At 36.6% G+C, this 62008-nt stretch overlaps 3 protein-coding genes across 3 annotated transcripts in view; 1 reads left to right on the plus strand and 2 right to left on the minus strand.

The window, feature by feature from the left end:
• Window positions 1-9847, minus strand: part of LOC121374312 (lysosomal Pro-X carboxypeptidase-like) — a 24418-nt gene extending 14571 nt beyond the window's left edge. Inside the window, exons 1-5 of the mRNA XM_041501371.1 lie at window positions 9596-9847; window positions 7068-7208; window positions 6151-6252; window positions 5708-5889; window positions 4161-4318 (exon numbers count right to left, since the gene is read on the minus strand). Coding sequence (XP_041357305.1) covers window positions 4161-4318; window positions 5708-5889; window positions 6151-6252; window positions 7068-7208; window positions 9596-9748 — 736 coding nt within the window. The 5' untranslated portion in view covers window positions 9749-9847. The remainder of the gene's footprint in view (window positions 1-4160; window positions 4319-5707; window positions 5890-6150; window positions 6253-7067; window positions 7209-9595) is intronic.
• Window positions 9848-11772: 1925 nt separating this feature from the next.
• LOC121374162 (signal peptidase complex subunit 3-like) lies at window positions 11773-24686 on the plus strand. Its single transcript, XM_041501130.1, has 5 exons — window positions 11773-11979; window positions 16066-16141; window positions 18205-18279; window positions 20746-20861; window positions 21668-24686. Exons 1-5 carry the CDS (start codon window positions 11837-11839, stop codon window positions 21795-21797), a joined length of 540 nt encoding a protein of 179 aa, XP_041357064.1. The 5' UTR covers window positions 11773-11836; the 3' UTR covers window positions 21798-24686.
• Window positions 24687-31820: 7134 nt separating this feature from the next.
• On the minus strand, window positions 31821-53048 carry LOC121374161 (ubiquitin carboxyl-terminal hydrolase 46-like). The gene is made up of 9 exons (XM_041501129.1): window positions 52892-53048; window positions 48164-48244; window positions 47526-47745; window positions 44207-44287; window positions 42770-42894; window positions 41393-41553; window positions 40335-40467; window positions 33226-33369; window positions 31821-32260 (listed from the first exon to the last, which is right to left on the minus strand). Exons 1-9 carry the CDS (start codon window positions 52892-52894, stop codon window positions 32159-32161), a joined length of 1050 nt encoding a protein of 349 aa, XP_041357063.1. The 5' UTR covers window positions 52895-53048; the 3' UTR covers window positions 31821-32158.
• Between the last annotated feature and the right edge of the window lie 8960 nt (window positions 53049-62008).

A 62008-nucleotide genomic window follows, 5' to 3' on the forward strand; every position in this document is an offset into this window, starting at 1 on the left:
GGGTGGTTCAGTACAATGAGGGCAGTAGGACGTTCAGTACAATGAGGGCAGTGGGTGGTTCAGTACAATGAGGGCAGTGGGTGGTTCAGTACAATGAGGGCAGTGGGTGGTTCAGTACAATGAGGGCAGTGGGTCATTCAGTACAATGAGGGCGGTGGGTTGTTCAGTACCATGAGCGCAGTGAGTCGTTCAGTACAATGACAGTAGTGGGTCGTTCAGTACAATGACCGCAGTGGGTCGTTCAGTACAATGAGGGCAGTGGATCTTTCAGTAAAATGAGGGCAGTGGATCCTTCAGTACAATGAGGGCAGTAGGTCGTTCAGTACAATGAAGGCAGTGAATCCTTCAATCCACGCACCTCAGTGAGTGCCCTACCTCTGAGCTACATCCCATCTCAAGACACATCTGTAACAGTGATCTCTAATAATGAACAACATACACCTGTAACAGAGATATCTCATAATGAACAACATACACCTGTAAAAGTCATCTTTAATAATGAACAACATCCACCTGTAACAGAGATATCTCATATTGAACAACATACACCTGTAACAGTGATCTCTAATAATGAACAACATACACCTGTAAAAGTCATCTTTAATCATGAACAACATACACTTGTAACAGAGATATCTCATAATGAACAACATCCACCTGTAACAGTGATCTCTAATAATGAACAACATCCACCTGTAAAAGTCATCTCTAATAATGAACAACATCCACCTGTAACAGTGATCTCTAATAATGAACATCCATCTGTAAAAGTCATCTCTAATAATGAACATCATACACCTGTAACAGAGATATCTCATAATGAACAACATACACCTGTAAAAGTCATTTCTAATAATGAATAACATACACCTGTAACAGAGATATCTCATAATGAACATCCACCTGTAAAAGTCATCTCTTCACAATGAATAGCATACACATGTAACAGTGATATCTTCTTAATGAACAACATACACCTGTAACAGTGAGAACAATATACACATGTAACAGCGATCTCTAATAATGAACATACACATGTAAGTCATCTCTTCACAATGAACAACATACACCTGTAACAGTGATACCTTCAAAATGAACAACATACACCTGTAACAGTGATACCTTCATAATAAACATATACCTGTAACAGTGATACCTTCATAATAAACATATACCTGTAACAGTGATACCTTCATAATAAACAACATACACCTGTAACAGTGATACCTTCATAATAAACATATACCTGTAACAGTGATACCTTCATAATAAACAACATACACCTGTAACAGTGATACCTTCATAATAAACATATACCTGTAACAGTGATACCTTCATAATAAACATATACCTGTAACAGTGATACCTTCATAATAAACAACATACACCTGTAACAGTGATACCTTCATAATAAACATATACCTGTAACAGTGATACCTTCATAATAAACAACATACACCTGTAACAGTGATACCTTCATAATAAACATATACCTGTAACAGTGATACCTTTATAATAAACAACATACACCTGTAGGTAGTACTAAACCAAATAACTTCCGGCTGGGTCAAAGTTTGAGGTGCACCCAACTTTTGATAGAGAAGTGAACACCACAAGTCCTGTGATTGGTTATAAATGTGAGTGTGTTGGTTGTAAAAAATAATAATTTCATCTGGGTAAAAAAAATGTGCAATTTTATTTCATCTAGTACCAATGTGTCAAGTAGCCTTGTGCTTGAAACATGTATGGGGTACCTGTAAAAAAAAGTACTGGAATTTTGTGCGAAACTAGGGTAGTCATAGACGCTACCCATTATCTCAGAAACGAGCAGCTTGACCCCCATTTTTTTCTGATTCACTTTAAGTGTAAGGGGTGGTAGTATTTATATCCGTGGCGTTTATGTTGGTTGATACGTTGCAGGTAGGAGTTTTAGCCACATATGTTACTACTGTCGTCTATGGGATTTGATTTGGTAGTATACACCCTATAGCACATATTCAGTGCATAATAAAAAATATTACGATTTTGTCATTTTATTTAATTAAACTATACTGGTTGATTAATTAGCCATCACTCGATCATGCAAGTTCGCAATGACCTTGACCGTGACAATAATCTCTGTACATGGCTCTGAATGGAGTTTGAATCAAAGTTAGCACTGAAGAAAAGTTGGTTTTGGCCTATAATTCATACTGTAAAGATTTCAATAATTTCTTTTACATGGTATTTGATTTGCCATATACAACTGCTCTTAAATATGGTATTATATATAGGCAACCTGAACTAAGATTTTAATAGCAATTTATTTTTATATTAAAAATAGCGTGTGCCAATAGTGGGTTAATGTCTTTAGTTTCCATTAACATTGTTAATTTTTTATGTATGAAATTCTGAAAACTCAAATTTGTAAAGAAGTTGATTTTTATTGTAATTTTGACATATTTATAGGATGCTAAGTTATATTTTAGACAAATTTGTAGTTTTAGGCAAAATTTAAAGTAAATTTGAAGAAAAACTTTACCAAAAACATAATTAAATTTGTTGTCACTATTGTGCCTTCTGTTCTTATTTGTACATAACAATAAGGTTGTTAAACATATACTTAAATCTCCAGATAATTTTTTTGTTTTTTAATAATCACTTAGTTAGCTCTCATGAAAAGCATTTTGAGTTTATACTAGATTCAGAACCAATTTTTTCAGATTTGATTATCTGCCTTGGATTAAGTTGATAATTTATTTTATTGTTAAAGCTGTATTACCTAATGTTACTAGCTAAATAAAATGCTGGATTACAGATTGTAGGAATACATCTAATGTACATATTGTATTCATCTGGATTAGAAAATAATAAACAACATATACCTGTAACAGTCATACCTTCATAATAAACAACATACACCTGTAACAGTGATACCTTCATAATGAACAACATACACCTGTAACAGTGATACCTTCATAATGAACAACATACACCTGTAACAGTGATCTCTAATAATGAACAACATACACCTGTAACAGTGATACCTTCATAATGAACAACATACACCTGTAACAGTGATCTCTAATAATGAACAACATACACCTGTAACAGTGATAATGAACAACATACACCTGTAACAGTGATACCTTCATAATGAACATAAACCCATCACAGTGATATCTTCATAATGAACATAAACCCATAACAGTGATACCTTCATAATGAACATAAACCCATCACAGTGATACCTTCATAATGAACATAAACCCATCACAGTGATACCTTCATAATGAACAACATACGCCTGTAACAGTGATACCTTCATAATAAACATACACCTGTAACAGTGATACCTTCATAATGAACATAAACCCATCACAGTGATACCTTCATAATGAACATAAACCCATCACAGTGATACCTTCATAATGTACATAAACCCATCACAGTGATACCTTCATAATGAACAACATACGCCTGTAACAGTGATACCTTCATAATAAACATACACCTGTAACAGTGATACCTTCATAATGAACATAAACCCATCACAGTGATACCTTCATAATGAACATAAACCCATCACAGTGATACCTTCATAATGAACATAAACCCATCACAGTGATACCTTCATAATGAACATAAACCCATCACAGTGATACCTTCATAATGAACATAAACCCATAACAGTGATACCTTCATAATGAACAACATGCACAATGTCATGTAAAAGTGATCTCGTTATAACAGAGCGGTTCACAACCATACTGATACTGTTACAGATAGCGAAAGGTCACCACTTTTTAGTGTAGTTGGTGATGTCACAGCATTTGGCTTCCTACTCTTTTATGATTTAAAGGTCTGCTACATATATTAAATTTCATGACTAATATATAATTTAATAAATAATAATAAATAAATAACACTTCTGAGAATGCTGGCATCTTTAAGTCACTAGCCGTGCCGATCTAACTATTAGTACTGTTACCGAATCATGCTGGGCTGAATTTATGAAGCCTGTTTTTCTCAAACGCAGGAGATTACGCATTGTAAATGTACGTAGTTACTTATGTGTAAGATACAAACAGGCTTAGTAAGCTCAGCCCATTATGATTAGCTATCGGTATCCGAAACAGTAATGGTGTGGTTGTGAAACCTGTCTAATAAACAACATATACCTGTAACAGTGATTTCATCAATTGTCTTCCAGGATCGTCGGATGTTGTTAGCACAGGTACGTGATGTGCTACTGAACGTGTTAGTGGTCACATTTAGGAATGCAGAGCATGGTGTCAGTCCCTGAAACTGCCAAATTGGAGCTGATGCTGCAAGTGCTCTAAAACAAATCACTTTTAAGTTATATGCTTGCAGAAAAAACCTATCATGGTAAATGCTAAAATGCAAAAAAGAAAGCACCTTTTTATATAGGGACAAAAGACATATTATGCTGGCCCATAATGTTTGTGGAATTATCAAGAGGTCCATGGGATCTGAATTGCTCACCTGGTATTAAAAGAACTATATGTACCTGTGAAAAGTAACCATAGTAATATCACAGATTGTCACTTGGTGACAGCTAATATTTACATTAAAATAGCAAATGAACAAATTAATATGTGCATACATATGTATTGTAACCTGAGCTCATTGATTTATTAATCATTGGCTATTGGATGTCAAACATTTGGTAAATTTTGACTTGCTTTCTTAGAGGCAACCTGCTACATTTTTCCATTACCAGTAAGGGATCTTTTATATGCCTTTTTCTACATTACAAGCACCTTAGGCGAGTGCTCTACCGACTGAGCTAGATCTTGCCCCTAACTTTTGTTGAAATATGCCTGGACGGCCATCTTGGATTTTGAATTAGCCCGAAGAATAACAACAATTGGTCAGGGCAATGAGAGTAGCATTTAGAACACATTTGGTTGAAATCTGCTTGGTGGAACTGGAAAAGAAGTTGAAAATGTCTCAGTCATTGAGGTCAGGGTGGCCATCTTGGATTTTTAATAATCAGTAATATAACAACATTTGGTCAGGGCAATAAGAGAATAATTTGAACCAAGTTTGATTGAAACCTGACTGGTCGAACTGTAGAAGAAGTAAAAAATATGAAAAGTTGATGGACGGGTCATATAAATTTAAAACATGTTAATTAATTATAAATCTGCAAATTTAATTGTTTTCATGACTTATAAACTGGACAATGCCTAATAACAGGATTTATAAATAAGATCAACAAACTTAAATCTGGCATTTTTAATGTTATAGATTTTAAAATAAGTTAGTATGTTAGTTAGTTTGTATAAAAACAATATAAATTAAAGATTTACAATACATTTGTAAAATTATTCTTCATGATTTATATATATACATGTATATATCTAAATCTGAAATACAAATATGCGAATTAGCTGTCGGGAACATTGGTTAAATGCCAGTGCCTACTGAGAGTTATCTATTCAGTCGGAGTTAGATCCTGGTTCATGCTTAGTCTAGACTCAAATCTTTAATGATGCCACATGCATGCAATTGCCATGACTTTAATGACTCAGACTCTATTAGAAACTGAGATTAGACTCTAAAGCATGGGAAAGTACTAGAATATGAAGTCAGCACTTACCATTCTTAAAGCTGATGACTAAACCACTGCACCATCAAGGCTGGTGTTCCAGTTGGTGGGAAGATGAATCTAGATATAAAATGTAACCTACTGAAATCTTACCCATCAACAATGCCTGAGTACTTGATCCTGAACCAGGCTGCAAGCATACCACCATAGGACCCTCCAAAGGCAATCACCGAACTATTTGTAGCCCCAGGCATAGTGTCTTTTAGATACTTTACAAGCACAGCAAAATCAGCTAGAGCTTGCTCTGAAGTAAGATAGTTCAACTTCTTGGAATCCTAAAAACAATTTTCATCACAACTGTAACAAGAGCACATATCACCTTACATTTTCTTGTACACTATATGTACTATCACGTCATAATTTCTTTTCTAATAATGCTTTGATGCAAGTTAATGTATATGCCATTTATGAAAAAAGTATTTATCTTTATAAAACAATGGAGGTGGTTATATTTTTAACATTGAAAAATTGCCTTTTTATGCATTTCCTTTAATTTTCCAAAGCACTTTTTATAAATAAAATTATGAGTTTTTTACCTTGAAAACAGATGGTCCATATGGAATAGAAGATCCATAATAGCGGTGCTCAGCAAACACCAGTAGAGCCTTGAACTCATTGGCAATGTCCCACATAAAGCCCTGTGTGTAAAGACATACTCACATGTACAGGTATATGATCAACATTTATTTAAGACTGTCTAAAAATCGAATTACTCTTAGTCTATACTTTAATAGGTATATGTACAGTGTATACACTGTGTTTATAGAACTCCAGGCCTCAGTCTTCATGACAGGAAAGCGGATATGCTTGACAGTGTCGGAGTTGGCTCGCCTCAAACTCGTCCAAATATAGAAAGTAGTATATCTTTAAATGTGTGGAACTGTTAATCTTATTTAAAATATTTGTCAAAAATGTGTTTAATGGCAGCCAATTGAGGAGTCTCTAAAAAGAACAAAATGATAATGACTGGCTGCAAATGAGATTGTTTTAAAAACATTATATAACTCTTGACAAATACACCCCTCCCTCCTCCATTATGTTTTGTAACACATCCCAAGTTTCCCTCCCCAGAACATTATAAATGGCCCCTGATAAACTCAATGGCCCACATAAGCTACAAATATTTATAATTTATAATTAGCTGCAAATAATTTTATATACCCCTCAACTGAACATTCTCCATATAACGAGCTATTTCTAATTTTGTTTTTTCAGATGACCCCTACAATTATGAATCCACACACACCTGCTGTATGAAACTGACAACTGCTTTGCAGTAAAACTGTTCAGCAATGAACAGCAATTTGTTTATAGCAAAGACACACAAGTTTATTAAAACTGTACTTGCAGCTTTAAACAAAACCAGCATATTTGTGGCCAAATTATTGGTTTTATGCAAAATAAACAAACTGTAATGAATTTAACACTATGAAATGAAATTCAATATACTCACAGTATTGTTACAGAACCAGGTAATGTCACCCTCATTTCCAGTATAAAAAAAGATAGGTCCACCATTATGGTTCCAGAATTGATCAGCTACCAGATAGCGGTGTTTGAATGTGTCTTTATTGTAAAAGCCAAAGTGGTCAACCTACAAGAAAATATATATAACTATACAATATATATATATAGGTTAGTTCAATCCAGTTTCCTGGTTTTAAATGTGGTGAATTAGCAAAAGGAGATGTCACAATTATGATTATATAATTATAAACAGTTGACAATGTCAAACATTTATTTCTGAGGGGCATATGTGTTTGTCCCCCTAAACTGAATCTGAGGAGTGTGAAATAGTTTGCACCTTTACTTTGTACAAACCACACTTATAATATACTACTAGTATTAATACAGGTGCAATTAAGCTTTAAAAATGTGACAAAGCTATGCTATGACATTTTACAGTCTCTTTTTAAAACCCTATACAGAACGTAACCTCCCTATACTGGATCCCTCTTAAAACCAGATAACTGTGTTGGTCCCAAGGGTGTCCGGTTTAGAGGGGTTTCACTGAAGTTAGTTTGGTTAGTACAGAATTTCGTGAACAGTTTGATAACAGTTTAATTACACATTTAGCATTTTACATTTTACATTTAAAATTTTATCATACAATAGTTGCTATATAATGTGCATACAGATTCAGCTTCAGTCCACAAGTTTTTGTCAATCCCATGGCCAGTAGATTTTTATAGAAAATTACAAAATAACTGGGTTTCTGCAAATTTTAAAGTTTAATACTGTAAATCATTAAAAAAATAGCATTTTTCAAATTTAGCTAAATCCAAATAAGTATCATATTAGTGTCATATTAGCGACATAGAACTTAAATAGCGAGGTCATCATATCATAAACTATCAGATATAATTGTATCGAATTAAAATCAAGTGTAATCATTGCATCAATGTGGTAAATTCCAGTCTGTATCTTGTTACATATGCATGCTATATCATTTGTTTTCATATTTCATGTACACATAAAAGAAAAATAGCTATAATATTAAATTAATTGAATCGGTTATCTGATTGTTTTGTCTGTTGTTGTGGTAACATAACTTTTATAATGTGGTAACATATATGGTACAAGACTTTTTTTTAATTCACTTTGTATAATGCATATATTGGTCGATAGTGTACATATCATTGATGTAATTTCGTACTGGATTTTACTTTACTCAATGTAATTTATTTTAATCCGACAATCGTTAAAACACAGGCAGAAATCCATAAGTCCTAAAGAGAATGAAAAATTAAACCATGAACAATTCCAATTTGATCAGTTGATGCACCTGCTGATTAATACCTCTGTTTCGAGAAACTAATTCCAGGTACGATGAAGTTACATGCTGTCCAATCTACAGTATATGGATAGATGGATATATTCGTGAGACATCTTGCTACAGTGAGGGATGATATTCATGCAATAGGTGGGTACCGTGCAAGCTCTGTTCAGATCTACAACACAATGTTGTGAAACAACCGCACTTCAGAACATGAGATCGAGTCAGCTGCAGTTGGTTAGTCAGCATTCCATCCAAATAATGAGAATCCAAATGATTTCCACCTTGTGTGGGGGATTGAGTGTTTGTCATGTATAGCAATGATTTGTGGCATCTCACAATTTTTTTTTAAAACACTAGATCTTGGTTCTCAGATTTATCCTGTAACACTTTTAGCCAACTCATAATCATAATAGGCGATGTAAGCAGTGGAAAAATAAAAATATCTCAAAAGCAACTGAATTTTGATCATGTATCTGGATACATCGTATTTGGCCACCATTATGTAATTTCTGTGAATTTTATGTATGTATGATGCAGTGTATACCCATATATATTGAATGCTTACCATGGGTGTCATGGATAAATAAGTGAAATAGTGCTACATAATAGATACAGTAGACATATCCATGACAAATATTGTAATGTATCGGTTTAAAATCTTGTGTTACACAGAAAAATACAGACACTATACATGCTTAACTATATTTTAATGTTTTAACTGGATGTACCATATTTTCTGTAAATGAATTAAGGTTCAACCTGCACTCATTGTGATCAGCATCCAGTTATTCCATTTCGATAATGTGGATCCACATGGGTAGGACTTTCCTTTGGCACGGTCATGTATAAAGAACATTATAAATAATTATCATAGAATTATGGTTAGGGTTAGTAACAGTGACAGTGCCAAAGGAAAGTCCTTCCTTTTGTAAATAATTTCAGTTTGGTCTTTGTAAGATGAAAGTAAAAGTGTTTTGGAAATAACAACAAAAAAAAACTATTTTTGTGTGAAATTTAAAAAACATTTAGAAATAAGTAACTTGTAGTAAATTCCCGTTTATACTATTTTAAGCAATTTAAAGAACTGTAAGTATTTTACAGAAATATTAATCTAATTATCTAATTATTTACAGGGAGACGCCCCTTTAAGTTTAACACAAAACTTTACCTTAATCAATTTAACCAAATTATTAATTTATTACCTGCTGATCGAAAAACAATGTTTCATAATGGACTGAATCTGGTAATTCCTGGGATAAGTTGGGATTATAAGGCGATATTCTCCTGTAAATGTATGAAGAACTGCATACTGTTAGATTAACAACAAATAAAAACACTTTTAGAATCTGCCGCATTTTGGCTATTTGGGTGTCATGTGACTGTCAAGATACTACAAGGAGTGGGCGTTGTTTGCCGCACTCGGAAGTGTTCGGTTGAGAGGTTCCGAATGTAAAGGGCGTGCTCAAATCTCCACCGTTGTTTTAGAGCACTCATGCAGTATATAACATTAAGAACTCTTGACAATAACAATAATTATAGAAAAATTACTTGATCAAACTGACCCATGTCAAGTTATGTGCATTTCATGACATTTCTGTAACATATCATAATATTGCAATAATCATACCCTTCACAAATCTGAAAGATAAAACCGTAGTACGTGGTCGGGGCCGTATCTCTGCACAATGCAGAGTCGAATGGGCCAAATTTGGCAAAATAGTGGTCAATTCTATGCATCTCATCGTCTATAGGAGGACCGCCACTCCCGGGGAGATCTTTTACTGGTGATTTCATCTCTCATGAAGCGGTCTGGCGATTTGGCCAACAAGCGTTAAGCCTATATTAAGGCCTCTCCCAACATTTTACAATAGGTCTATAAATATTTTACAAGCAATAAAAATCAAACATAATAATTATAACTTGTTCCAAATTTACTAATAAAGAGGGGAAATAGAAGGAAGAAAAGGTAAAGAGGATGAACAGGATATTATTTTTAACCATTATACATTATTTAGAATTTGATGTCAAAAGAGAGAGAAAGAATGTGAATGGTTAATTAATCTCAAAACGTTTGTTATTTATAATGAAGTTATCGACAGATTTGAATGTAGCATTACTTTCTAGGAGTCCAAGGTTTGGAGTACCAAATACTAAAATATTACAATTAAAATTATGGTAAGCTTACAAATGGATATTTCGAACTACGTGGACAAACGCGTAAGACGTGTTCACTTGCGTATCGTGAGAATTTATGACCATTTAAGTTACAATTACCTAAACGGAGTCGGCTATATAATAGCTGAGCTGCATTATATTGCCATTATAATAGAAAGATAGTATAATCGGATTTAAAAAAAAAAAAATTTAGTTTGAATTTAAAATTCATTTACTATAGTTGAGGATTTGACAGCTGTGGTTGTAATATTCATGACGGATAGGCCTATACCTGATATCATCACTGTGATTCTCGAGTGCATGTCAACCCACCTGTACCTATTAACTTTAAGCAAGGGTGAAATCTCCAGTAAATGTTCTCCTCGGGAGTGGCTTTCCTTCTATAGACGAAACACTACAGATTCATGGAACCATGCAACAACTATTTTGTCAAATACCCATTCGACTCATGCGCAGGGGTACGGCTTTGATCATGTATTTCGGTCTTCAATATCATATTAATCAATATATCTTTTCGAATTAGAAAAATTATTGGAACTTGTTCGCGAAGCTTCATTGTGTCAAGTCAGTCCTGGGAGAATGGCAATCCTCCTACAGGCGATGCAAGAAGCTTTCCCCACAGCTCTTTACACTCTGGCTTTACATAATTATATACATTTTTATTAGTATAAATAATATTTTCATAGACATATTTTTTTGACACCCAATACCCAGTATTTTTGTGCTGGGGTGTCGTCAAACATTCATTCAGATTTGGACGTAGTCCCCCCCCCCCCCCCCCACCCACACATAAGCATACGAGATGGGGTCGGGGGAGTTTGTCCCCCCCCCCCCCCCCCCGTCCAGGAGAAAATCCTTAAATTCGGGCAAAATCAATGGAGAAATGTACGGCGGTTCAATTGCAACTCTATGTAGCTGTTTGGCGGTAATGCTAATATGAATAAACGTTGTGATCCAGATTCGGGCATTTGTTTAATTCGAGCAAAAAGCTGCCTGCCCCTTACAAAAATGGGAGCCCGTACGCCTACAAGTATTAATATTTGAATGGACGCTATAATTTAGTGTTATTCTAATCTTTTACATGCATAAAATGAATTTTTTGACTAAACGGTCTGCATCTGGTTGTAATGTTATAACTATATAAAAGTAACAACCTTTTGGGTTTATTTTGCTAGTTTTTCTGTTCTTTTCGGTAATTTAAAAACACCATCGAAGAAGGGAGATAATCAAGGAAAAGCACACCTGTTAATTTTCTTTTCGCTATCAAAATGAATACGTTTTTGTCTCGCCTTAATACAATATTTGCTTTCACATTAAGTGTGATGGCAGCGTTAACATTCTTTTGCTTTTTAACCACTGCATTTAATTTGCATAAACAACCAATAACTTTAAAAACAGGAAAAGTTACAGTGTAAGTATTAATTCCACCACCTTCCATATGTGATTCAAATTGAAATTGTCTTGCTAAGCTGACGTGTCGACTATTTTTCAGTTTCAACAGAATAAAAAAATAAATTAAAAATGCAAATATAAAGAAAATAAAAATATATATTTTCAGGTAATTTGTTATATTACTTATAATAGGATAATTTCATGCTAAATTGGTCAGAGCTTCCTAGGTGACCATATTTTATCATTTTAATGAAAATTAACTAATTCATTAATGATTAATTTGCGAGTACAAAATATTGGGCATATGTGGCCTAGTAAGCATACATAAATTGAACATGCCTATGAAATCATCAGTTATTAATATCTTAGTAATTACATTTGTGTAGTATAACAGGATTTCGAAAAAAAATTCATGTTAAGTATCCTGGACCTATCAAATTCTGTCCTATTAACAGGAAATCACTACTGCACATGTTCAATCCAACAACCGGATAAATTTAACATCATTGTTTACCGTGTCAAATACAATCTAAAATAATACTAATGTTTTTGTAACTACTTACCTTTGTTGTCAACGAATGTAATATTCCTACCAGGAAGTGAATATTTGTAAAAAGATTTAACACCATCGAAATCCGTCCCATGTGAACGTCACAAACGTGGAATGTATCGAAGACCTCATCCGTCATAAAATTGAGGCGACAAGAACACAACAGATTGTCAACGAAGCAAATAAAATTGAATTATGAATATATCTACACAGTGTTTCTACCAGAAAGAAATTTTTGGGTATGGCGCTTTGGAATGCGATCACAGTCGACAGGGGGTGTGGGGGGCCTCCCCAGAAAGAAAATTGATTCAGTTTAGGGTTAGGGTTAAGAAAATCATACATTAATGATAAGAGTAAATTACTTTTGTTAAAAGGTTAACTTTAAAAAACAAAATTGCAAAACAAATCTGGGTATGGCACCATACCCATTTTACCTTACCCGCTGGCAGAAACCCTGCTACACGTTTTTGATGAACAGTGGTTGTCAACCAGCACCACTGTATTCGAGATTAGAAAGTTCCCCTTGCTCTGTTGTTCTTCAGAGTTTGTTTTAGATTTGATTTTTTTAGATGCTTTGTAAACAGTCATGCCACTCTTAACGACTTTTAAAGTAGTAAAAAAAAATCACGAATATAGGAAAATGTTTTTCTTGTGCTGACAACGTTTATAGGTGGCTGAAAAAGGAAGACAAATTTACTAATGTTGTTTCTCAATAACAATTGTCGATCTGATACAAACAATCTTCCATACACCCCTCTTCTATAAGAGTGTCAGTCATGTGACTTTTAACTAAATATAGACACAACTAATGTACACGAGTCATTACCGATCTGTCATGTCTAGTCTTTTCGTTTATACAGGTTTTAATATATATTATAACCTTTGGATATGGTTTCTGCATGCAATAATAGAATTACCGCTACTGTACAAGGGACAAACACACTTTAGAAACTTTTACCACCTTCATTTTCTATTTTGATCGACCAAGGCTTGGTTAGTTGATACATATGCAGTAGAATTAAAGTCCATGCTTGCGCAATGTAATTAGAAAGAGTGCGGAAGTGAAATGGGACGGAATTCGATAATTTATGATACCTATATTCACCAAACAGGCTTAGATTGTCTCAATTTGTTACAGATGCATTTATCTTTATAGTATTATACTCTCTTTTTTTCTTTCTTCACCTGAGCAACATTGTACAAAAAACAACAAATATTGGAGCAACAGGATCAGTATTCAACCAGTATATTTCCATACTTGTAACTGAACATTACATAGATTTTCTCAAAGTATTTTAAACATTTGCAGTACCTGAGTAGGGTAACCCGGTAAGCAATCTTTCTTCCAAAAACGTATGTAAATGTTCGTAACTTCAGCAATGAGTTTTATTTTGGTTAATCAGAAAGCTGTTGAATACTAAGTTGTCTGGTCAGTTATTGAATACTGTTCACTGTGGCACTCAAATCATGCTTTAACCAGAGTACAATGCATAAACAAAACTTTGATCTATATCTTTCTTTCTTTCTTAAGTGGTTGATTACTTGGGTCATTACCATACATTTATTTTATAAAATTATATATTGGGTAAAACTGGCCAGCAGCAAGTGAAATAAAACTTCTGCATTGAGCTCTTGTAGCCTTGTGGTAAAGTACTCACCTGATGCTGGTGGGCCCATTTGGGCCCATTGGGATATTTCTTGTCCCAGCCAGTGCACCACCACTGTCTGTGGAATGGTGCATATAAAAGATTCCTTGCTACTATTGAAAACATGAATCTCCCATGGGTTGCCCTGCCAACCGGTCACATCCTTTTAAGGACAGAACCGACACGATCACAACTGATCGAGCCCTTTTATGGGCTCAGTTCGGGGTAACTTAGGGAGACGCCCAACGACGGCCATCAATAACGAGCTACTCTCGGCATACTAATAGTCCAGTCATTAAACGGTCGAGGTTCAAGAAAAGGTTTCTTGATTGATTTCAGTTCTGTTTTACCTCTACATGAATAATACAAAAGTTTACCAAAATCTGACATAGGGAAATACCTCAAATTAGGTCAAATCCAAAATGGCCGCCATCAAAATTAATGAAAAATGAAACAGCATCATAAATATGTAACCAGTCAAGATAAATACATGTATGATGAGTCTAGTCATATTAGCTGGAAACAATACATACAATGGAAATTATTTAGGGTCATCAAAAAATTCAAGATGGCCACCAATATTTGACGAAACGTACAATATTATCATATGTACATATAACTAAGACCACTGGAAAGTAGTTAGATGGATGTAACAATTTCATCTGTAAACACCTGGCTAAATTAAAAGTTTATGTCAATATTCAAGATGGCTACCATACAATTTATTACGTATAAGCACTCTTATCATTGGATATTATATAACAAAATATCGCAAAGTTCACACTACAGTATTTCAGAAGGTGATTTTCTGACATTTGCACACTTAGTAGTCTTATTGTGTCAGTGAAATCATGTGCTTGTCCATTCGTGCAGGTTATTCCTTTACACTGACCACATGCCAAATTACACCGGTGCCCATTTTTCCTACATGAACATTTGTTTTTGTTACTTTCCAGTGCAGTTGCATCTGATGATCTTGATTAGAGATGCTGGTGCACCTACTTTGTCCATTTTGTGTGGTGGCTGTGTATTACAGAGCACCCAGCATTGTTCTGTTTTGTCCATGGTTTTGCCTTGCCAGACCTGGAGGTAGACCCTCTGGCTGTGGAATCTGGCAGTATCTGATGTCGGTGGAACTCGTTTAGAAGGCAGATAGATGGAGCTCGAAGTCACCTTCCCGGTGAAGTTCGGTGCACATTCGAAATTCAGATCTGAGCTGTACTTACAGGCATAGCAATAGCTTAATTGCCAGTATGCTCAATCTCTTTGTGACTTTTGTCTTGCAGAATAAACAACTTTGCTGCTTGTTGGACATCACAAAATTTTCCCCATTGCAGAGACTTTTTCAGTTGAATAGGGTCGTGATGTAGTGTCTTTTATATGCACAGAGCATAACATTTTGCACAAACCATTTTGCCATTCATCTGTCGGTTATGCAAAACCAATATTCATAAACATAAACGACGGATCATTCGTGCAAAAGCTGTAATTGCTCGTCTGAAAATCCAATCAAATGTGTGTTGACTAATATTGATATTTTGAAAAACTGCGTGCAGTGGGAAATGCCTGACCTAGATGTATATCATATATCCTTGATGGTAATGTTATAACCAGCTTTTCCTTCATCGTTCAACATGTCCAGCGATTTTCTTCATGACCATCATCAACTTTCATTACAAAACATTAGCACAACATATTTACAATGTTTGTGGGTAGTTTTTTTTTTAGAATATTATATTATGTACCAATGTAATTTAATGACATTGATGAAAACAAAATATGTTTTAAAACAATAATAGACGGGTGTCATGAAAATCTCTCCATATCGTATGTTAAGTCTGCCCATCAATCTGAGCTTGAATATTGAATACTTTACATGTATATTTAACAATTTCGTTTTATCTTCCAGCAAAAATGTTCCTGACTATTCACAAGACAGAGAAAAGAGTGATCTTGCATTTGTTGTGTTTGATATGCAAGCTGATATCCTTTTATTATTCTCAAATGTGGATTGCTAGATAGCAAGCATAAGTATTTCTTTTTCATTACAGGTAAGACTCGATTTGTGATAATAAGCTGATAGGTTTTGTACAAATCTTTTAAAGTCTAGGCTCGTATCTCAACATCACATGCATTTTTATGGCATTGCCATGACATTAAAGTCTGTTGGCATCTTTAGTCTAGATACTAAAAGTTTTATGAGCACTTACGTTTGATACCAATGTTAAAAAAAGAAAGAAAGGCATGTTTTATTTAACAACGCACTCAACACATTTTATTTACGGTTATATGGCATCAGACATTGTTAAGGACCACACAGATATTGGCTGTCACTACTTCGTGGGCTACTCTTTCCGATTAGCAGCAAGGGATCTTTTATATGCACCATCCCACAGACAGGGTAGTACATACCACGGCCTTTGATATACCAGTCGCGGTGCACTGGCTGGAACAAGAAATAGCCCAATGGGCCCACCGACGGGATCGATCTCGCACCGACCGCATCGAGCGAACGCTGTACCACTGGGCTACGTCCCACCCCAATACCAATGTTAAATGCTATTGTTTGATTTCTAATTTATGACACAGTAATCCAGTCAGTTTTTACTAACATTGTTCATAACAGTAACAAAGAAAGAAATGTTTTATTTAACGACACACTCAACACATTTTATTTACGGTTATATGGCGTCAGAAATATGGTTACGGACCACACAGATTTTGAGAGGAAACCCGCTGTCGCCACTACATGGGCTATTCTTCCGATTAGCAGCAAGGGATCTTTTATTTGCGCTTCCCACAGGAAGGATAGCACAAACCATGGCCTTTGTTGAACCAGTTATGGATCACTGGTCGGTGCAGTGGTTTACACCTACCCATTGAGCCTTGCGGAGCACTCACTCAGGGTTTGGAGTCGGTATCTCGATTAAAAATCCCATGCCTCGACTGGGATCCGAACCCAGTACCTACCAGCCTGTAGACCGATAGCCTACCATGACGCCACCGAGGCCGGTAACAGTCACAATACCAGTAGTTCAGTAGAATACATGTATGTCACACAATGACAAACCATTGGTACAAATGTAGGTTGTTGAATATCGACATGACCCCCAAAATATTCTCAGACAAAATGCCTATCTATGTCACTGGTGCACATATTATTGACTTTCCTTCATTGAATCATAAGGTGTGATATATCATATAGGTTTTACTTTTATGACATTTGTGTTTAGCTCCAGTGTAGTTTTTACAATTGGGTCAGTTTCTCACGAACTACAGTCCTAGAAATATTCTCTGTTTGTATCAATACATTTAACAACACATTTTAATAGCTTATGATGGTTTGGCATTTAGGTCCATTTCTCATTTTGACACTATTAAAATGGCTTAAAAACCTATTGTTTTAACTGTTGTAGATGTTATTTACAAAAATGTACATTAATGAAGAAAGGTACATGTACGTGTATTTCTCCAAGCAGTAGAGGATCTTTAGTGTCCTCGTGGAAGAAATAGTTTGTGTAGATTAACCTAAACGAATTAAAAAAAAAGAAGTTTTGTATCGCATATACTAGTTCACAATTTGGGGACAAAAAGATATCATTTTATGTTGGATGTTCTAATTTTAGGAAAAAAACTTTGAAAAAGCATGAATGCAGTGAAAATCACATAAAATGTATAGCAACCAAGTTAGCAAAACAAGCAAATAAAAATAACTGCTTTTCTCTCTCTCTCTCTGTCTGTCTGCCATTCTTTCTCCCCCTCTCTCTCTCTCTCTCTCTCTCTCTCTCTCTCTCTCTCTCTCTCTCTCTCTCTCTCTCTCTCTCTCTCTCTTTTAAAATTGTGGGGCTACCAATTTTTACTGAGGGCTACCACTAAAAAACATAATGGTCAAGGCCTGCAGTGGTGTTATTAATAATAAATAAAAAAAAGTAAGCTGATACAAAGAAAGAAAGGACCATTTAAGAATACCCCAGCACATCAGTGGCTTCAGAGTTTCTGCAACCTGTACATGTTTAATCTCTCTATTTCCTCCTTAACCAGTACAGATTTAGAACCATTATTCAACTGGAATGTCAAGCAGTTATTTTTGTACTTGACTGCAGAATATGAAACAAAAGATCATGTAAGTATACAATTATGTCCTAAGTATTTTGTTTTTGAATAACTTAGAAATATATCCATTTACATAGTATGTGTATCATAATTTTTAAGAAATGGGACTCTTTGGATAAGCTGACTTCTTAAATTGTCCCTCAATATCTGGTGCAAAAAGGTTGGTATGATGTATAAGCAGACTCAACTTTTATGAAGTTGAACCTGACAAAAATATAGATAATCAAAATAATGTTAGTCTCTTGCACTCGTGTTGTGGTGAACCAATTAAAGTACAAATACTATTATAATAAAGATAGCAGAAAAAGAATAAAGGTTTTAAAAACAAACAAAAAATCCCTTACTGTGGGATAACATTATTCTGGTCTTTTATTTCTATCTTTCTGGATTTTATCAATCGCATGAACATCGCTAGCTGATAAAATGTAGTTTCACTTTTATAAAGACTGTGTATATATTATTTAACACCCACAATAGATAATTATAATAATGAACACTGTTTGTTTTTATAAGTGGTGATATCACTAATAAAATGTAGTTTCTAATAATTTATTAGTAATTGCAGAATAAACAATGACGGTTTGTAAAAATCATCAGTTCTGACCAACTAAATCAGCAATTGAGGTCAAAAGACTTGATGACTGTTCTGGTCATGTGACAAATTTGGTGCCAAATATTAGTGGTAGCAGTATACAGTTGGCTCCCTTAATATAAACTGTGTACCCTGTCACAAAAAGAGTTTGCTTGTTGTTGCATAGATCCATGTTTGAAGGCTAATTATTTGTACCTGTAATATGAAGTCCATCTTAAGCTTAAATACATTAAGGTTTTTTCACCAGCAGTCTTAGGCTGTATTGAGGCTCAGTATTCGTGCACCAGGTTTTAGTTGTGACAGAAGAGGGGCACGATTAGTTTGGGTAATTTTCTACACGCTGATTTTGTGAAACATTTAATAGCTAAACCTTTATTCAAATGACGATTTTTGTAAGGTTTGATGAGCAGTTTCCATTAAATGTATGCATCATATCCGCCAACCCCCAGTTTGGGTGTGGTTTGTATGAGCGTGAACATTGTCAAAAATGTGCAAATAATCATGCAGTTTGGGGACACATTTTGGAATGTAACGACAATTCAACTCAAAATATATAAAATGAGTCCTCTTTATAAATATGACTCCATTAATAATTTCCTTGAGACTAACCAATACCTGCATCTTTCTTTCTTTTTAAACCATAGGTGGTAATTTAGAATGCCAGGGGCTTGCATGCATAAATTGTAGCTGAAGATTCACAGATAACTGGTCTTCTACCAGTGCTACTAAGAAGTGGCTTTAGTTGGGAATTGTCGATATGAGAAAAGTAAAATACATTTATTTTTATTTCTCAAAATGAAATCAAATATAACTTTTACTGTGTGTATCAAACAAACAAATGGACTCTGGTATTAGACTTAATAGAGGCTGTTAAAAATACTGGTTAAATAATGTAACAGTATTTTTTTGAAGTCTAGAATGACTGACTAGTTTTCACTGGTATTTCATTTCCGTACACACCAATATTTTATTGTATTTTCCCACCTTGGTTGATCCATTCAGCTGATTGGGTTGATTTTCATTCTAATCAGTATACCACAAATGGTCAAAGGCTGTGGTTTGTGCTTTCCTGTCTGTGAGAGAGTGCATATAAAAGATACCTTGCTACTAATGGAAAAATGTAGTGGGTTTCCTCTCAAAGACACTGTAAGAGTTACCAAATGTTTGATATCAAATAGCCGATGATTGTTTAATCAATGTGCTCTAATGGTGTCATTAAACAAAGCAAACTGTTTATTGTATTTTCTCAGAAAGGTTTTGTTGACTCTGTATTGGCGGAACCATCTTCTCATGGTGGCATTTAGAGACTTGAAATGTCTGCTAATATACAGTGATATACTGTACACAATAGAGTCCATTTATTTAAATGTTATCCATCTTTTAAAACTAGTGGTTAAGATACACATTTAATATTGAATTTAAAATACATGAAAATAACAGTTTGTGGAGCACTGGCTGGTTCATGAAATAGCCCAATTGGCACACCGACAGGAATCGATCCTAGATTGATCGCGCATCAGGCACATGCTGTACCACTGGGCTATGTCCCACCCACCCTTCATATAGGGAGTAATCAGATTTTAACAATACCACTGGTATTGTGGGTGGGGATGGGGCACAAACACTTGGGTGGCAACCCACATTGTATTTTACATGTGTTTTAGTGCAACAGACAAATATAAAAGATGGTATGGAAAAAGAGGTGTGTGATCCCCACCATATCTCTTTGGTTACACCTATGGGGATTAAACTTGCCTGTACTAAACAGAGAGGCTAATTTTAAATACATTTACATGTCAAATTTACCATGTTTCTAACAGTACTGATTGACCAGCGTCATGGGAGAACATTGCCAAGATTACAGTTTGTTTTGTGTTATCACAGGCATTGAACCAGGTGGTTTTGTGGGATAAGATCATACAGAGAGGAGATGGTGCCATTTTGGATCTTTCCAACTCCAACACAAAGTACTATTTCTGGGATTATGGAAATGGATTGAAGTAAGTTAATGTAACATGTTTAATAATTATGATCACTTCTTTCTGTGTTCCTTCAAACTCTGGACACTTAGTATCGTTGAATGAGGGAACAACAGTGTTTCTGCCTTGACAATGGTTTTAGAACACTACTGTTAAAAGTCTGTATCCTGTATACTTCTAAAGTTTATATGGTGGTTTTGGGGCATAGAAATTGACTCTTTAACAGTATACAACACACTTTCTAAGTAGTTTTCTATCACAGTATGATTTGTGGCCAGATGTCTAGTATTTACAGCCATTATTCCAAATCTGTGTGTTTCTTGAACATAATTCTTATGGGGAAACAAACTGATTCATATCTCAAGAATTTCTGATTTTCGTTGTTGGTAAAACAATCAAATTTATGACAAATTAGCTATTATAATCAGCTATCAATTCCTTAAAATGAATGGTGTTCTGCCATTGTTGTTGGGGTTTAAAATACTTGCTGAAAACCACATCTTCAACAAAACAATCCTAGTTATTTCTCACAGAAAAACATAAATGAAGTAAAGTGGCCATTTTTAGTCTTGATCAAAGATGTCTCCTTTTGTTTTATTATTTCTGATCAGTCACATTTGCAAAATGGAGGGAAATATGAATAAGTGAATGCACTGCATATGTTGTATAGTGTTAGCTTGATATGATATCTCCAGAAGGTTAACAAAGTTTTCTCTTTTTATTGAGTAATGGGGTCTTTTCAGTATGGATGCAGAATTATATGCATTTAAATTTTTTTTTTTTTTACCAAGTCAACTTAACTTATCTGCTCTTTTTATTTTCTATAGAGGCAACAAGAATGTGACCCTGTCTTTGTCCTGGAATGTGATTCCCAATGCAGGAACACTGCCCAAAATACGTGGTGATGGATCACACACATTTCAATTTCCAGATCAGTACACACCAGGACGCTTTTAGATGTGCATTCTTGGAATACTACAAACAGAGCAACATACTGAAGATTCATTTTTTTTTTTATGATTTTGTAGTGCAAATACGTATTTAAAATAATCAAAACAGGTGTAATGAAAATATTTTGAAATATTACTAAACATTGTGTGTTCTTAGGAACAAAATTTATTGTCATAACACAAATGTCCATTATGTTTAGTAGGAAATGGTTTGAAAAAGGAAATCAGTATGACAATCACTTCATTGTAATTTGTTTACGTATTTTTGCACAAATGTCATACGATTCTTAAATTGAAAATGAATTCCTGACTGAACATACACTGAAATCGCTTGACTGTTTAAGGGTGCCAATTCTTTATTCACATGAAGACACTTCTCTTAAAAGCTATGACAAGGTTTTAAAAAATATATTATGCAAACATAATTTTAATTTTATTATCGTACATTTATTTCAATAACTCAGTAGTTAAATAACTAACATTTTAAATAAAATAATTTTGACTTTATGAATACCAGACAATAATCTTGTTTGACTATTGGTTATCTGATGAATCTAGAAGAATTTGAATCTCTGTCCTTCAGGGTTTTTAAAACATTTTGTCACATTAACTCTACACTATTCTTTATGCACAAATAAAAATGTTCTGTATTTTAGAGAATCAAGATTTAGCATATTCATTCTAATTAGTAAATTTGTTTTCATTACCGTATCTGAGCAATGTGATGCCGGTTATAAAATTACATCACACACACACATATTATCTGCTTGAACAACAATTCTTTTCTGTTTCTTTTTTATTATAAGAATACTTTTTCAAATAGACCTACATTCATTTCAGCCTGACAGTTCTACATATACACAAAACAACTTAAAACATTGTTAAAATTGTTTTTTGTATGCTCATTGTATTGTTACGATGAATAAGTACTGTGCATGAATGAGTGTTTGGATGTTTTGAGATTTATACATATTGTAGTAAACAAATATTTGCATTGTTATTAATAGCGATGTGCCTTCAGGACCAACAGAGCAAATAATCTAATTAGTTAACCAACATAAATTACACAACTGCTTGTTGTCAGTGTGTTAAGGGTTCATTTGTTGTATGTGACATCAGTTGTGACGTGAACATTTAAAATTGTGTTAAATGCATTGTATTCTTCATTGGTAAATGACACTTATGTTTTAACCAATATTTGTTTATGTTATTTATAATGTTAAAATATTATCAAATGTTACTGTCATTGCTAGTTAGATTGTAATACAATCATACTTCCTGGAGTTCCTTCAAAAGATCTGACATAACCCAGTATAATCCCATGTCCAGATGACATTTCATTTGACCAATCCAAACAAAATCATTCCAGCAGTTGAAAACATTTCGAATTATTCTGTGTGCATTCAGAATAATTCAACAAACAAAATTACTAAAAATAATTGAAATTTAAATGAATATGATAACTTGGATATGATGAATAGAACATTTGAAATATTCTTAGAAACAGTTATTGATATGTTAAAAATAAGAAATAAAAACATTTCGCCATCTCACAAAGGTACATTGATTTTGTTTCATGTAAAATACAATAATTATTACAGAGATAAAAAAGTAAGGTTCCCAGGCCTCTACATACCCTTACATTGTGAGCCACACAGTTGTTTTCTTATCATACATGGTGTTAGGTTATATATTCACATACATCATGATCCCTTGAGGTTTTAAAAGGGGAGAATCGGGGCATAAGGATCCAACTCATGAAAAGGGTTTCTCCTTTTGTTCACTTCATTTGTCTTTGTTTACAAATCTTAATTTATTAAATTGGTCATCTTGGCTGTATGACTTTGTATTTGAAAAATGTAGGGAGAGGCCTTAATATAGGCTCATGCCTGTTGGCCGATCCCAAAACCACATATTTAATGGTTAATAAGACATTTATTTAACTTGAAGAACAGGACACTTTAATATATTTATCTGCCTCTGAGAATTGCTATATAATTAATTGTGGAATGTAAAATACAAAGGCTAATTTTTTAATGATTTTGCATCATTTTAAGAATGTTTCTCCAATAAATAATGGAACACTTGAGATTGTTTACTGCTTTCTACATTGGTTCTAGTGTTGGGATTGTTTATCTTCCCCTACTATAAACATTTTGTTGGTTGATATTTTAATATTTTTACAGAACAATATGGGAATACGAGTTATATTGTATCTGATTGAAAATCCAGGCAGTATTATTTTTTTATTGTTGTCATAGAAATTATACACATCTCTTCGCTCGTTTTCATTTCCACAGTATGTTTGTAATCATTCTCATTAAAAAGTAGAATTTGTAGATTTACAATTCATTGCATTAAACATGGATTAGATTTCAGCTTAGTTGAAGATTTGCCTGAGGTAATAAACATTAATTTAAAATATACTTTTTTTTACTAGCACTTTTCAATTAAACCCCATGCAAAATAGTAGTTTTTGTGAAATGGATACACTGCATATTATTGAAATTCATTTGGAGGATACTGATACTGTTAGCTGTCCTGTTTATGAAGAGCATGCCATCCCTGTATCACATTTGTCATCCCATCCTGCCACATTGTAATGTACATACAATGTTTTACCCTAGAGTACTCTCAAAATAAGCTACATAAGTACATCAAAAAGATTGTAGACTGTAGAAATAAATTTACCTCACAATTATTGTGTTGAACAGCGACTTGTATAGAATACATTGAGTTTCTCTACATTGTCCAAATGTCCCGTGTATTAGTGTTATTGAAAAACAAGACATAGTACACATTGGAGGGTGGGGATGGATGAGGGATAGGCCTGCTCTGTCAAAACATTCCCACTGTAAATGTCATCAATGTGTGCATAAATATTATTTGCAAGTGATTTATTCTTTGTTCTATTTATTTCCATCATAAAATTGTTTTTAAAATCTTGCATTCCGTTCATTACATGACATGAATGAAAAAAGTTGATTAAATGTTTAGTATTTCATTTTCTTTTTGTTACTCTAAGTAACTTGAAATTTGTTAACTATTTGTATCATAGTTTTTGCTGGATTTATTCTTTGTTCTATTTATTTCCATCATAAACTTATTTTTAAAATCTTGCATTCTGTTCATTACATGACATGAATGAAAAAAGTTAATTAAAAGTTTAGTATTTCATTTTCTTTTTGTTACTCTAAGTAACTTGAAATTTGTTAACTATTTGTATCATACAATTGCTTGTATTTTAGCATGAAAAAATTTACATTTCTAACATGGATATATATATATATATATATATATATATATATATATATATATATATATATATATATAATAACAAAAACAACACACATTCTGTTTAAAAATGCTTTTATTCATAACATAAAAGCAAATCAATGCTAAACACTTTCTGGTGTTGATGATTTGGTGGTACTATGCAAGTTTGTGATTGTAAATAAAAAATTAAAAGGACAAATTGCAAAATGTAGAATTTTCACATCTTGGATCTATGATACAGCTGTCCACCTAAAATATATACTCAAGGGAAAAGGTTCCTGTGCATTATTAATATCTCGGTAATACGTATACATGTATTTTTGAATAAGTGAAAACCTTTTTGTTCCACATGCATGCTGTTCTTCCAGCAATTGGCCTTAACTTATGGATGTTTCGGGATGTCACTTGACATTTCCAAATGATTCTGTAGGTGTTCTAGTCTGATAAAGGCATTCTGCAAACATGATGTCACAGTTAAGACTCCCTAAATACAGAAGACCTTTAGTACTCCTAACTGTTTGTAACATCTCCACACACTCTATGGTGTTCTGATGAACACTAATATACACCACAATGTCTAGCAATGTTTCATACCATTCCAACTTCAAGCATAGCAATCGCTCGTAGACGTTCAATTTCTCAGGGGCATGACATCATGTAGACAATTGGATACCAAAAAAAAAGTTTGTTTCCAGGTGATGAAAAGCCATACAATTGTTTTGTGATTCAATGATGAGAAAAATGACATCAAACAGGAGCATGTGACCCAAAATGTGCATACAACAAGCTGTGCATGAATAGCATGTGCCATTGACAGAACACATCTAGAATATCAAACGGAATGGTTATGGTATACAATAATTTTTTAGAAATTTTCATGATTAGATTCCAAGTAAAGCGGCCCTCGCATATCGGTTCTAAAACAGGCCAAAAAGGGCATTTTTGCGAGGCGGCCTGTTGGACGCTGCCCGATTTCTACAGGCTCCGCTGCGATTTTCAGGGGTCGCCCGAACCCCGTGGGCATGAAAACCTGACTTCCAAATCTGCAATTTTCCAAGTGCGATTTTAGGTTGTGGCAATCCCGTAGATATGTTGCTAGGGCCCCGCCCAGCGGCCTGCCGGAAGCCAATCAATGATCTGGCGGCCGCCTGAAGATTTTGACAAAAATTATTAGAAAAAAATCTGCCGACGCCTTGTGATTTTCATGGGGCCCCTAACGGCCACCCTTTGATAGCCTCACTAGTCCAACATCAATCGCCAGTCGTCCAGCTGGGCTCTGCCAGGACACCTGCCGATCTGTTCTTTGATCAGCCGGCGCCCACCAGATTATCTAACGGCGTCCGACTGACGCCCGCACTGTCTCCACTGCGATCCAATGTTCAAAGGGCACTGTCCGGGCCCCATCTAATATGTGAGGGTACACATCACAGACATAAAATTCGCTCGATTCATCCACAGGCTCTAAATCCCCCGGCGACTCCTGCGATTAGAAAAATCGTGCAGAGATGCCGGCTGATATGTGAGGGCCGCTTTAAAGCAATTCTGTATACGGTACATTCATTTGCTGCACAGGAACTTTTTTCTGTGAGTACATATAGTTTTAAAGGATGAGAGCAGCATTAAGTCTACCATTTAAAGAGATCAAGCTGAATATATATTTCCTTCTTATAATATTGCAAAACATTAAAGACTGCCAACATTCCATACCTCACAAAGATTTAAAAATGAGGTGTTCTGTAACTCAGAGGTTCTGTGAGGTGTGACGAGTCTTGGGATCGATTACCATTAATGAACATTTGTCTAATCCAGTCGGTGCTCTACAGTTAGTTAAAGTCATGTTCATAAGAAAGAGCATATTATTATAAAAGTTCACTTGGTGTTTGTTACAATTTGCCTATGCAGTAGCAGTGGGTTTACCTCGACCAAGTGTCAAAAATAATTGTTAGATGCCAAATAGCGCTAGCTTAAAGTGTGCTGTGGAGTCATTACAGAAATATTCCTTTCTTTTCTGATCCAACAAAATTTATAAATGTTAAAATGGATTCCTTGAAACAACTAAACATGACATCTACATCAAGATTTTAGATGATTAAGACATGAGAATGGAAACATCAATACCTACAAGGTGGATCTCCAAAGGCATGAGAGAAAGAGTGAAGAAAAGGTAATCCGTTTAACCACACTTCAAAACATTTTAAATTACAGCTAGTTGGGATCTAACAAATGCATATTTTGTTCCGTGGCTTGGTCTGAATAGCAAAAATACTGTCACAAAAGCTATTCCTTCTGAAAAGCAGCAAGGGATCTTTTCCATATAGAGAGCAGCTTTTGATATACCAGTCGTGACACTGGTTAGGATGGGGAAAAGAACAATAGCCAATCACACCTCGGGCAAGCATTCTAGTAATTGCTACATGTATGTCTGGCTCCGTATTCATAAATGTACTGAAGTCACGATGCCCATCAACCTAGTTAAGTATTTAGGTAAGAATAATACACTTGGCCTGAGCTACATACCACACCAAGAAAAATATTATTTGATGTGGGGTACAGCAAACAATGTAGTTCTAGAATTGGAAATTTCGAGGAATCTCACTTGAATCGTGTGTACCATCAGGCATGAACATGAAGGGTAAGCGGTTTCGGTGGTGGTGTGGTTTTTATACGGACTTGAGTCTATTAGGTACTGGGCTCATAACCCACCTGAGGCAATGGAGGGATATTTAGTTTTGATACCATCTCCACTCTATAGAGTGCACTACTACTCATGATGGATGTGACGTAGCCCAGTGGTAAAGCACCCTCTTGATGTGTGGTTGGTTTGGGATCGATTCAGATCGGTGGGCCCATTGGGCTATTTCTCATTCCAGCCAGTGCACCACGACTGGTATATCAAAGGCTGTATATGTTATCCTGTCTGGGATGGTGCATATAAAAGATCCCTTTCTGCATTAGAAAAAATGTAGCAGGTTTCCTCTGACTAAATGGTAGAATTACCAAATGTAGCAGTGGGTTTACCTTGACCAAGTGTCAAAAATAATTGTTAGATGCCAAATAGCGCTAGCTTAAAGTGTGCTGTGTAGTCATTAAACAAATATTCCTTTCTTTTCTGATCCAACAAAATTTATAAATGTTAAAATGGATTCCTTGAAACAACTAAAAATGACATCTACATCCATCTCAAGATTTTAGATGATTAAGACATGAGAATGGAAACATCAATACCTACAAGGTGGATCTCCAAAGGCATGAGATCAATCAAGCTGTGTCCCTCTATTACAAGGGCCTGCTGCAGCTGCCAAATATTCAGCAGTTGAAGATTTTGCATGCGAACACACCTCCCAAGTATATCCCAGAGTAGTTCTATGGGAATGAGGCATGATGACACTACTGGCCAAGATGATGCATTTACATGGTTTTGATTTAGAAAGTTGGTGTAATGTGCACAATTGTGTTAAAATGGTGCATCATATGGAAGAACTAATAACTGGATGTTGTATACACTTGTTTTTTAGTTTGGGTAGTGATTTGCATCTAATGGGAAATTAATGGTGGGTGGTTAAATTGGTTTCAGGTGATTGTGGTTCTGATATAGCACTCCTGTGCAACTGATGTAACTTGTGACGTACTATTACGAGGTCGGTCAATGGTGAATCCATTGACATTCAGTCGATACACGAGTCTGTACAGTAGATCTTGTCACACCAAACGTCTGGCAGTGTCACTTGTACCGATGCCTGCTTGAAGCATTCCAAGTGCTCACGTGTGCAGGAAACCCATTTCCAACAGGTAGAAATCATGTATTTGTCCATGATTTCCCCAATAGCATTCTACTACAGTATGCTCATACAATATGTGTTGTAATCAGGCATATGTGTATACTTTGTTTTTTATTTATAGTCTATTGTAGTTGGTACAATCTTTCATCAAAACTAATTTTTGTTCAACTTTTATTACTGGAAGAATTGTTCTTTTATAAATTTATAACAAAGATACATAACAAATTTGTGCTCACCTTATTTCTGACATGCAAAAAACTAAAATCCATCAATCCCCTACCCAACACATTCCTCCTACCCCCCCCCCCCCCAAAGTTAAAACCCCAAAACAACCACAGACATTGATTGATTAAAACAAACTACCAATGATTCCACTGAGCATAAATAAAAGATGATATTCACTTAAAACGAAAAACATTGACATGAATAATAGGTAGCATATCCAATAAAATAATGCACCTCTGATATTTGTGACATTCTTGGGAGACTGAATATCTTTATTTTCTTGTCTGTTTGAGGATGAAAATTGTAAGGGAAGGACTGACAACAGTTTGCTTTTACAAGCACCAGACATAAACAAATGCCTGCCATGGTACCAATCGGGCATTTCCACAGCCTCCAATTATTTCTACAAACTATTCAGTGGATAAAACTGGATATCAAATGATGCTCGTTGGCAATATGGTCAGACTCGTACTAACAATAGTGGACATGGAAATTCCACTGGCGATACAGGTGTACAAGCCCATCCAATCTGGTAAGCACTGGTTTTTGTCCATGGAATCAAGTGTGTGGAGGTTGCCTATAGGTGATTTGACAAAATGTTGCAGATGATCTCCAAAAATAATTGGTGCATGAAGTCTGAAAAGGATTCAAAGTTTTGTCACTACAGATCAAATTGCCCCCAAATTACACTACAACTACAAAATGTAGATTAGTGAATATTGATACAATAAAACACTCAAAACCAGACCCTCTGTAAACAGAAAATCCCTCAAAACCAGACGTTTTTTGCTGTTCCATTAAAATAATGGTACAGAAAATAACCTCTCTAAACTTAATACCTCCCAGATGCTTTTCTTGGGTATCTTGTTTAGCGGGGTACAATGTTTATGATATTTCACAATGTGATATTTTGGCCTCCGAACAAAATGATTACATTTAGGCTGATGGTGACACCACAGCTTGCACCATCTCACAGTAACTTCAATATGTGACTAGATTCATTATCTAACAATTATATAAACTACTATAGGCTATTATGTAACATTAGAAGTGTACTGTTATCAACAACCAGCATTATCGTGATGACAAGTCAAGATGAATCATCAGTTCAACCTTGCCTCCAACTAACAAGGGCCATTTGCAATAAGGGTCTCCTTTTCATCCCACCGGGATCACAATTTATTGCAAATAATTTTAAAATGTCTGAATATTGCAGAGATCAAACACTGAACATATACCATCCTTGGCCTAGGAATAGATAGTAAATTACACAAATTTGAATCGCTGATTTAGTTTTAAAATCATTTGCCACAAACAATTGAGGACATGTTAAAAAGGAGACCATTATATCAAATGGTCCACGAGAAAATAGACCTGTGGGTCGAAGATACCAAGTTCTAGTTGTTATGTTAATAAGTTTGATTTGTTTGACAACACCACTAGCTCACATTTATTTATTAATCATCAGCTATTGGATGTCAGACATTTGATAATTTTGACAGTCTTGGAGGAAACCCTCTAAATATTTTCATTAGTATGAAGGGATCTTTTATATGCATCATGCCAGACAGGAAAGCACATAGCACAGCCTTTAATACGCCAGTCAAGGTGCACTGGCTGAAATGAAAAACAGCCCAATGGGGATCAATCCAAGACTGTGCATCAGGCGAACACTCTACCATTGTACTACAACCAGCTCCTTGTTGCTATGATAACATCAATTTCTGATTCTACTGTTTAGGCATTTATACTATCAATACCATTAATACCTCATCAAACTCGTCTGCACTATCCTAATTTAGTTTCAATATTTGTTTTCCTTCAAAAAATTACAATTTCTGGATCATAAAATGGCATCCAAGACAATTTTTATTTGTTGATAATGTGTTTTTACTTGGACCTAGGTAAATCAAAGGAACCTAGCCAACATGAAAGAAAACTTTGAGGGGATATCAGCAATCTCAGTGTTGTTAATTTCATGTTACTATATTTGTATCAATCATTTGTTACAAGTTCTTGTAGGTGGTTCACCAACCACAAACTGATTTGGTGGCACTCTAGATGCATCCATAGATATTCATTTCAATACATGTTAAAACAAATTTTTAAAAATTAAACATTTTATTTAATAAGTCTAAAAAAACAACTTAACTGAGGTGAAGATACTCCGATGCAACTTTAAAACCAAGTTTTATTGGTTTAGGACATAGTTTGCAAGAAATGGAACTAAAAGTGAAACTTAACACAGGAGCTAAAATCTATTTCTTGTTTTGTGACTTCATCAAGACAAAAAAAGAAGATTTAAACAAAAATAGTACTTCCTAGTTCGATATGCCCACGCACAAGAAATTCCATTTAGTGGATCTATCAGAAACTTTGAAACAATTAGACCTAGTGATCTAATTATAGCAGTTAATATACCAGTATCAGTTTCTGTGTATGTAGTACAGCACCAACTTTACTAATGGTGTTGTTAATCCAACATACTTAAAGCTGGTAGGTACTGTGTTCACATTCCCAGTATGGGATCCACCCAGATTAAGTTTTGATGAATGGGTAGGTGAGGCCACTACATTAACCTCTCTCTCTCACTAACCACTAACAAATAATTAGACAAGCAGCCCAGATACATGTAGCTGAGATGTGTGCCATGGACCTTGAATGGATTTAAACATGACTATGTTATAAACAATGAATGAGAAAGTTCAAAAACTAGTGTTATAGTTGACTAACTCAACTTCAAAAATACATTCACTTTTAATAATAATTTTAATGAACTGTACAAATTGTGTTTCAATTTGGTCTTATTAGTACAATGACACAGACACTATACACATGTATAATCACAAAATTATAACTGATATAATTTTTACTTTTTAAGTGACTGTTTTGTGCTACATCTAAAGGTAACATCACAGTGAAAGGTGTTTATAGAACTAACCCTTTTCTTCAGTTTGTGGTGCTATCACAGACAGGACAATTTATACTGAAAATTATCTTTGAATACAAACATTATCAATCACTTCTCTTTGTTCACTATGACGAAACACCTGTTTTTGCCATTCAGAACACATCAAAACTGTGATTATTACTCCCTAGACTGGTAAAACAGAATATAGCCGGACTCAGAGTTCTTTTGCATGTCTGAAGGAATTCCGTAAAACTCTTCTATTTGTGAAGCATCAATTTTCTGAAATAAAAGAAAACTATTATATTATATTTGTTATATTTGGAGATAACCCTACTGTATTTTCCTATTTATAGTGCTTGAAGAAACAAGATCTTAATTATCATTGTACATAATGTCTTTACAGTTTCACATTTAGCAGTGCCATTAAACTGGAAATTTGCAAAAGTAAAACCAATGATATACATCAGAAAATCGGGAAATATACAGTAAACCCCTCTGAATCAAACAACCTTGGTCCAGGTTGGAATATTCAATTTGTTGCATAATTATGTTCTGTATTGATATAAAAAAAGTTACAATACAGTGACAAAACTGTCAATACTGTCAAAACACAACAGTCAAATGTGTATAAAATGGCGACTTTTAAAAATTGCAATCCAACACAAGAGGTTCACTGTAATAGGGTTATTTCTATTCTAATAAAATTAAAAAAGAAAGAAAAAAGATATGGACCTCGTTCTACTAAATGATCTTAGCACCACTATCGTCGTAAATATCAACCACGTGACTAACTTTTCCTATGATCTCCAACTTATTACACTATGCGGCAATGCTTACTAAATAATAAATACTATTGTAGCAAATTATGGTGAAAATTTATGATTGGGACGAGGTTGCTTTGTGGCACGGTTGTAATGTTTACATGTGCCACTTGTAAAATGCACCGTATGTCACTACAATTAACCTTAGCTACAATTTGTTTGTGGAACGGGCCCCTGATTTTTATTAAGAATAAGCATTACATGTGTTACCATACACGCACACGTTGTTACAAAGTAAGCTCATCAGCACTATTATATGAGAACTTGCAATGCTTTCAGTAACTGTACCTTGACTTACAAAACAACTAATAATCATATGATAACAAGGACAAACATTGGCTTCTGTCCTAATTACACTGTAACAGAATATTGTGTTAACTTCCATTTTATTTCATCAATTATTTAAGAACAAAGGATACTTACATCTACAATATCATCATCAAAAAGAAGCCAGAATCCATGACTTTTGACAATGCTAATATAATGACCTCTGTTCGGACCACTTCCACAGTGTACCACAACAGCTACTAGGTCATACATTCTTTCAGGATTACATGCATCATCAGACTGAAACAAAAATATATCAAGATAACCATGTATGTATGTATATTATATACAGGGCACTGGACTTTGTAGGTAGGTACATGAATATTTGGCCCAGGTTTGTCAATAAATAATTTTTTTAAATATGTCTAGTTTACAAACAAGACTTAATTACTATAGTAGCAAAAAAAGTGGGGGAGGGGAGAGAGCAAGACAAGAGAGAATTGCTAAAACTCAAATATATGAATATATATTGTCTTAAAAATACATGTATTTACCCCAAGTTTAATCTATAGGTTTTCATAATACACCCATAACACATGCATGAAGTCAGCTCAACAAATCGAAACTAAACGGAAATAAGATGGGCAGTACCATATATCACTGTAGCCAACTTTTCAAATCTCTAAATACCATCCTGGAAAAAGTTGTTAGAAGTATATAATCAATAAAAAAAACTCCTAACAAAATATTACATAAAAGTGGCACATACAGAAACACAACATACCCATCTGCCATTCGAGACTTAAAAAGCCATTTGTTATGTAATTTAACCAGTATTTTTAAAAACTCAATAAAATTCTATACATTGATTCATTTCACACATATAATAAAAGTTATACTGTATTTGGGCAATGAAAAAATCTTTATTTTATGTTTATCACATTGGCATATCAAGGCTTATAAAACAAGAAGTGGCAGTCTTCCTAATTACAATTACGTCTTGGGTTCTAAATAGAGAATACTATATGAGAGGCCTTTAGATATCATTTATCTTACAACCTGTCTAATGAGAAAAATCAAGTTGGATACATTTTTAAACAATGAGATGTTAAATCGATGGTATCTAATGGACACATATGTAGTATTTTATTTTTCACATATCTTCAAAAACCAAGTTAAAAATTTGTTTTGCAGTTAACATATGCATCACAGTTCAATCAGTTTTAGGTTAATTTAAAACTCACAGTGCAATCAGTTTCGGTCACGCTAATTCAATGGATGGTATGGCTGTGGCCACCAGGTTATCACGTAGGAGCACCAATCAAATGTCTTTAAATTGATAACACATTTGTGTTATTGCCATGATTGTGAGATTATAAATGATGCATGGTGTTCTCACAAACATTTGTATAAAAAAAAAAAATTACACCTATTTTTAACAAAAATTCTACAGAATTAAATGTCTCGGCTGCCATTAAAGTTTTCAATGCACTGTGATGAACATCCATCAACTATAAACTGGAGAAAACTTGGAGTGCTTTCTCTTTTATAGATACATTACTTGTCCTCAAACAAGGGCACCTCCCCCCCCCCCCCCCCCACGCAAGTGGTCTGGTCCGAACATCCCAACAGCCAATGGGATGGCCTAAATTCTTCTACTGCATACTGCTCTCTAGATCCGGTCACATGACTGTAACTTCCTTCTTTTTTCCTGAGAGCATCGCACAGAGAACAGGAAGAAGGGAGGCCCGGGCGGGATGAAATCTTGAGGACAGGTAATGTATCTATAAAAGAGAAAACACTCCCAAGTTTTCTCCATTTCTTTTCACATTACCTGTCCTCAAACAAGGGCAGCATTCAACAGATGGTGGTGGGTGCCGAGATCCGTAGATGCTTATGACAACTCCCCAAACCAGAAAGAGGCTTACTAGTGGAAGAATGAGGCCAACCCTGGTAAGCCCTCCTCCTAGGGATGCCCGTCGCAGACCAATGCAGGTGATGTTAGTAACAACAACCAGAATGGTTGGCATTCATCAGCAGTGGCAGGTACGGCTCCCAGAACAAATGTACCAGGAGGCGGAAGCCACATCACATGCTGGTTCTGACAGGGTGGGAAGACGTAGCCACCAGGGATGCAGGTGTTAGGTAACCCCTCACGTATTGAAGTGTTAGTAATAACAAGCGACAACGTAATGAGGTGCATCCGTCAGAACATTGAACAAAACAAGCCCCCCCGAGTGTTTTCTGTCTAGTACACCAAAGAACTGTTAGTTCAATAACGACAACAAATAACCACATGCAGTGCAGGGTAAAGGTTATCGAGACAAAAGTTCCGGCACCAGTGCGTGAACTGTGCAAAAGAACAAAAGTCTAAGCAATTCTCACCTGTCGATTCGATGGACATCTAGGTATGCAGCCCAGAATCTGACAGACATCAACGGCGACGAGGACGGCTTGTATTCAACAGAGTCTGTGCAGCAACAACCGGACCCAGATGATGGAAACCTTCAACGTCCTCTGTGGAGATATCCCTCAGATAATAGTTGGCGAAGATGGAGTCCGTAGCCCAGAAACAACCAGTGATAATGGGTGTGTTGCAGTGCAGGGACATCGTGGCCGCCAAGGCATGGAGTTCATGCGGATTAGTAGCAGATGGAGGAGGTAAACCCTCCTTCTGATAGGTGGTGAGGATAGCAGACCGGATCCAGGTGGCCACTGTGTTCTTGGTGATATCCCTCAACCGACTCTGGTTACAGGAGAGGAAAAGTCTCTTGCGACGTGGGCGAAAAGATCTGGTCCTCTCGATGTACTGGTGCAGGGCTCTGACAGGGCACAACGCCAAGTCCTCAACATCCGCTGGACCAACGATAGAGGAAAGGGCCTGCACAACATACGAACGAGGCGCTTGGTCTGGTAACTGATTCTTTGCAACAAAGTTCATGAGTAACCCCAAGTTGACTGCACGACGATCTCAGTGAAAACGTACCAAGTCCACATCAAGAGCATGGAGTTCTGAGACACGAGGAGCCATGGCAAAACCGAGTAAAAACACCGTCTTCCGCGTCAAGTCTTGCAAGGAAGAGGATTCGATCGGCTCATAAGGTGCGGTCGATAACGCTCGTAACACCAGATTCAGGCCAAAACCGATGTACTTGATCCTCAAGGCGAAACCCCTTGATCATCTTATGGATCTCAGGAGTACCCGATAACTTCATTCCAGTAGCGACACCACGAACAGTAGCGATGACCGAAACGTACCCAGCGATGGTAGACCCTTTCAATCGTAAAGTGGTCCGCAGATACAGCAAAAAACCAGCGAGACGAGGTATCTGGATCGTCTGAGGTTTGAGTTTTTTTGCCGGACACCATCGGTGAAAGCAAAGCCATCCGATGTTGTAAGCCGCAGTAGCAGATGATCTGTGTGCTGTCAAAATGGCCGCTGTGAACTGCGAAGAAAAGCCTTTCTTCCTCAAACTCTTGGAGATAAAGTCCACACGTGCAGTTGGAACAACTGTGGACGAGGATGGTATAGTCTTGACAATAACAGATGATCCCAATATGGCAGTGGTAAAGGATCCGGATCGGCAAGATGTATTAGATCTGGATACCACATCCTGGATGGCCACATCGGAGCAATGAGCAACAGGCGACAATGGTACAGCTGAAACCTGTGACGCACCCTTGGAAGGAGGATTGGTGGAGGAAACGCGTACGCTTCCATCTGTTCTCAGCTGATGGCCAAGGCGTCGAGATCCAGAGCCTTGGGATCTGGCACCGGAGACACGTAAACCCTCAGCTGATGGTTGAATCGTGTGGCGAAGAGATCGATGTTTGGTGTCCAAAGTCTTGACGCACACCCATCGAAACGCTTCGGGATGGAGCAACCATTCTGTCGGCTGTGGAGACGACGGGCGAGACAGCGTGTCAGCTAGCACATTGGAAACCCCTGGAATATGGCGAGACCGAAGTTGCAGTGGAATCTCGTCGACCAGCTTGTAGAGACGATAAGTCAACTGCAGCAGACTGCTGGAGTGTGTTCCGCCCTGGCGATTGATGTAAGCCGCTGCAGTGATACTGTCTGTGGCTACCATATGAGAGGAGCCTGACAGCATCTCTCGCCATTGAAGGATGACGTTGTAAACTGCCAACATCTCCAACAGGTTGATGTGTAGATTGGCTTCATCTGGAAACCACAGCCACCAACATGGACTGGACTACAGGACGACTGGTAACCGGATCAGCAAATCTGCGTTATTGTACTGAATGCATGGATTCAGAAACAAACTGGATACTGCGACCTCTAAGCATCAAATGTTGTGCCGACGTCAACATTACTCTTGAATAGATACTTCATGAAACAGTAATAGAGTGATTCAGGAATCAAGACATCGGAAACAGCGACCCCGTGATACAGGCAAGAGCCAAAACAGCGTAGCAACTTGCTACACTATATGCCTGATATACGTGGAAGTGAAGCAACGCAAAACAGCAACCGGCGAAAATCCACGGCTTTCACACCACCCGGTGCGAAACAGCAGCAGAGACAATCTAGACAGCATTGGTAACAACAGTGAACATCAGTGAGTTGATAAGCCGCAATGAACCATAGGAAAACGGTGACGGTAAAAACCCCGTACCACGTGATGGCAACTGGATGACTTCCGGAACCAGCGGAAGTAGCAACTGTCTTGCATCGCCACCGGATATAGAGAACGATCTGCCGAATGTCGCTGAACCTTCCTCGAACAAGAGAATATCGGTGCACAAAATCTCAACACAAGTGACCGGACCAGTAGACTGTCTTCGTCACCAACCCGGAACGCTTGTAACGTCGAACCCCTTCACGGCAAACAGCCATATGTAGACCACAGGTCTGCCAAGATTACCGGCTTGTGCTGAAAGTCAAGAATGGATCGCTTCAGGCAAGTCGGTTGACGATAGTGTGCAATCGTATTGTACATCGACGTCACGGAAGATATAAGGTAGACCAACATCAAAGTCGACGGCTGGAACAAGGCATATCCTCTGGCATCCTGCACATGAGGATTTATGGTCGCCAGGAAAACATCAAATAGGACAGCATGTACAACATCTACGCTGAACTGAAGCAATCGACAGGACGTGCCGATCTGTAAGTTCTAGGAAGACGTCTGGTCCCGCCGGAAACAGTGTCATCCAAGGCCGGCACCACACCAGATAGGTTGAAGACGGGATACGTTCGTTGTGACGAATGGGGAACGGCACAAACGAAGTCAACTCAAATAAACCTCAACATCGGATCAGTCCTCAAACGGAAACCTTCTCGAATGGTGCCAGTGGACTGTGCAGTGACGAAAGCATATACACCGCAGCGAGACAATCCGTCACAGCCATGTGGGTCACTGTGTCCGGATCTTCTATAACGGAAGGTGCCGACGCATCATCTGGAAAATCGCTCAGTAACCTGGCACAGGCAATTCGATCCAATGTACTGGCTGCAATCGGAAACACGGACCGTGGACAGTCCCGTCAGGAGCCGGTGTAAACCCTGAATGCCGGATCAGCTGCCGACTGGTGTGGATGGTATGATGTACACGGACCGGCAGGAGCCGGTGGAACCCTGGACGCTGTACCACTTCGATCGATCACAGGACGACGGTACCTAACGGTGAGCCGATGACGCAATCTTCCAGTTCGTTACAGGGCTCTGTCTGGCAGCAACGATCGAAAGCCGACATCTGCCGGTGGAACCTCCGTGGCGATCATCGAAACCGGACCCTTCTTGGCTGAAACCGGTGGATGGGCCAGCGGCGGTAGCATATCAGATATGACAGCCAGACAGTCCCTCAGTGACAGGTGGTCCGCCACATCCAGATCTTCCAGCACCGCAAGAACCGATACATAATCAGATAAGTCACGTAGCACCCGTGAACAGGCCAGTCGCTCTGGTCATGGTCCGATGGAGATACCGGAGTAGAACGGATGACCACATCCTCCGGAGGGACATAAGTCGCTATCATCGGTGTCGGTCCCTTCTTGGACAGTGTCGGTGGATGTGGCAAGGACGGCAACATGTCGTAGACGGCCGCCAAGCAATCCCTCATAGTCATATGGTCCGTAGAGTCAGGCTCTTCAATGACAGATGCCGCAGGCGCTTCATCACCAAAATCTCGTAGACCTCGAGCACAGGCCAATCGATCTACCGTAATGGAAGCCGCCGGTTAAACCGGACCGTGGACAGTCCCGTCTAGATCCCTCGGAGGCCTTGGAAGCCACATCAACTGAAGGTCGGAGCTGACGATCTGTGGAACCCGTAGGGAGCCGTACAGGTCGTGTGGAGCAGCTACGGTCCTGGCTCCTATGCACCGAAGAGGACTTCCCCGCCGAAGATCGCTGAGCCTTGGAATCCGTGGAGCGTCTATCTGAATAAGCCGGCTTCTTAGAGGGCTGTGTAGAGACCGCAGGCCTGTCATCCGAAGTCTTAGGTATCGGTGGAGCTGAAGAAGCCACCCCTGAAGAGGGGACTGGAACCGGACCTGACCCCGAAACCGCCGGTTTGGGTACAGTCACCATCGACGCCATTGTTTCTTGAAGCATGGACAATAAAATGGAGCGTAACACTTCCGCCACGAAGTCTGCTATGGAAGGCGAAAATTCCACCTTCTTGGCCCTCGCTGACACCTTCAAGTAAGCCGCGAACGCGACATCTGATAACCCCGAACAAGGTCACATCTTGAAGTAAGGGCACACGAAACACAACCCAGACATAAGTCGTGTGGGTCGCCGCCGGCAGTAAACTTCTTACAGCGTAAACACACTCGTACAAGTCACTGAACATTAACATCAGACATGATAACAATTTTTCAATCTGTGAAAGAGAAAGCAAAAACCAACCATGACACAACCGGCAATATAACAACATTTCATGTAAATAAACGCTTGGAAAGTCAAGCGAAATACGCGAAAAGACATACAAAAGCTAACAAAAGCTAACGAAAACGAAGGTGAAAAACATTTCACCCAAACACGAATATAAAACCAAAGGTCTTATAAAAAGTTGACTCCAAAACAGAGCCAAGCAAAAGGACGTCCAGACCCTTTAGCGAAGAGAAAAAGAAGGAAGTTACAGTCATGTGACCAGAACTAGAGAGCAGTATGCAGTAGAAGAATTTAGGCCATCCCATTGGCTGTTGGGATGTTCGGACCAGACCACTTGCATGGGGGGGGAGGTGCCCTTGTTTGAGGACAGGTAATGTGAAAAGAAATAACTTTATATGATGACTTACTGTATTAAAAAGCCTGAGCTCCAAGGGAAAGACAACTCGGTAAGAAACTTTGATATATCTGCTGTATTGCTCCATATATTTAAATCTCTTTAAATGTAAGGCCAAAATTTGTGGCAATTTTTTTACCCGCATTCTGAAAAGAAAGAAGAAAAAGTCAATTATGAAGTATAACAGGATTAATAATTAAAAAATGGCAAATGATGCATGCATTTATTTTATTTGATTTATTTAATATAGTTATATTAGTCTTAAAACGTTTGCGATTAATAATTATGTTCTGGACAGATTTTAATATGGTATTATTATACTAAACCCTAGGAAAGTGTATTTGAAATTATGATAATTTGACAAACGTGTTTTGTGAACTCTGTGTTCGAGAAATGTTTGAGAAAGTTACTAGCCCTCACAGAAGCTTTGGCTAATGCCCTATGTAATATAGTAATAACCTTCAATAGGGTGCCCATAAGTACAAGATGGATTGTCATCTATCATGCTAATGATATCACCATTTTAGTCACTTTTACTCCAATGGAGTCAGCTATGTAATATCTTTCTCATAAGATAAAATGTACAGTGGGTCCAATATTTATATTTGATTTTGAGAATGATAAAGAATTGATGATATCAATCAACATATTATTCCATAATTTTATCATAGAGAGAAAGAAAGAATCTGAAAAGAATTACAACAAAAATATGTATATGTTACATGTATATGGATTTTAGCAGCAGAACAAGGTCAATTTAAGGTCAATAAGGTGGGTAATAGTTTATGTCTATGTTTGTAAATCACTGCTCGTAGAGATTTGTATGAAACCAGCTTTCTTATATAGTAATTGATGAGATGTTTCGCAAACAGAACCAGAAACTGTATGAAGATAATCTAACTTAACATTTTAAGAGAAAGTGTCTGTTAGATCATAGATAATATCAGCATAATAAAAAAAAAAGGAAGAATTATTTGTATATTTTCTTCTAGTGATAGAGTTGGAGACAACAAGTCACAACATGTCAAAGACGGCACCAAATGCATGCACTAAAGTCAAGTGTTTTGTTACCTCTTTTGGGCCTCCTGTTTACTACAGCAGACTTCACAGTAATATTTATGTTCAGCACACAGGGTCTCTGTGTTACTAAAGCCTCGTAAGCAGTGGGTAATAGATGTATTTTGTTCAACATCAACCGAGAGGTCAAGGAAGTCTTCATCCTTACTACTGACCTGCCAATATATATTCCACACATCAAAATAGTAACACTAACATTACGTTACATATTTCTAGCAAGCAAACTTATAATAGTTTAAATCATAAACCAGTATTTAAAAATATCACTTAAAATACAACATTTTTTTTACATATGCTTTTAATACAGTAATAAGATCCAAACAACTGCATCATGATTATTCATTGGTAACAAGAAATGTTATAACATAAAATTTAGGTTAAACTTTTGAACATAACTTTTATGGGTTTTTTATTTTAGGCAAGTCAAAAGACAGTTCAATACTGAAAAAACTGATGAGGTAGTTAACATAATTTAAGTGCCAACAACATCCCTTTAAAGTTTAAACAATTAAAAATTATTTTTTTAAATTATTTTAATTTTAAAAATTTTTAAAATTACTCAGTAACAGTAGATATTTTGTTTTGTCTCTAACAGTAAATTTGAGGAATTGACTTGTTTAACCTGATCTGTCCATTTTAAATTGCTATCAAATTTTTCCTAAAAATTATTCCTAATCGGGTTTTTTGTTGTAAATCTCAATTCATGAGAGAAATATCATTTAAGTTGCAATTTTTTATCTTGTTGATATAGTCATAAAATTTTAGCAATCTTAAAAAATTGCGAAATCCAAATAAGTGATATATTAGCAAGGTCGTCACATTAGAAACTAAAAAAGGAATAAGTTTATATTGTAAGATCAGCTGAAATAATATGTTTGACTACTGTTAACATCAGGATACAGACAATGTACATTTAGTTAAAAATTGCAGAAATGTGCATACTAACTAACAATTGTTATTTGGTATCCTCTTGGTTTAATCAACAGCATCTAACCATTGTTGTGTGTTTAGTTATTCACCGACCAAACAATCGCACAAAAGCTTTTAGAACAGTCTGCTGTACATCTCTTTAAATTTAGCATTATGAAAAATTAGCATCTTGTATGGCCTCGCTAAATTCAGTAAAATTTTATGCTTGCTAACATTTTCTGATTTACAGTATTTGGTCTTTTTGTGTTGATAATGAATTGACATTTCTTAAAGTTCTGTTTAATAACAAAAAAGGACTCCAAAAGTAAAAGTGCTTAGCAGTAAAGTGATTTTCACAAGTGGTCAATTATGAATGATTTTCATAATTAACCATCTTGTACTTGTTTATTGCAAATGTGTTAAACTACATACAATCACTGTATCTGGCAAAATAAGACTTACTGTTTCACAGTTCAAACAGCGCGTTTCATTTGTTAATGTCCCTTGAAAGATTTCGTGTACCCACGTGGTATCAGCTTTGGTCTTTCCATCACTAGAAGGTTTAGGTTTATTTCCAAGCTTTTCTGCTGCAATATAAGGAAGGAGGAAATGTTTTATTTAACGACGCACTCAACATATTTTACTTACGGTTATATGGCGTCGGACATATGGAGGGAGATATTGAGGGAGGAAACCTGCTGTCACCACTTCATGAGCTATTCTTTTTGATTAGCAGCAAGGGATCTTTTATATGCACCATCCCACAGACAGGATAGCACATACCATGTCCTTTGATATACCAGTCGTGGTGCACTGGCTGGAACGAGAAATAGCCCAGTGAGCCAACCGATGGGGATCCATCCTAGACCGACCGTGCATCAAGTGAGTGCTTTACCTCTGGGCTACGTTCTGCCCTGCTACAATACAATGACAGAAATAACTACATACCAAACACCATTTTATCAAAAAAAAACTACTTTACTATTATTCCTCAGTTCCAGGCGTTATGTTCTGATTTTCATACTCGTTTTTCAGAAATTCTGTCCTTTGTTTACTTTATTTATTTCAACTTTAGATCACACATTGTGGACTTGATATGTTTTACAAAGAAAGCATAAAAAACAAACTCTTTTGCAGAAAATTACTAAAATGGATTTATCGGTTTCTGCATCTGAACTCTTCATATATAAACGTAATCTATTCTTGTCACCTTAGGTTAAAAGTGAAATATATCCATGGAGTCAGACATATTTCCATAGACTGCATGTTTTAACCCATGCATGGTTACACATATTTCTAAATCTCTTATGTGTGAGGCCATATTCGAAATATTGTATTCATAAATATATTTAATAAGCAGGTAGAAATTGAAATGGGTTTTGGAATTAAAATTCACATCAGTTACTTGATGTACACAAAAATGATTTATTAAAAAAAAACAAAAAACAATTCTAAAAATAGAACAGGACAGACACTTCAAACTGAGAAAATGATAGCAAATTTACCCCAAAGAATTAATCTAAAAAAGGCTAATAATGAACTACTCTCCTTTTTACAAAGCATGGATACAACCAATTTTGGTTCTCCTATGAAGATGACAGATTATATAGTCTTATGATTAGTTTATAACATTTTGGGTATTTCCAAAAGTTTTTTTTTATATTATCATATTATCAAGTAACACTAAAACCTAACATGCATAACATTGTAAAGAAAGTGAATGGCTACTAAAATATTTAAGTGCGTATAAAACTTTTAGTCTAGACTCAAGACTTTAACAATGTCTTAAAACGTTAATGTCATGGCAATGCCACACAAATTGTATGTATGTGATGTCATTAAATATTTGTGTCTCGATTTTAAAGCTTTATCAAGTGTTCTAAGCATGCACCCAGGTACCTTGCAAGAGATCAGCAACTGTATTGAGTAGATAGTTCAAAAATTCATGTGCATCCTGCTGCATGTAGTTGTCAAACTGCTCTGAAAAACACAAATCCAAATGCCATTAAGGGCCAAAATGTAACTTCAAGTCAAACAAACAGGAACAACATGTCACCCACCATGGCAAAATGAGGAGGAAAAGTTAAAAAAGTTTGTTTTGTTTAAGAGCACATTGATTTATTAATCATTAGCTATTGTATGTCAAGTCAAACATTTGGTAATTCTGACAGTCTTAGAAAGAAAACCTGCCACCTTTTTCCATCAGTAGCAACTGGGATTTTTTATATGAAACAGACAAATTCTGTACTTTGATTATACAGTTATTGAAGCTTTTCATGTACATGTTTCTATGATATATATGCAGCTTTTGTCAGAGGTAATAGCAAACAACTTGCAAGCAACTATCTTTTCACTTAAACCATTAGCTTATATAATACCATAATCAGATGATATGTTGAAGGAATACTTTTTCCCCCTAATTTGCCAAAAAGCTAATTAAAAACTTGTATCAGACAATTTCACACTCACTCTTTTTCATTACCACCTAGTGTGAATATGTCAGTCAGCAGAGATGTGCCAATTAAATTTCTTTAAAGATAACAACTAAATTAACCATTTATATTTTAAAATCTACATTAAGCATATACGATTACTTGAAACATCAAATAAGCATGTCCATCTCTTAAAACCATTTCAGCTTCATATTTTATTCAACAAAAAGGTAAACAAATACAAGTTTATCTTTTTTGTTTACTCTCCCACCTTATCCAAAGTGATAAAAGTTATGTAACTTGGCCAGTAGAACTGGTATAGAGGTTTCAGCTTGTAACAATGATACAGGCTGGTGTTTTGTCCCTGTCAAGTTGAAGTATCGGCTATTGGATATCAAACATTTGGAAATTTTGACATAGTCTTAGAGAGGAAACCTGTTACATTTTTTCATTAGTAGCAAGGGATCTTTTAAATGCACAATCCCAAAGATAAGATAGCACATACCACAGCCTTTGATAAACCAGTCATGGTGCACTGACTGGGACGAGAAATAGCCCAATGGGCCCGACAGGTATTAATCATAGACTGATAGGGATCGATCATAGACAGACAGTGCATTAGGCGAGCACTTTACCACTGAGTAGGAAGTCACATTATTCAGTATTTATAAACAGAGGTTAAATCTTTTGTTCATTTAAATTTTTTATCTTGGAATAAAATACATTAAAAAAATTCATTCTAAATAAATGAAGTATTATCGGTATTTGGATTAAAATAAGGTTGTTACAAATGAGTTTTCATAAATGGCTACATGTATGTGTTAATTGGTGAAAACAACGTAAAAATTGTCAGTTTAAACTCCATTTTGCGAGCTACTTCTGTACAATAAAATTCCCAATGTTGTTCTGAACATAGACACATTTAGTGGTGAAGCTGAATTGTGCACTTTTGGTTAAAAGCATGAAATTTGCACATAGACACTGTGACCCATTACAAACAGTTTCAAATATGGACCCAATGCCCCTTGATGGCCAGGGACAATCTACAAATGTCCTCCACCAACTTTCAGTGGGGCAGCTAACAAAATAATTGTGCACTTTTGGCTAAAACTAAACACATGAAATTTGCACATAGATACCGTGACCCATTACAAACAGTTTCAAATATGGACCCAATGCCCCTTGACGGCCAAGGATAATCTACAAATGTCCTCCACCCACTTTCAGAGGGGCGGCTAACAAAATAATTGTGCACTTTTGGTTAAAACTAAACACATGAAACATGGTACATACATGTATATACCTTGACCCATTACAAACATTTTCAGTTATGGATCCAAGTTAGCAGTGCCACCTGTTGGCCATGGAGGATCTACAAATACCCCTCCCCCTTCCATGCAGGGATTTCTCAATAACTTTCAAGTACCTGCATTAAAATGCATGGTTCTCACCCATTGTTAATGCTACATCAATTCTAAATGTAACTGTGAATAGCTAAGATGTATGCAGATGTTGACACATGTATACCTGTCATTCTAATAAGCAAGTTCCATCATTACATTACATGGATTCAAAATTTGAGTATTTGGGTTGCCTTTGGTACAGGAAAATACTTTCCATTTTATACATGAATGGTATATCTTTGGTAAAGATAAATTCCTGTCCCAACCTCCCTTCCTTAAAGTCACTGGATGTGCTTTCCTTGCAAAAGGAAAAGTGACAGCCTGATGTGCTACCGTGATGTGACCCTTACCTTTATCTACATGGTGCTCAAAACCTTACACCATCATAGATAAAGATGTTCCATGCTTCCAGCTGACGAGCGACCCGAAACATGCTGACAAAGCAAGAAAGGTGAGTGAAAAATCACACACCTCAAAACACTTAAGCAAGTGAAAAATCACTCTCATCAAAATGCTACAGCAAGTGAAAACCAAGCATTATTAATTTATGAAGTAATTAGTACATGTAAATGTAGAGACACATGTTGCAAAAATGAACCAATAAACCAATAATGTTTTGTTCTAATTTTATGTTGTTGGGTTCATTAGTGTATTCTGACTTCTTTTCCCTTTCAGGAATGGAGTTATTCAAAAATTTCAGGAGCAGTGCTATAGGAATATAATTATGACACACACTGATGCGGACAATTTGATTTATATGTACTAAATCTGTCAAAACAAAAGATTTAAAAGGATAATCTAAAAAAAACTTAATTTACATTGTTCATTTGTGTAGGTTATAGAAGACACTATTTAATTAAATTCCATTTTTTCCCCATAACTATATGAACAGTATAAATGAGTTAGCCTTATCAGATGTTGGCATCTAGTACTTTACAAAAGTGGACTGTTTCTATTTTAAAATAATTTAAATTGGCAAAGGAATTTTGATGGGATTGGCACGTCTTCGAAGATATCTATTAAACCAATGTTTTCAGATTTGTATAGCAAAGATCACTAGATGTGCACACTGACCAGCAATATATATATATATATATATATATATATATAGTTTTGCCTAATGCATAACACAAAAACTTATGATAAAGCTGTATCCTATATGTTTTATGTTGTGAAAGTTGTAGGTCCATTTATAATTTTATAGATAAAAACAAAATTAAAAACATCTCTTCAACCATATTGCTTTTTAAAAATATAATTTGTACATAATGCTGCATACTTAATTTGTTGGTCCTGGTGAGTAAGACACATTATGCATCTTGCTTCTAAAAATACATAATATATACATAATATTGTAGATAACAATAACATAGATTAGAATACCATTTTCTTTTCGTAGTCTTGTAATAAACTTCTTAGGTGCAATAGTTCCCACTTTCTTTTTTTGTGTTGCTATGCTGCAGAAGAGGTCAGCTAGACAAGTAAGCAATGTCTCTTTCTTCTGATTCTTCTGATGCTGTTTGTACTGTAGGACCTTCTCACGGAACGAACGGCAGAAATACAGGGCTTGGAGCACCGAGTTGCAATAACATGTATTCCCAAACTAAAATTGAAGTAAACACAAGTCTAATAATTATAACATTTGTTTCTAATTTTCATTATTATTCATATTTATCTAGTGCTAGCATAACAAGTATGCTATTCAACTCGAGTCATACCTTCACATTGCAGAATTCTCTCCCTTGCCGGATATGCGTAGTGATGTCCTTGCACAGGCTACCTGTAACCTCAATCTCGGTTCAAAGTCCACCACTGGAAGTCCTCCCTGGGGTGGGTGGGTGGGAGGTATAGTTTGTTGTACTAGCACTAGGTAAGTATGAATAATAATGAAAATTAATTAAAGTGCACTTAAAACAAATTTTTACTCCTAGTTTGCTTTTACTGTGTGCCTAGGACAAAATATTAGCTTCAAGCCCTGAAACCATGATCAAATTACAGCTGAAAACAGATCAAACACTTACGTTGACCAGTCCAAAATAATGCTCATTGACTGGGAACTGCTCTGAACCAATTTCCTTCTCCAGCTGGGATGCATTTGCTCCCTAAAATATTTGAAAAAAACACAAAAACAATTTCAATACTTTGCTTCAACCTTTTGAATTGTGAGCTATATGGTCTTTGAGAATGTGTGCATGTATGTATTTGAATGAATCCTTGTGGTAGCAGCAGGTTTCTTATCTCACTTTTCATAAAAATGTGTTACACACATAAGACCCAAAGCCATGTGTAATAAGTCTATATTTCAGTTCCACATAAATTTGAATTTAGTGTTTGCACAAGCTAAGCACAAGTTGAGTTTTAACAACAAATATTTAAACAACAATTTTAACATAAGATTGCGATGTATGTACAGGTTTTTCCTCAGGATTTTGTAAGGCTCTTACATTTTTATGATATTCATATTTACAAAATATACAAACTGCAGCATTTGAAAAAATCAAGTGCAATAGCCGTCGGGCATGGCAATAGTAATTATTTACTAGCCCAACATTGAATATCAATAGCCATGGGAGCTGGGCTACCATAATCTAGAACCTGGTTATGTATATATTAGTTCTCAAAACAAGCAAAATAGAGTAGGTGGGCGAGTGTGCTGAGGAAATGTTTAATGTTTACCGTAGAACCAGCAAGTTTTTATTTATTATTATTTTATTGGGTTTTTTATTATTTAATTGTTTTATATATTCAGCTTTTGTACAATAAAGTTCACCATTCACTTCTACATGGGTCCAAAAATAAAGTTTAATTGTGGTACTCAAACTTATATTTGTCTGATGTATATAATATTCAAAGTTTCTAAATATTACTGACAAAAAAGTTAGGACATTTTTTCCATCTGTCAACAAAGGGTGGTTACAGAAACTACACTCATCGCTCTGCAAATCTACTGTTCATGTAACATCTGGTAGTGTCCATAACCAATCAACTGCACATATTTATTTTCAAAATATTAACATTTCAGTATCAAGTTTGCAACTTGTATTATGTTTCAATGTAACTTAATTTGTTTATTATATATGACTTGTTTGTACAAGTAAAGTTTAGGAAATAATTGACTGAAATGTTGTTTTTTCTCCCTCGAATTGTACCGTAAACTCTAAAAACAAAAAGTAATAAAATAGTAATTTGCAAAAATATATCATATTCATATTACACGTTGGTATTACTGTTGACATTTAATCACTTACTAGTAGGTGTGGGCAAGTTACATTTTACCACAAAGTTTCTATATTAATTATTTTGTTAGGACACTACAGAGAATCCTTACTGAATGTAAAGCACCCCTAGAAGAGTAGTATGTTATAATATTGGTAGAATTCTATCTTCAGTGTTATGTCTCATTGTGAACTTAATTGATTATGCAAGTTAAAAATTAGTTAAACACTCAACATAATTTAAAAATATATTCCTAAATCATAAATACTCATTATTTGTGAGAATCTTCAGTGCAACATGATTTAATTTCACTTAATTTTTAAAGACTTAAAGGAAGGGACAATTAAGGCATTTGGCTTGGTATGCATATTCAACGATATATAATGCACATTATTGCTTAATATCAACACGTATAATCATATAGTTAATTACACAATATTGTTACAATATTTAATTGTAGGATAACATATTGAATCGGTCCCTTTATTGCAAAAAAGCCAATTATTATTTATTAATGGCATCATTCTGTTAGTAACGTATTTGACGTTAAATATTAGATACCATTGACGTCCCAAACTGCGTTCACCTAATGACAAAACATAAATACGATTTTTACAGTAATAATACTATTCTTTTTTTTAGCTATGATACATGAAACAAAATAGATTGTAATCATTTGATGTAAAAAATCTACAATTTGGATGTAAAACAAATCCATTCTAGTAAACAAAAGCAGGGCTTCTAGATTATGGTAGCCCCACTCCCATGGCTAGTGATATTCAATGTTGGGCTAGTAAATAACTACTATTGTCATGCCCGACAGCTAGTGAAAAAAAAAGAAGTCAAATGTTGCAGTTAAGTTGATTTTGTAAACATGAATATCCTGCCCCCACCCCAATGTTAGTGCTTTTAAGCTCTATCTCCCACTTTAGGTGACATATCTGATTATTACGTAGATTTTTAAAATCACTGATCCCATGGCTATTAGATTTTGTAAAAATTCGAGAAGCCCTGAAAAGTGAAGCACCCTCCAGTAAACAGAAAAAGAGCGCAATATTTCTAACTGCGTTCAGGTGCATGTATCGTACCATGCATGTATGATTTGTCATTTTCCATTTTTAAGACCACTACATGAAAAAATATGTCTTAACTATGCACAGTTGATGAAAATTTTGTTTAATTTTTTTTTTAAGGACAAAATTCAGTTTGTCAAGCGTTCTGGACCAGTCGGCATTTAACCAACACCCATCGCTAACACTTGATGTCATTACTGATAGGCATTATGTTCATACCAGTGAACAGTTTGTAAAATATCATTTTTTTTTAATGCACTGATTCTTAATTAACACAATTTATACACTCAAAATTATTTACAATTGTTATGAATGGATTATAAATACTATTTACTAAAGTAGAGACACAAAAATATAGCATACCTTTTGCAGATATAATATAATTGAAAACAAATTTTAACAGGGGGCTTAACAATCATAAAAATTAAATGATATGGCCTTGATCTGGCACGTGTGAGGTCATGTGACATGCACTGAATGTTAATTCATAATCATTCATTTTAAGTCAATATCTACGAGTTTAGTCCAGAGGGACGTATTGTGGTTTTCACTACATCCAGATCTTGTTACATACCCTATATATAGCTGGTATTCAAAAGTTGTGGCACCATGTTTCAACCATTTCTAAACCGAATTGGTGCAACAAATAGACACACAAACCAAAAATGTATAACCTACCGTACTCACAAAATTCCGATTGAAGTACTTGCATCATTATTAACCAAATAAATCTTCAACGACAACCCTAACAATGTCCCTGCCAAGTTAAATTTGCTAAGTAAAGGGAAGCAACTCGCTGTGCACGTTAAGAAAAGTGTCGTCTTAACGTGCTCATGCACTACTACGAGTTGTGTGGACCCAATATCGGTAATTTTAAGGAATAAACAAAAACAACTGACATTGATGGTTTTACATTTGTTCTACTTATATTTCCATATATATACCCTTCCCATAATAGGGGCGCTTTACATGCGGCTAGAATTGGAACCACTGATGTTTGACGTCAATAGGGGTTACATGTGTACAGAAATTAGGTACGATCACAAAGAATGTTTTCCCTGCAGAGCATTCACTCAGGGTTTGGAGTCAGTATCTGGATTAAAAATCCCATGCCTCGACTGGGATCCGATCCCAGTACCTACCAGTCTGGAGACCGATGGCTTAAGAACTGCGCCACTGAGGCGGGTAGGTAAATTGAAAGTAGCACCATTAAGACATGTTCTAGTTCAGTTCAACTTTATTTTCGTGCTTATATCCCATTAAAGTTCAACCAAGCTGTCCTGGGCACACACCTCAGTGTTCTAGCATTTAAAAGAAACAGAAAAAACACATACGGATGCACAATTCCTGAACCTAGTCTGAGTTGTTTCTGATGGCATAGTGGGTTAAGTTCTGTCTTGTATCACTCTCTACCACTTGAATGGTTAGTGAAACAATGTTAAAATGTAATATACAAACATGAAAGTCTAAACATACTAAACGTAAGTTTTGCTTCCTTATTTTATCACCATATCATTTATCAGTAATATTCTACATGCACGCAATGACGTACATGTTTATGTGTGTGCGTGTCACGTTGTATGTATGTAGGCCTATTGTATGTATGTATGTAAGCACGCATGTTTGTGCACACTGAATGTTATTCGACAAATTAATGTTACAAATTTGTATTTTATTTACATTATTACCGGTGTATGTGACCCTCTAAAGTGTTACTATACCAATTACAGCAAATACAGAGCTTCTGGAATTTTTATAAAATCCACTAGCCTTGGGATCAGTGATTTACAAAATGTACTAGCCCTGATTAAAAATTCACTAGCCCTACTTTACTTTAAGTTAATACAATTTTACTAAATAATAGTAATAATCGGATATGTCACCTAAAACAGGAGATAGAGCTTGAAAACACTAACATTGGCAGGTGGGGTGAGGGCAGGATATTCATATAAATTTACAAAATAGATGTAACAATCCAATATATATTTACATGCTCCTATACCACTAGGGTTTCAAGCATGTCTGTCACGGGCCCCTCCTCTGGATAGCCAGCGGAGTGGTCCGGTAACAGTAACATTTGACTAACAAAAATTCACTAGCCGTTGGGTATTTACTAGCCCAACATTGAATATCACTAGCCACGGGAGTGGGGCTACCATAATCTAGAAGCCCTGATATATCTGTATACACGACCACTAGATCGTCGTATATTGCATTAGGGCCGAAACGTCTGGGGCCGAACATGTACTGGGGCCGAAATGTCCTGACACCAAGTCATGCCTCTAACTTTATTGGGTAGGACTTTCCTTTGGCACTGTCACGTATGAAGAACATTATAAATACTTATCATAAATAGGGTTAGTGCAAGTACCAAAGGAAAGTCCTTCCAAGAATCGTTTCGAAAGCAAATCATACACATACATAGTAAACTCTAAATAGCAGACAATGAATTCGACATACCATCTCTCTTACAGTGCAACAAGACCCAAAATTTGTCAACGTCGTTATGATTGATGTTTATCCAAAGAACCGATGGGGTGAAAAAAAAAAAGGAGGAACAAATTCATCCAAAATTCTCTATCGCCGCCATATTGTTTTTTTCTAAAAAAAAATGCACTCTGGGTAAGTCTCGTTCAACATGACGTTATGTGCTCAGTTTGGGTATCAGACGTTTCTCTCTCTCAAGCCAGTTCGTCCCCAGCCAGTTCGCCCCCTGCCAGTTGTCCCCCCTCCTGTCAGTTCGCCTCCACGTGCATAACCATTTCGCCCCAACAAAGGTTCCAGTTCGCCCCCATAAAGATACCACTGTGTCGATATGAATGTGTGGTCTGGGCCCATCTATGTGTGCCGAGATTCTTCTAGTGCAACCCTACCCTATTTTAAGGCGATTTCGCGCATTCCCAGGTGCATTTTTAGATGCGCTGTTAGGCAGTCGTCGAACTTTGATGTACAAGACTCTCGTGAACAATATGGCCGAAAGACTACCAAAGCGTAATATCAGGGTTTCTGCCAGAGAGTGAAACGTGTATTTTGCCATACCCAAATTTTATTTATTTTCACAAAATCAATTACTCTTATTATTATTGTATGATTTTCTTAACCCTAACCCTAACCCTAAACTGAACCCATTTTTGTTCTGGGGGAGGCCCCCTATAGGCTACCCTCTGTTGACTGTGGTTGCATTCAATTGCATTGCGCCATACCCAAAAATTTCTTTTTGGCAGAAACATTGCGAATATGTTTAAAGTTACATTCTCTGGTTACCATATTATAACATCATGTACAAATATGAAAGACAAGCTCAAATGCACTTTTAAAAAACTCGTGTGTGTTCGCTGTGAACGGAGATCGTCAAAAGTATACGCTCGATTCATCGCCTGTGCCGCCATAGCTCGGCAAAGCACAAATGACAGCCTGTTGTCAGTTTCAGTTAACACGTGTGTTTGCCGATTTCAAATTGTAGGGTTCGTCTCAAAAAATTAAAAGAAAAATCTTGTGCTGTACGAAGAACATTTGGTTGAGGATACGGTACTAGAGTCTTTAGTTAAAACCGGTTTGATCTTGACAACGTATTATCGACAGTCGTACCTTCCTATTTCAGAATTGATATTTTATAAAGTGTTAGTAGAACTTTCAAAGTTTAGTTTGTATACTAGTAACACATTAATTATGTATATATTTTAAAAATAAAATATACTAAAGTAGACAATGAACGTTTTCACTTCTTAATTTTAAGTGTTAAAATCGACAAATTCAAATAAATATTATTTCGTTTGGAAAGGGTAAAGTTGGGGGGTGGGGGGGGGGGTAACGACATCAAAGATAAAGCATATTGATTTAATAATCATCCGACCCCATACAACCGTAAATAAAATGTGTTGAGTGCGTCGTTAAATAAAACATATCCTATCCTTCCTTCCATCTGCTGTTGGATTTCTAACATTCGGTAATTTTTACATAATCTTAGAGAGGAATCGGGTGCATGTGCAGGGGGAGGGTATTGGAGATCAAAACCCTTACTTGCCCAAGCTTAAAAAAAAATTGAAATGTTTTTTTTTTTTGGGGGGGGGGGAGCATGGCTTTAATACTCAGGGTTTTTCCTTCTGAACCATTGCCCCATGACTGATAAATAAAAAAGCAGTGGTATGCTCCCCCCAACCCCGCTGAAATCCCTGCACACGCGCCTTGGAAACCCGCTACATTTTTTTTTTTAGCAAGGGATCGTTTATATGTACCATCCCACAGACAGGATATCACATACCATGGTCTTTTTGTATATCTGCCGATGGGGATCGATCCTAGACTGACCGCGCATTTCCAAAAAACACCCTTTTAGGTCTAAGTAATGAATAAAAATAACATATAGTCTTGAAAAAGTTTACGTAAATCGAACACAGTACCCTCTTCCTCTACCCCTAGAGCGTTACGTAATTAGTAGCACCCCCTTACATGTAACGCGTATGCCAACAGCTGGCCACTGTCAAAATTTCAAGGCAAATCCCCCACTCACCGACCCCTGGAAAGGCGTTGTATGATGATGATAATACTTTGCCGGTTCAACATCACTGCCGCCTGCCGCCATCTATTTTTAGAAACGGGGTCACAGCAGTGCACGTTGTGGTGCAATATCCTATTGTTCTATAAATAAAGTGCGCGCGTCACCCATACTGACTAGGTCAGAACACTCTATAGTAAATACACGATACCCTTTTAAATCGGATGACAGGTGCTTGCACCTGCGTATTGTATTAATATTGTTTGTCAATGACTTCTTGAATAATTAGTACAAGTGTTATTTCAGTGCATGGTGTGGTGCAGTGTCCAATTATTCTATAAATAAAGTACGCAACACCCCGACTGCATGGCTGGGTCTATTCGGGTCACGCTGTAGTAAATACACGCTACGGCCGAACCGAGTCACGAGTGCTCATACCCTGCTTATTGTATTGACATTGACAATGGCTTCACAGATTTGCTGATTGGCTAATCTCAGGGACGGTGCTCTCATTGGCTAATTGATCACGTGACGTCCCAGCGTATTGCTGTGTGTTGTACAATCGCGGGAATGTCCCCATCGCGCTATAAATAGATCACGCGTCACCCCTCAGTCGGATAGGGTCTAATAAGGTCACCGTTATAAATCGTAGCGTGTGCTACTACTAGTATTTTACATAATCTACAAGTCGGAAATTAGTTTAAGCACTAGTTTAATGAACAGTGGTCAGCATTTTTTTTCGGGACTAAATAAACTGTATTATATTGTGAAAAAACAAGGTAAATTTGACATTAGCCTCCACCATATCTCCACCATATCAAGCAGTGGCTAGCTTCCCAAGACGCTTACTCGCTTCAGCGATCGTTGCGCTACAAATTCAAAAGAAAACAGGCTCGTGGCGAGTGGATTGAATTCCCGATGGAATGTTGACTTAGTTGAGTGTCTAATATGTCCTCCTTGTGTTGTTGGTTCAGTGTAATATATGTTATGAGTATACTCCAACATGTCACCCCTCTGCTTAAACGTATTTGTTTCAATCATGATAAAACATAATATTCATGATTATATAGAAAAAGAGCTTGTCCAACTCGTTATCAGTTAGTTTAAGTGTCTTAGGCCATTTTATCATAAGCGTACGTTTTTACACTTCCTTTGATGCACGTGTACAGATGATAGTATCTTGTTGAACTGCTAATGTTTAAACATTCCCTGACTGTGTAAACAAAATTTAAGGGACTGACTAAGAATGCTAAACATGATATATACTGAATTTACCTAGTGATAACTTTTTATTGTAATATATTGATATTATATATACAGACACAATAATAACCAAAGACAAAAAATGTTTATAGAATATATTTATTATCCCTGTTAATCACGAATGTACAACAGGTTGGGGAAACACATTCTGTATCCACCTTACTATCCAGAAGGGAGCTTTGACGGGTTCACATGTTTATTAAAAATGTACAATTTTTGACGTGGTAATATACTGAATTCCTGCATTTTCATTCATTTTCTGTATTCTTCTCTGTTCAGCGATAGCACGTTCAACCACAGCTTGGGCAGGTGACGTCACTTTTAGTTTTGGAAATGTCACACTCGGAACGCTTCTAGTGCCTCTCATGGATGATTTCAATTTCCTCTTTAACTTCGAGTCATACTTGCTTCTTTCCCTCTTCCTTTTCAACGTACTTTTATTCAGTTGTTCATCGCATTATTTTACCATTGGCTCCGTTTCACTGAATAAGAATGTCTGGGTCAAATATATCTTGGTGTGTTTTATTCTGTATTTTAACCATGGTGATGTTGTCCCTACCAACGTCTGGTACAAAGTGACAATAAATTAACAATACCACCTCCTTTATTTAAAAAATATATATATGTTTATGAAATTAACTTCTAAATAATCCTGGTAAAAATAAATACATACTGCTTCTGTAGTTTATCAGTACTCTATTATGTACTACCAAAACCGCCACCGATTGGTGGTGGTGGTGGTGTTGGTGGTGATGGTGTTGGTGGAGGTGGTTGGTGGTGGTGGTGGTGGTGGTGGTGGTGATGGTGGTGGTGTTGGTGGTGATGGTGTTGGTGGAGGTGGTGGTGGTGGTGGTGGTATTGCTGCTGCTGCTGCTGCTGCTGCTGCTGCTGCTGAAAAAGATTGTCTTATTTTGTCATGTTTAGTCCGTATATAACGAGACAGGTCATGGTGTCAACACCTATTTAAAAGATGTATCAGTGTCATATTGTTAATTTATTGTCACTTTGTACCAGACGTTGGTAGGGACAACATCACCATGGTTAAAATACAGAATAAAACACCACAAGATATATTTGACCCAGACATTCTTATTCAGTTGAACGGAGCCAATGGTAAAATAATGCATGAACAACTGAATAAAAGTACGTTGAAAAGGAAGAGGGAAAGAAGCAAGTATGACTCGAAGTTAAAGAGGAAATTGAAATCATCCATGAGAGGCACTAGAAGCGTTCCGAGTGTGACATTTCCAAAACTAAAAGTGACGTCACCTGCCCAAGCTGTGGTTGAACGTGCTATCGCTGAACAGAGAAGAATACAAGAAAATGAATGAAAATGCAGGAATTCAGTATATTACCACGTCAAAAATTGTACATTTTTAATAAACATGTGAACCCGTCAAAGCTCCTTCTGGATAGTAAGGTGGATACAGAATGTGTTTCCCCAACCTGTTGTACATTCGTGATTAACAGGGATAATAAAATATATTCTATAAACATTTTTGTCTTTGGTTATTATTGTGTCTGTATATATAATATCAATATATTACAATAAAAAGTTATCACTAGGTAAATTCAGTATATATCAGGTTTAGCATTCTTAGTCAGTCCCTTAAATTTTGTTTACACAGTCAGGAATGTTTAACAGTAGCAGTTCAACAAGATACTATCATCTGTACACGTGCATCAAAGGAAGTGTAAAAACGTACGCTTATGATAAAATGGCCTAAGACACTTAAACTAACTGATAACGAGTTGGACAAGCTCTTTTTCTATATAATCATGAATATTATGTTTATCATGATTGAAACAAATACGTTTAAGCAGAGGGGTGACATGTTGGAGTATACTCATAACATATATTACACTGAACAACAACATGGAGGACATATTAGACACTCAACTAAGTCAACATTCCATCGGGAATTCAATCCACTCGCCACGAGCCTGTTTCTTTTGAATTTGTAGCGCAACGATCGCTGAAGCGAGTAAGCGTCTTGGGAAGCTAGCCACTGCTTGATATGGTGGAGATATGGTGGAGGCTAATGTCAAATTTACCTTTGTTTTTCACAATATAATACAGTTTATTTAGTCCCGAAAAAAATGCTGACCACTGTTCATTAAACTAGTGCTTAAACTAATTTCCGACTTGTAGATTATGTAAAATACTAGTAGTAGCACACGCTACGATTTATAACGGTGACCTTATTAGACCTATCCGACTGAGGGGGTGACGCGTGATCTATTTATAGCGCGATGGGACATTCCCGCGATTGTACAACACACAGCAATACGCTGGGACGTCACGTGATCAATTAGCCAATGAGAGCACCGTCCCTGAGATTAGCCAATCAGCAAATCTGTGAAGCCATTGTCAATGTCAATACAATAAGCAGGGTATGAGCACTCGTGACTCGGTTCGGCCGTAGCGTGTATTTACTACAGCGTGACCCGAATAGACCCAGCCATGCAGTCGGGGTGTTGCGTACTTTATTATAGAATAATTGGACACTGCACCACACCATGCACTGAAATAACACTTGTACTAATTATTCAAGAAGTCATTGACAAACAATATTAATACAATACGCAGGTGCAAGCACCTGTCATCCGATTTAAAAGGGTATCGTGTATTTACTATAGAGTGTTCTGACCTAGTCAGTATGGGTGACGCGCGCACTTTATTTATAGAACAATAGGATATTGCACCACAACGTGCACTGCTGTGACCCCGTTTCTAAAAATAGATGGCGGCAGGCGGCAGTGATGTTGAACCGGCAAAGTATTATCATCAGTTGTACTATACCTCTATGGATATAAATATGTTTTGGAGATATAAGACGACCCCTCAATTTGTTCAAAAATTGCGAAATCTCACGTGATCTCTTGTTGGGTAATTCTATACTTGTGATAAGCCAATGTCATGTCATAGAGTTTTACGTGCACATTCAGAACAAGCTGTTGTAGCGCACGCCTGTCGTGGGCACAAGAGCCGGCCTTGGCCAGCTCCTCCGTCCATGACAGGAAAGGTGGGGGAAGGGACCGCCTGCACTGGCAGGTGTAAGGGAGCACCAGCAGCCCGATCAACTCGGTAGCAGGCGGGTGGGGGTGGTGGTGGTGCTATGGAATTTGAATGGAGCAGTTAAATGCCAAAGAGAAAAGGGTGTGCAATTTTGATTGAGGGAATTTGGCGCAATTTTGAACGGTCGGTCGAAAGGTAAATGGCCGAGCTAATATAGGTTTTGATATTAGTGAATCGAGAGTAGCTCGTTAATTTTAGACCTTTACGATGCTGTGGTGTCTCCCTAGGTTGCCCATAGGGCCCTTATAAAGGGCCTGACCGCTTCTGGTCGAGGCATCACCAGCAGCAAGTATTGGGGGTTTAGGTGGGGGAGGCCGATATTCTTTTGTTCAGCTTCCCCCGGGTGCATTGCAATTGTGTACTCGGAACGGTATTCTTTTGTCCGGTTCCTTATTAGAGTACGTGCTGGACCATTAAATGGGGACGGGTGCATTGTTATCATTAGTCAATGCACCCTGTGTACTGATGCAGTGAGCGTGTAGTCTGTGTGTGAATCTTAGTTTTGTGTTACGGTTGTACCTATTGTCTTAAGTCCCTATTCTAGTGAGTTCAACGGTCATTTATGACCACCCATCCCCCTCCGCCCTTGTATAGCATTGAATACAATGACGGAGGGGGGAGTTAAACTAGCCTAGCTATCTAATTTGAAGGGTTAAACCCTTATAGTGTAGGTATTGGTTTAAAAGCCTAGTGCTTGGCATACTTAACTTTATTACCGAAAACGAAACTAACGGTGGCAAGTAGCAATTGTATACATATATGCACCGATCTAGGTACTTAGTTTGAAGAATTTTGATTCCCGCCCCCTAAATATAGGATTTTAGTAGGCTTATTTGGTTTGTCTTCAGGCTATCTGGATAGTTGGGTATCGGTTTTCCTGCATGTCTTTGCTTCTGGAACCCTAGTTGACTTACCTTAGTTAGCTAGGATGGAATGCGTCAGTAATAAAAAAAAACAAAAATAATAAAAAAAAAAAAACAAAAAAACATGGTGCGGGTGCAAAGACAAATTCGTGCACTTTATTTACAGTTAGGTGTAGTGGGGTTCTTGATCCGTGATTGGCTGGATTGGACCAATGAGAGTGCTGCAAAAAAATAGGCGATAATTAGTGGTGTCCTATCTTGGTTGATTATCTAACGATGTTGATTAGCTGGTTAATTAGCCAATTGGGTTACTGCGACTTCGATCCTGTCTTAGTGAGAAAGAAAGAAAGAAAGAAAAGAAAAACAACAACCCCGAAATAAAAAAAAATAAAAATAATAATAATAATAATAAAAAAAAAAAAAAAAAAAAAAAATAATAATAATAATGTGTCGTTAGCGGGTGGTGTATGCCAGTTGTCAATCACGAGCTTCAGAACATGAACATATTTACAGTAGAATAATATGGTTATCGTGGTTAGGTCTGGGTGGCATTGGCATATCTAGTGGTTATTAATCACTCGCTACCGTCCCGCCGTTAATCTCCAGGTTGAAAGTGCCTGGTCGAGTGTTTGATGTCGCTCTTCCATCCAAGGGATGTACATGCGGGTAGTTTTGAGTAATTGTTAATTTATATTGCTAAATTTATGCCAGCTAATTTGGTTGAGTACATGCTTTTACTTTTGTCGTTTCACCGTTCTCTCCCCGGGTTGGAATACGTGGTCTGTTCCAGTGCGTAGGGTGGATGTTCCACCAAGGGTGTCACAGATGTCACGATTCAAGCATTGTCATATCTAGCGGTTATTAAATCATTCGCTACCATCCCGCCGTTGACCCCCGGGTTGGAGTGCTTGTTTGGTCGAGTGCTTAAGGTCGCTCTTCCGTCCGAGAGATGTACAGGCGGGTGGTTTTGAGTAATTGTTAATTTATTGCTGAATTTGTGCCAGCTAATTTGGCTAGGTATATGCTTTTACTTTTGTCGTTTCACTGTTCTCTACCCGGGTTGGAATACGTGGTCTGTTCGAGTGCGTAGGGTGGATGTTCCATCCAGGGAGTCACGGGTGTCACGAGTTAAGCAGCGTATTAATTACTTATCTTAATTATAGATCGCCACCTTCCCTCCGTTGGCCCCCCGGATTGAAGTGCATGTCGGTCGAGTGCAGAAGGTCGCTCTTCCCTCCAGGAGACGTACAGGCGGGTGGTTGCGATCATTTTCTAATTTTAGTTTTTAACTTTATGACTGTCAGGAGCCCGATGGGTGTGCTACGGTTTCCCATCCTGCCTGCGATCAGTCGGGTTGGTGGTCCGCGTCGACCGAACGCTGGCAAGGCGGGCAGTACGTGGCACTTATAGTTTTGGTTTGGTGGACTGGACGAATTGATATACTGTTTTGAAGGTTTTATGTTTTAAATATTTATCAGGGTTAAGTAAAAAGTTAGGTGTAATTGGTTTATTGTGGTTGGCTTCGGTTATTGATTCTATCATTAGTTTTCTCTGGCTGTTGTGTAGCGTGCAATCCAGGAGATGGTGTTTCATGTCTTCCCGCGTGCCACACTCACAGTCAGGGTTTTTATTGGTGAAAGAGCAGCTGTTGAGCTGCGAAGATTTACCTATGCGCAATTTAGTAATTATTTTATCCACATAAGTGTTTAAGTGTTTAGGTCGGATAGAGTTGACTAGTGGTTTGATGTTATAGTGCCATGTATTGGTTGTTAGGTCCCAGTTGGCCTGCCATTGAGTCGGTCCCGCGCTGTACTAAAGGCTGTTTTGCCAAATGCCCCACTTCATCCAATGTAGTGTTTTTCTTGCTTTTGACATTA

This window comes from Gigantopelta aegis, chromosome 6 (genome assembly GCF_016097555.1).
Source record: "Gigantopelta aegis isolate Gae_Host chromosome 6, Gae_host_genome, whole genome shotgun sequence".
Lineage (NCBI taxonomy): Eukaryota > Metazoa > Mollusca > Gastropoda > Neomphalida > Peltospiridae > Gigantopelta > Gigantopelta aegis.

Bases quoted from the DNA above. Each gene is read 5' to 3' on its own strand.
- LOC121374162 (XM_041501130.1), top strand. From the start codon at position 11,837: ATGAATACGTTTTTGTCTCGCCTTAATACAATATTTGCTTTCACATTA. The intron at 18,280-20,745 runs GTAAGTATACAA...GTGTTATCACAG, and splicing joins AATATGAAACAAAAGATCAT to GCATTGAACCAGGTGGTTTT. The intron at 20,862-21,667 runs GTAAGTTAATGT...TATTTTCTATAG, and splicing joins GATTATGGAAATGGATTGAA to AGGCAACAAGAATGTGACCC.
- LOC121374161 (XM_041501129.1), bottom strand. The intron at 47,746-48,163 runs GTAAGTGTTTGA...CTTCAATTTTAG, and splicing joins ATTATTTTGGACTGGTCAAC to TTTGGGAATACATGTTATTG. The intron at 33,370-40,334 runs GTAAGTCATCAT...TTTTTGTTTCAG, and splicing joins AGCTCAGGCTTTTTAATACA to TCTGATGATGCATGTAATCC.